This window comes from Actinia tenebrosa, unplaced genomic scaffold, assembly GCF_029948245.1.
Source record: "Actinia tenebrosa isolate PJP-AT-01 unplaced genomic scaffold, QUT_ActTen_1.0 PGA_scaffold4__44_contigs__length_22323623, whole genome shotgun sequence".
Classification (NCBI taxonomy): Eukaryota; Metazoa; Cnidaria; class Anthozoa; order Actiniaria; family Actiniidae; genus Actinia; species Actinia tenebrosa.
In genome coordinates, this window is record NW_028292581.1 from 20,081,525 (window position 1) to 20,151,561 (window position 70,037).

A 70,037-nucleotide genomic window follows, 5' to 3' on the forward strand; every position below is an offset into this window, starting at 1 on the left:
ATGAGAGTCGTTCTCACGTTTATTACTATTACCAAGACAGACAATGTTATTATTTATAATATATAAATGCCGTGGCTAGTTTACATTTAATATAAAAATATATTTGGTCCTATCATATTTGCAGTGATTATTACAGTTCACTATTTTTTGTCTTTTAAGCCTAATTCGCAATTAGAAATTTGAAACTTTGTAATTATTCGCTAGTAAAATCTAGTCCAGTTACTCCTCCATGAAGTATTTCAGTAAAAAATTAAATAATAACATCAAACCAATAATATCATAGCAATCATCAGGCTTTATTCCAAAGATGCTTTTAAATCTTTGTCGTTATTAAATCCTTGAAACTTCCCTTGACTATTCTATTTCACAGTTCTAGATACAATTGATTCTCATTCCACGTAAAAGTCAAGGATTCTACATACGTTCTACTCTGGGAACCTTGACAGCGTTTCAAGTTTTTTCACCTTTACTATGAAATCCAAGGAAGCACCATTTACACGGAAAACCCAGAAATTTGGATTCATCGCGGGTGCCATTCAACGGAAGTCAATATTTCCCGCCAATTTTTCGGTTGGTCGCGTGTACCACTACCGGAAGTTGTCATTTCCTGCCTTTTTTGGGTCGGCATATGCTCGTATCATTTGTCTAAAGTTTTGCTTCTTTTTACGACATTCTGATTGGTACTTGACAAATACGAGCAAATTTCCAATCAGATGAAATAGATGAAACTAGTGCCAATGAGTTACAATTTCCAGCGAGTACTTCATCACTCGAACTACTTTCTTTCAGACACAACACCAGTTTCTCTTGCATCTCGTTTTGAATCTGGGCTACATCCTTTATCTCTTCATCAAGCGACTATCACTAGTATCCCTTTCGGTAAGCCATACATCAACGACCTAGATAGTCACCAGTTCCTCACAAACATTTTCCACATTAAAAATTAGGCTCCATTTTTCCTTTGAACTTCAGTCATCCTTGATTTCCAGTTTCCCCTCCAAATTTCATGTCGTGGAGTCTGGGGGTTAATTCCAAGTGCTACTGAACTCACTTTTACTTAGATCCTTCGAACCTCTGACGTATTTAACAAAGCAGAGAGGATTTATTCTGCTTTGTTCATTACTGATGGAAACGCAATGACGCGGAGTTCTTTACCGTAATCGCAGACGACCGTTGCCGTGTCGCATACAGTCACGTGACGAACGAGTACTGAGGAGTCCCCGTTGTCAAGAGGTATACTTTTAACCTGCCTGCCGGCTACAAGATCCCAGACAACGATGCAGCCCTAGAAAATAAAACGGCTTTGTATTAGGAATATACGCTTGTTACGATCCGTTGACGCCTAACAATGTCGCATGACCTATAACTTCATACACTACACTAAACATGGCATTCATGAAGATTTTTTACACAAACAATCGGTTTGCAAAGTATTGTTTGTATATTTGTTAGGGCCCCAGAACTTTTTTTATCACCAGCGTTTTGCCCAATATTATTGGGCTTGTTGGGTCAAATCTAATATCGCACATACCTGGCCGCCAGTGACGAACAGATTGTTTGACATCATGGACACATTCGAACACAAGTCTGGAAACTAGAGACAAATATACAAATATTATTTATTTTTTAGAGGGTGACACTAAAAAGTGTGAACACTAAAAACCATTTCTTAAAGTAACATCTATTACCCATGACCCATGATCAATCACTGTATTTCTTTCCTCTTTTTTAATATATTTTTTCTGCAGGGTGGTGCTACACAAAGTTCCCTTCGAGGCACATTGCAACCAATTATCAACCACTTTAAAATCTTCACACCCATCCCAAAATCAACCTATTAATTAAGAAATCATTAGTAAAGGGTGTATACGTCTGTCCGATGGAAGGTCAATTCGTGTTGAGAGATGGGACCGCCATTTTACTTGGTCATTCTAGCCATGTGAAGGCGTAGCTACAGATGTTATTACATGTTTAATACCATACCTGGCGTAGCTTATAGTGGATGCATTTGCCTTTATGTCTGTCCCATATACACATCGAGTTATCTATACTGACACTGACTATGTTGTACTGAGTGCATGATATGGCTATCACTGAACATGTGTGGCCTCTTAAGTGTTGTAAACACTCCCCTGTGCTTACGTCCCATACACGAACACCTCCATTCGATGCGCCGCTGATAACAAGACGAGGTTCGCTCTGAAATGATAATAATTTGATAATATCGGCAGAAACGCTTAGGTAGACGTCAAAAAACCAATTACTGATACCGAGACATCTTATGGGATGCCGAGGGGGCAAAAGCGTAGAAAATTCAATAGCTTTAAAGCATAGAGTGGAGGAAGGGGAGGGGGTGGAGGGAGGGGGGGGGGGAAGGGGGAGGGGTTTTCAAATAATTTGAAGTCTTGGCGCCATTAAGTCTTGGTAAATAATTTGAAGTCTTGGTGTTTCGCATATTGTTACAAACACCGGTTACCATCAAATTCAAATGCTTCTTAAATGTGCTTCTTGAAAAGAATAACGTATTACAAAAAGACCCCCTGACAGTTGTGAAGTCTATAAATTTTACAGTTGATTTTGTTTGATGTGTTGTTCTCTCCCTTGCCACGGGGGTTTTTCTCCGAGTCCTCCGGTTTTCCTCCCTCCGTAAAAACCAACATGTGAGCTGAGTGTTGTATGTTGTAAATATAGAATGTAGTGGTAGTGCGTGTGGAGGGAACCTCACGGAAGAGCCCCTTACGAGAAGTGATGATTGTAAAATTAATGTTTATTATAAGTTTAATTATCGTTTGTGCGGGTATTCACAGCCCCCCGCCCCATCCCAACACGTTCATACATAAACTAAATCAGCTATACGTTATTACGGTTATGTACCTCTAGTATTTTTAATGCTGTTATACCATCACTGTGACCATGTAATGTGAAGATACAAACACACTCGTCAGTCCGAAACACCTGTAGATATTTAAAAGACGAACACTGATTAGTACGAAATACAGCGGTACCTCTATTACGCTGACACCTTCGGGATCTCCCCTGGCGTCCGCAGAACAGAGGTTGAATTTACAGTGAATATGTGTATGTATATATATATATATATATGACCCAAGCCAGAGTTCCTTTAATAATGGATATCCGCTTAATAACGAGTTCGCTTAATAGCGGCAGACCTTTACGCTGGTACCTCTTAAGCGAACACTTTCGAGACCATCCCCTAGTGTCTGCTGAATATGCAGAGGTTGATTTTACAGTAAATATGCGGGAAGAAGATTTCGAGGATCCGAGCCAATGTTGCTTTAATATAGGGTGTCCGCTTAATAACCGGCCCGCTAAATAGAGGTAGCACTTTACGTTCGTACCTCTATAGACCCCTTGCAGCACGTCGGAATGCAGCTTAATGTGGAGGACATAACAATAGGTTTCAAATTTTCAGGAGATTGAAATTCTTTTGTTTTGTCCTCCAAATTGAGCTGCTTTGACGTCGCAAGGGGTCTATTAAGCCATCATCTTCAATACCTTGCGTGGTGTCCACTGATTAGGGGTTTCCGCTGTGTTGGACGTTCCGAGGTCGAGAAAAAGACTGGTTCGAGTTGTCATTGAAGTATTGCGGGGCTGTTTTAGGGGACATCTTTCCAATGTGGTGTCTTTTTCGTTCCCAAAAACATACCCACAATGCATTGCAATGCCAACTTCACACGCTCAACAATCAGAAGGCAAGATGTATGACAATTGTATATGCCTTACCTTGAGTGTCCTGTCATGGCTGCCCGTCACAACCCTTTCTTGTGTAACCGTCATCACACTAACAGGTTGATGATGAGCCCGCACTCTGTGTGTTAAGCTGCACATCACAGGTAAAGCATGCGTAGATTCGGCTGTCGTACTTGTCCCAGTGGTTGTGGGACTGATGGTTGTAGACACGTGATTTGGATTTTTTCGCGTTGTCCTTGGTGATGACCTCTTGATAGGAGATGCATTGATGACCGTGGGTAACACAGGGGAGATAAGACTTAAGAAATCTAACGTACCATCGATACGTGCGACGGCCAGCTGAGGTCTGCGAAAGAAAGAAAAATTAAAATTTGAGTGTTTTTTGTTGTTGTTGGTTTTTTTTTTTTTTTTTTTTTTGAGCTGGGAGGGGGTGAATGAGGGCGGTGGGGGTAACAGCGGGGCAGGGGGGCAGGGGGAGTGACGCTCTGGCGGGGTGGGGGACGGCAATACATTCACCTTTCACTTATTAAGGTTCTTTGGGTTTGGGTCGTTTGTTTGACTCCAGCATACACTACATATACTAAGGAAGGCATGACATGGTGGCATGGAAGGTGTAGACGTAAGATAATTGTTTGATTCCTGAAGACACCACATATACAATGAGAGGTATTATGGCATGAGTAGAGTGCGGCGACACCAGAAGCAACCAAGGAAGGCGTGACATGGAGGCACGTCTTTTACACTGAGGTCTTAGGGTGTCAATTGGTTTGTCATAGAGAAACGAGTGGTATACAGTCCAACTTTCTCTTAATTCTCATTGCTGAGGCTTCATTGGTCAGGTCTTTGGTTTAATGTCTCCATACCGACATGTACCATTAAGTTTTGTTCTACTCTCCCTTACCACCAAGGAGTTTCTCCGGGTTTCTCCCATTCCTATTCCTTCTATGAGCTGGGTTTTGTGTATATGGTACCTTATAATACTCTTATCCTTATGGGGAATTGTTTAAAAGTAAAACATAAATAGGGTTCAATCTAGGGAAATGAATCTGAGAGAAATGTTAGCCAATCAGAATCGAGAACATTTCCAAACCTGAGGTGTCACTTTTCCTCTTGAAATGATGGATTTCCAGGCCACCAAATATGTATATATAAAAAACGTTGCTAATAAGAGGTTGATAACAGCAACATGTTAACTAATGAATTTTAACAGGTTTTTATTTTCCGCTGCTCATTTTCACAGGCTTCATTACACGTGACGTCATTTCTAGGTCACGATCTCAGATCAGCTGGTGTAGGTGGATAAGAACTGGGAAAATGTCATTTATATAATAGGAGTAGTAAATACCTGTCAGGAAGAAATGCTACACTAGTGACACCATGTCTGTTCTCACAGTACAGACAAATCTGTCGACCTGAGCTTAAACCCCAAAGCTAAAAAATGAAATGAAAATATATGTCAAATATTAAAGCTGAAGAAAAAGTAAAACTAGGGTTCAAGTTTGAACCAAAGAGGTGGTTACACCACGCGATTCTTTGTTTTGCTGTAACATCTGTTTTACATTGTGATGAAGACATATAAGAGGACATGACCACACTGAGAAAACTTCGCAAGCGTAAGAACCTACAAATGACGATCTGATAAGCACTGTAAGCTTGAAGACGATGGCTCGCACACAATGAAGTGTTTTTGCCGTATTGCCTTTTTGTGGATGGGAGTGGCTTTTATGTAAAAAAAAATCTTATCGCGTTGACAGAGCCGCGCGCAAAAATCATTTATTGATGGATGCGCATTATTCTCTCTCGCCGTTTGATTCTGTACATGTAGATATAACCAATTCTTTACTTTTTCTCGGCTTTCCACCGCATACCCTGTCGATCACTCGCTTCGTTCAAATAAGACTCAGTAACGAGAGAGATAATGTGCCACTAATTGTTCCTCAACATAAAATGAAATAGCGATTCTAATCGTACCTCAACAGAGCCATCACTGCATCCAGTTACTAATAAATCCCCTCTACAGTCTAGACACCACACAGCAGCCGTTCTGTGCAGTCCATCGTGCCTTGCACCAGCAATATTAAGTTTGGGGGATTCATCTGAACACGAAAACAAATGGTCTGGGTATTCGTCGTCGCTCGACCAGCTGTTTAGTGAACGCGAAGAGCTCCAGCGAGGAGACCAAGACCTGACCCTTGGGGAACCCCCTTGTTGGCACAACGGTCCAAAGTCGTAGCCAGAATTGTCGCTGGGACTAGACTCTATAGAACCACTTCTATTTTTGAGATTATCCTCTTCGTTCTTTATGGGAAAGTAGACATTTTCGTCGCCTGAAGGTAAAATGAAATAAGTAGTGAACTCAAGAACCTCATGCAGGCAGACTAATCTTTTACTCCGACGAAGGAAGCCCGAAACGTCAGTACAATTTTAATGATTTCAAGGTTCCTTGTTATTCATTTGTTTGATTTGACGCACCAAAACAGTCCCAACTAGTAACCGCTAGTCATTATCAGAAAAAAAGAAAGAGTAATGGAAACAAGCAAGGAAAAAAGAAAAAAAAAGCAAACCAAAGAAAATAAAAACGAAACGAAACGAAAAAAGGAAAAATTAAAGGAAAGAAAGGAATGGGAAAGGAGAGGAAAGGAAAGGAGAGAAGAGGAGAGGAGAGATTAAGAAAGGCTAACGTACCTGATGCGTTTAGTTGAGCAGTTGTGCCATCCGAGTCAGAAAACACATCTGGACTGATACTATGCGTGTTGTCATAAGGAGCCTCGTTTTCAAGGCTTTCGAAGTATCTTGTTGTTGTAAAGTTTTTATCTGGTTCATGGCTTAAAGATTTCTTGTCATGTCCTGATCTGTTACGTCTACGTCTTGGTATGGGTATTTCACTACAAAAAAACGTTGTCAAATGCGTTTCTATTATTTACAGGAGTTGAAATTTTCATGTACCAAATGCTTGCCGAGGCCCCGCCCACCTCACGCTCCGCAGACCCTGTGAGTTAGTGACGGCAACTTGAGTTTGTCCTCCTAAAAGACTACTTCGACGATACCTTGAATCACAAGGCATTATGAGTCGTCCAGGGGACAAATAGACAAAGCTTTGTTACAATAATAGCGCCGATTGCCATTTGCGGTTTACGAAAAGACAATTTGACAAAGATAAATTATTATAAATGAACAGTTCCACAACTGAGGAAATTTCTCAAATAATGTGGGTCGACATTTCAGCATCTTCGTTTCGTTTTGCCCCCTGGACGACCATAATGCCTTGCGATTCAAGTTAGCCACCACACCGTCGAAGTAGTCCACCAAATGCACTGAGCATCGACGCGAAAATTTGCATAAACAAACTACAAACTGTGCAATCTGATTCTGCAATGGATTTTTTTCATACGTTATACGTTTTCCCCTCTCGAGATGTCTAGTGAAATTTGTTTGGAATAGACTTGTGTAATATTTTCCCCATTTCAGATCACGTGTCATTCCCTAGAATATTATTTCTTTGCTTAAGGTTGTGCAAGAGAAAAAAAACCCGAATATTTATAAAACTCAAAGGAATAATTTTATTACCAAGGGAATGGAAAGTGGTCTGAAATGGGAAACATTACGCCCAAGGTAGAGAGGTGTTTGCTTACCCACTCCTGTTGATGACCTTCAAGCATTCACCAGTGTTCCTGTCCCAAACTCGAATCTGCCCACTGAGACAGATACTGACGATACTGGACATGGTGCATTTCATGTGCTCCACAGTCTACAAGTAGATACAAATAAATGTGATGAGTTAGATCAATAATATTTGTTTTCTGTTAAGTAGACGTTTCGACCATTTACCAATGGACTTCATCACTAAAATGATGGCTACGGAGTACATTGGATTTTTTCAAGACCGAAGTCTTCGAATCTCAAATCGGCTAATAAAGTAGCAGCATCGTCCTTTTTTTATTTTATTTATTTATAAGCATCTACGAACTGGTAGATCAATCTCAAGGATCAAATAATACAAATAATCAAAAACCTGCCAGTAATGAAAATGTAAAAAAATAGTCTTGGAGTGCAACCACATGACCGAAAAATCCCTTGAGATATAAATAACAAGGTGCCATCTTGGTTAATCTAACCAGAGAAGCTTTGTAAAGAATGCTTTGTATAGCAAACCAGCATGGCGGTATATGACGTACCATGGTCCCCTAGAATAGTCAGCTGTGGTTTTAAACTATCTTTACCTGAGGATGTCCCTTGAGGCTGAGGGGAATCGCGTCAACTAGTTCTTCATGCTTTAACCATTGGTTCCTTCTGCTGAACGTTTTTGGGCGAATTTGCATGTCATTGAGATATTTACAGACAAAGAATAGAATGAACATGACAAGCACACCCAACACTACGCAATATAAGGCGTTCAAGTAGTATTCGGGGTCTTGTGGATCGAGATGCATTTCGTTCGATTCTCCTGGGTCCTGGATTGTCTGAGGCGGGTAGGGTTTAGTGGAGTCGGCCTTTGACTTTTGTGTTCTTACTCCAAGAGACCTTAACGATTGGACGTCCATGGAGAAGCCTAGGTGGACTGGAGGAAGGATACTGATGTATCTGTTAACAAAAGATATTTCAATATTTTAAAAACAATTATATAAGTTGTCGGACGGAGACCCGAAATCCACGACCGAGTAGAACGCTGTAAATCGTAAAACATTCATAGCTGAACAACGTGGTTTCCATTCTGGAATATAATGATGGATGGATGGATGTCCCAGATGGGTAAGTAATTGATGGATAGGACATCGATGAATTGATTGAGATGGATGGATGGGATGAAATGGATGGAAAAGTTGCATTAAAGTGCAAATGAACCCTTTGACAATACATTCAGTACTGGTTCTGCATAAAGTAAATAGTTGATTGGTAAAGTATTTCTTGATTTGAGTGATGCGTCTTTAAGTTATGAAGGTTTATACTTCCAATACGTTAATGATGATGACGTCAGGTAAGGTATTTGAGTGTTTTTGTTGTAACTAATAATACTAAATGCTGGCCATTTTGAAAATAAAAATTGTAAATAGCTTTCATGTAAACCATGAGTAAAATAATGATGCTTTTTAAATACTGTTTCTATGAACCAGTTCGATTTTGTACATTTGATTAAGCCTTAATAGACGTCACACTCATTAGCATATTGGAAGTATAAACCTTCATAACTTAGAAACGCATCACTCAAATCAAGAAATATTTTACCATTCAACTATTTACTTTGTGTAGAATCAGTACTGAAAGTATTGTCGAAGGGTTCATGTGCACTTTAAGCTCCAAGATAGACCACCTCACACTTCGACTAGCCTCTTCATGCTCAGTTGCACATAAGGCATTCAACAAACACATACAGATAAATCAATTCCCAACTTACCTTCCCATGAGGCTTATATTATAATAACTCAATAGCTGAGGCCAGTGACGTTTCGACAAGCCCTTCCATGATGACCCTGCAACATTTACAGGTTCACTTCCCATCCAAATCCTTCTTGAATCACTTCCTTCCCAGAAGTTTTCTTTTCTTTTTTTCAGTCTGTCTTCTTCAATATTTTGGTGTTTTGGTTCCTCGTTGACATTATCTGTTATGATTTGCTGAATAAGTTTACTCAAGGTGATGTCTTGATTTGCATTTTGGTCTGGTGGAACGTCGCTTGTCAGGTTGTGGAATGTGCTGGGTGTGACTGAGTAGAATACCATATACATGAAATACAGCACTGCACAAACCTGTTCAGATTAATAAAAGATAAAACACAAAATTGTAGTTGTTTGGATGACTTAAGATTACTTTGTTGTGAAGTGTGATGGTCAGGGTAAGTGTAGTATTGAGAAAGACTGTTGTTGGTGGTGACTGACGTTTCGACAACCTGAACGGAAGTCATTTTCAGAGTCCACTGAGAAAACGAGACACAGTCAATGGTATTTATACCTCTGGTTCGGTCGTAATGTAAACAACGGTAATTAGTCGGTATTGTAAGTTATGTTGGTATTGTTATGTAAAGATTACTCTTAAGGTAAATTATAATTGGATTAAGAAATTAAGAAAGATGGAAGGAAGCAAGAGAGAGAAGAGAAAAAATAATGTAATGAAGAAACGAATGCAGAAAAAAAGCAACGAAACAAGAGAGGAAAAAAGAAAGGAAAAAGAGAGAAAAGGAGAAAAGAGAGAGAAAAAGAAATTAAACAAACAAACACACAGAGAGAAAAAGGGAGGAAGGCTGCGTAAATAAAGGAAGGAAGGAATAAAACAAATAGATCAAGCCTCACCATACAAGCTCGTTGTACCATCCTAGTCCTTGCCCAAAAATAAGCCAGCTTTAGTCTTTTACTTTTACTGGGTATGATAGGACACTGAGGTGGTGACTTGACCGAATCAGGAGGTAAGGGGGGTAGAAGATGGGGCGTGGTAGGGGTCATGGGGTCCAGTTGAGGAGTTCTTTGTGGACGGCTGCTCTTCTGTGACTGATTGTTTTGTCTTATGAGTGCTTGCTGGATGGATATCATTTGAAGGTCTGATATCTAGAATAATGAATATATTAATCAAATGAGTGATTAATGGAAATAATAATACCTTGATGTAAAAGCAATGATAGAACAAGTACAGTACAACAGCTGTTGGTGTACAGGAGGGTGAAATGGGACCCTCACTCATAGTAAAATAACAGATTGGATCAAAGCCTGCTAGGATGTTCCTTGCAGGTCAGTCAACCATTCCTTTAGAGGAGAAGTGTGAACTTTATACCTGATGCTAAAATCTTCCTATCTGTGAGACAGGATGATCCTACTGCTAGGAGTATCCTAGTACCCGAATGAAGCCTGCCGATGTGCAAGGAAATAGAAAGCAATACATATATATAACCGATAGGTTGATTCGTCTTCAAGGAAGATCCTAGTTTTACGATCATCCTCAGGCAAACAGGCCTTACAAAGGGCTTTATGAATTTAAAATATAACATTTACCTCCATTCTTCTGATGTCAATAGACAGGATTGTAGCAAACAAGAAAACTTGTAGGAAAAAATCAGTAAGAAGACCAATAAAAGCAAAGAGACAAAATTCCTAAACAGAAAGAAATATAGTGTAGTCAATAAATGCTACTTCCTTTAATCTCATTGAACCCTAAAGCAACCCCTTGGCTGATGAAGGGACTTGGTTTGGTTAATTCACAGATTCAATTAAGATTTAGCATGTTGAAGTTTGAAGAATGAGTAAAACCAGAGAATCAAGAGAAAAATTCTTGAATCATAACAACACTAATAGCAGCTGTGCTGGAGCTTAGGGATGACGAGAGACATACTCTGTAGTCTGCAAAGCAGGCGTTCTTGTTGGTTTGGGGAAAAACTGGGGTTTTGGGGGAAATTTGGAAATTTGGAATAAGTGAGAATTGAAACCAAGCAAAAAAGGCAAGTAGTTGAAACAGAAACCCCAAAAGCCTGATTCTTCCTCAAACCCATCACAAGAATGCCTGCTCTGCAGGCTACGAGAGACACAACAAAATTATACATGAGACTCTAGGGATGATGGTAAGCACTCTAATGAACTTGCATATCTTTAATCATGATAACGTACCTGAATGGCTGGAACAAATGTAAAATAGCCCAGTCCAAGCACAAACATTTCTGTACCTAGATTCTTTAGCATATACTTTCCCTCCTTGCTCAAACCTGCGAAGAAAAAATGAATGAATGATGGAAAAAAACGAAGATAGAAAAAAAGGAAAAAAGAAAGGTGGAAAGTAAAGTAGGAAGGAATAACAATTTGTATAGGGCCTATCCAGAACTGCTCTAGGCAAAAGGAATGAATGAACGGACAAACAAACAAACGAAGGACAAACTATTGAAATGAAGAAAATTAAGTATCATAAAAATACCTTGAGCAACTCTTATCTTGACATCTAAATCAACTGGTGTCGACACCACACTTTTAGTAATGACCAAAATGTTCTCAACTCCAACCATGATAACAAGGTATGGAAACACCTCACTATAATCAACAGACAATGATTTCACTTAAATTGTTATTAAGAAGACAGTCTTGTATAAGTGTAGCATACCACTAACACCAGAATTACATGTATCTTCAAATTCATTTTTTTTCATAATTATTATCCCTTTGAAATTTGTAAGATAGTGTTTATTAGGCCAACAAAAGGAACCACATGTATGCAGGGGCTTAGGAAAGATTTTCCAAAGTGGGAGCACAAGTTCAAAAGTCTTCTATTTTGCTTGAGCTTCCAAAAAACGGAAGCAAAAAAATGGCATAACGTATGTTTCATGTTTGAAAAAATAAAAAATTCAAAATTACCATGTAAATTCTGAAAGGCTGCCATTTTTTTCCTTCAAAGGGAAGGGGGGTATGGCCCCCTTTGCCCCGCCTTTCTACCTGCCTATGTCCCTGGTATGAACTGAATAGATTCTGGTGGTAATTAACAAATAAAACAGCTTTTTCCGTGCTCCATTCAGTAATAAAGCACGTAGGAAGTGACGTAAGCACAAAAGAAGTGTATGCACACTTCTTGAGTGCTTACGGCGCTTCCAAAGTGCTCCATTCACTAATAAAGCACAGTTTTCGACCAATCAGGGTGCGCATACTATCCTAACTATATAATAATGTTTGATATCAAGATACACGTAATGCCAGGGATCAGAGAATTTCTTGTTACCTGCTGTCCAAAGTTGGTACGAAACCAAAGAATGTAGAGACTCCTCCTGCCATAGCCAAAGAAGCCATGACGGTAATGACAGCACTGAAGGCTAAACCCCACTTGGACTTGACCATATCAATCTTGGCTGTAGGAGTGAAAATGTCAATTCAATGTCCTCAAAACAACTTTCCTTAATTCGCTTGAGGCCACAAAACAATCAAAACTTCAAGTCAAGGTGGGGTCTTGACAAAATGCTGTGAATGGATGAATGCATGAAATCCAACTTTGACTTGGAGGGATTGTTTCGAGGTAAATGAATTTATAAAAATATGTCAATTATTTGAGATAATTATATAGATATACACTGACACTTGATTGGTTCTAGATGGCAGAAAAAACTTGAACTTCCTTCATTTAATTATTTTTTGCCGGATTACTAATGTTGTATCCAAAACCTTTTCAAAAATACTTTTTTTCCCTCATAAGATATATTTTTGATTTCAAGATACGAAGCAGAACCTTTCCCAAGGGACCTTGAGCAGAATTGATTAGTTATCAAATCCATATATCTGCACGACTGTTTGTTGCAAAAGGGCAAACATGATGAAATGATTAGTCTGTGGTCGACAGTCATCATCATCATGCCTAGCCATTGGGCAGCCATTACATGTATGTATTTTTAGCCATACCAAACTAACTAATATAAGTACATTTATTATTATATTACTCACCCACTGAAAAGGCAAGGTACAGAAACACTACAAAATATGCCACACTGATTGGACCCAGTTCTACTAAACTCCCTGTTTTACCCTGCAGGATAAGAAACATTGAATTGCAATCAGTACTGTACAACAGTTACTGTACTAGCAAAAGAAACTTGAGATAAAGTCAGAAGATAGTCATTTAAATAACCATACTGTATGTATGTATATGGCAGATAGTCACATGACTTTGTCAAGGAATTGATATTGAGGTGTCAATAGAGGTTTTGCGCCATCATGTGTTGGTGCCTATAATACCAGGGCCGTAGCCAGACCAAAATCTTTACCAAGGCAAAAGAGCGGCAAAGGGGGAGTCTTTAGAACTAGGGGGTTTTGGGAGCATTACATCCCCCCCCCCCCCCCGAACATTTTTGAAATTGAGACCCTCGAAAATGTGATTATAATAGAGTATAGGGGCATTTGTGAAAATTTACAGAGGCAACTGCCTCATTTGCATCATAGTGGCTACAGCCCTGAATATAGCTTGGGCTGCCTGTGGTTTGTTGGCAGAAAAATGAAATCACTTTGCTCTTGGGAATTGAATTCTTTCTCGTTTAAAACAATTGTATTGTTCCTTCCATCTAACATGCCTGCCGTCACGTGATAGTGCAAAACCTCTATAGACCTAATTTGTCTTCAGTTTGTGTAATGTTTACCCATTTCTGTCCAAGTGTCATTCTCTTTAGAATAATATTCTTTGTTTGAGTTCTATATATCCATGCTTAATATGTGTCTTCTCATGTGCAACTGTTAAACAAAGAAATGATACTCTAGGGAATGACAGGTGGTCTGAAGTGGGAAAACATACCATTAGGGAGAAGTTACACTAATTAAAGTATGATACGTGAATCTGAGGTTTCGAATCTGATTGGTATCGGCTCTTAAACTAGTACAGAAGTCTACTCACATACGTCTGAATAACTCAATTGTTAGGTACTTTCATACCTTATAATATATATGAAACACTTGTTCATCATTGCCCATACTATCACTTCCATCTTTGTCTAACTCAGGGACTGGGTACATCTTCTGCAGCTCTTTCTTCAATCCTGCAATATAACTGATATTCCACATACATTTTAGGAAAAAAATTTCGAAAGGTTTTTCACATGACAATATTCCCAAACTATCCTATGTCAATAGTGTTTTCCACAGAATGTGACATCAAAGTTTTGCATCATGCAGACAAACCAAGACCGCCTAATAGACTTCAACAATGTTTTGTTGTCAACTTGTTTCCAATAGTCCCCTTCACAGTTCCATGCGCCATCTTGAAAGGTAAACCTGACTATCAACAGCGGACAGCGGTGACCTTGCGTTGATAAAAACATGTGAATACGGTATCCAGTGAAATTGCCAGTGAGTCCGGTCACCCAGACTAAAGATAGCTGGAGTCATGGTCCAGTCACCCGTAATACAGTACATGGTTCAGATACCCGGAGTTAAAGTCCGTCCACTACTTAAGGGAATTGTCAAACCAATAACACATTAATATAACTTATTCAGCAGTAGTAAAGTTTTACAAAACATTCATAAGTCATTTTATAATAATTTTGGGCAATCATTACTAGGTATGACCACCAATAAACGAAGATCAAGTCAGTCATGATTGGCTCGTAAAATATCCTTAGCCAACTTTTAATTCGGATTTCGATCGATAACAAAAACTTCTAACCGTTTGTTTAAAAGTTCTCACATTTATCATTTTTAAATGTAACTGTGGGGATGTTTAAAAAGCTCTCTATCATTGCAAGGTCACTGCTGTCCCTGCTTTGCTGCACAAGCACCGTTACCTTTCAAGCTGGAGCAAGGAACTGTGAATGTGACTATGTGTATTAGTGTTAAAAGTGTGACTGATAATATTAATCATGTGTTTACAACGTTTCCCACAAGGCTTTGCAATATCTATTTTTAGTAACCATGATAAACACTATTTCAATGATAGTGGTCACAGTTTCCTTGGCAATATGATGTGTTATGGATTAAATGTTAAAACTACACAAGTCACTTAACACCTTTGTCAGGCCAAGCTCAAGTGAATAAAGTCATAATTTATTTGATTTGTCCCAGAACTTATTTCACTTTGGTTCACAGAGCTTACTGCTGAAAGGTGATTTTTCACTGCCTTTAATCAAAAATAATCAGTTGCTAACTTTAATTTTATATTCTTGGCTATTCACGAAAAAGCTGTTGAAATGTCGGAGTTTGAAGAAATATTAAATCATTATTGGCATCCATATCCATGTTATAGACCCAAATTTGAGGAGTTAAAATTGCTTGTCCCAGGACACAGAGTGAATCAATTGATGTGCAGTCAGTATTACATACAGTACCTGGGCTGGTGAGATGTCATGATCAATGTGATAGCATACTGAACATCAAGGTCAGATCCTCTGCCTTGCATCTTAGGATACAAACCAGTCTGCTTTAGTGATGTACCAAAAATAAATTCTAAAGTAAAAAATAAAAGCAAATTAGAATTGCTAGATATGTTACAGCGAAACTCAGAGAAGCAAACTTGTAAGTGCCCAGTAGTTCTTTGGTACTATAATGATTATATTATAGTAAAGAGCACAATTCAACTTTGTCAAAAATTTGTCAAAAAGAAACTTACAAGTGGGAGTATCAATGGTAAAATACATAGGACAGTAATAGTACATGAACAGTAATAGTACATGTATATGTATATAAGTTACCTTTTAAGTGCATGCAATATTTTAGTAAAGAGCACAATTCAACTTTGTCAAAAAGTAGTCAAAAAGAAACTTATGGGAGTATCCATGTTATAATACATAATACAGTAATAGTACATGTACATGTACATAACTTACCTTTTAGTGCAATGTTGAAAGCAGGTCTTCCATACTCCTGATATAAATTGTCAAACACTTCAGTGTCGCTGGAAAATCTAAAACAAAAAAAGACAAAAATTGAATAAAAAACAAAGAAGCTGAAATTGAAAAAAAAAGGAAGAGAACAACAATGTCATCTTTCCTTCTTTCATCCCCCCTTCCTTTAACCCACTTCTCATTCTCCCTCTTCCACCATCTACCACAGAAATACCACAGCAGAATAATGGAATACTGTTGAATAGACAACAGCTTTCCTGTGAAGGTGGTTTGGAAATGTGTTCTTAATTTGCATTAAATTTCATAAACTTTTTCTTTGATTTTCTCCAAGAAATATTCATGAGTTTTAGATGTAATTTGAAACACTTGAGAGAGTTCTTCCTTTGATTTCCAAACACCGAAAAGTCAGTTAAAAAACTCGCGCTTTTTCAACTCACTTTTCGTTGTTTGGAAATCAAAGGAAGAACTCTCTCGCGTGTTTGAAATATTACTTCAATAAACAAGCAAGTCTGAATGACGTGTGTATACCTTTCAATGTCTTTGCTCCACAAATTAGCTGGAGAAAGTAACAGACATCCTTTGTCTGGTAAAAACTGACCATCTTGAAGTCCTAATCCTGACCGCTGTCTTATTAATGGTCCAGATGTAACATTAAGACAAACGCTAGGCATTCCTTTACCACTAAAATAAGATGAAATAACACTCAAATCAAATTAATTTAATCAAATTAATTTTGTCAAACCTAAAAATAAAATGACCCCAAAATAACCTCTGGGCTGAAGAAAATCAGAGGCTAGCTCAAAGATAGAACCCTAAAACTGCCTCTAGGTTGATCAAAGTAAGGCCACGGCTCACTCACAGATTCAACCCTAAAACATCTGGGCTGATCTAAGTCAGGGCATGGTTAGCTCACAGATCAAACCCTGAAACAAACTCTGGGCTGATCTATGTCAGGGCATGGCTAACTCACAGATCAAACCCTGAAACAAACTCTTGGCTGATTCAATGTCAGGGCATGGCTAACTCACAGATCAAACCCTGAAACAACCTCTGGGCTGATCTACGTCAGGGCATGGCTAACTCACAGATCAAACCCTGAAACAAACTCTGGGCTGATCTACGTCAGGGCATGGCTAACTCACAGATCAAACCCTGAAACAAACTCTGGGCTGATCTACGTCAGGGCATGGCTAACTCACAGATCAAACCCTGAAACAAACTCTTGGCTGATTCAATGTCAGGGCATGGCTAACTCACAGATCAAATCCTGAAACAACCTCTGGGCTGATCTCAGTCAGGGCATGGCTAACTCACAGATCAAACCCTGAAACAACCTCTGGGCTGATCCAAGTCAGGGCATGGCTAACTCACAGACAGAACCCTGAAACAACCTCTGGGCTGATCTCAGTCAGGGCATGGCTAACTCACAGATCAAACCCTGAAACAACCTCTGGGCTGATCCAAGTCAGGGCATGGCTAACTCACAGACAGAACCCTGAAACAACCTCTGGGCTGATCTCAGTCAGGACATGGCTAACTCACAGATCAAACCCTGAAACAACCTCTGGGCTGATCTCAGTCAGGACATGGCTAACTCACAGATCAAATTGGAATAGACCTTTTCAACCTGGGCATAATATTTTCCCATTTAAGACCCACGTTTGTCATTGACTTTGTTTAAGAAGACACACGAATATAGATACAACTCAAACAAAGAAATCTTTACCTGTGCTTGTCCTTGAATTTGGAAATTGCCTTTGTAACAAGGAAGGCAGGCTTCAATGCTTCTCTCATTACTTCATTACTTTGAAATGTTGTCATCCATTGAGTCAGATGACTGGTAAGCACAAACTGTACTACATACATCAGTGGCTTTCCATCAAACTTGTCATATTTTAAGGAGGAAATATAATTATTTTAGCTCAAGTGTCATATAAGATGAGAATATTGTTGCAGGATGTGAGAACAATAATGTGAATTGAGTTTGTTTGATGTGTTGTTCTCTCCTATGCTACGAGGGTTTTCTCCGGGTTCTCCGGTTTCCTCCCTCTGTAAAAATCAACATGTGAGTTAAGCGTTGTGTGCATAGAATATTAAATGTAGTGGTAGTGTGTGTGTGAGTGAAAAGTGTTCCCAACTAGTGCGAAAGCACTACAACGACTAGACACTTAAATAAAGTGATCTATTTATTTTATTTATTTTTATCTCTTAGGGGTAAAATTCAGCGATTTGGTATCTTTTAGGGTGTTGAAAATGAAATTTGGAATTTCAGCATATCATGGCATCTTTTAAGGTATCTCTTAGGGTTGAAAAATCACCCATATACTTGTAATATGTAAATGTAATAATAGTTCATTTGTGTAAATATAATTAATTGTAATAATTGTGCAAAATAAATTGAATTGCATGTTATTTTTAAATCATCCAACCACTCCCTTTGGTATCTCTTAGGGGTATTTTTGGAACTTTTCAACAAGCATACCTGATACTTCTACCTTGGAGTCAACCCCATCCCTCTCCCCCTGCCCCCTGGGATTATGTATCCCATGGAAAAAGTATAAGAGTTATCGTAAACAGCATTAGGGGGTGACGGTTCACCGCAGAACACCCCCTAGATCCACCCCTGTATACTGTAACACTATGTATTTGATCCTGGATATCGCAACCTCTTAACTTGTTCTTACCCAGTGTGGTTTAATGCTTTCATTGCCAGGAAATATAGACGTAGTCCTTCCTTCTTCTGTTGCTGGACTGTTGAATCCTGGAGACAGAAATAGTGGAGCACTAGAAGAAGAAAATAGACATCCATTTATATTTTAGTCTAATTTGCATTCATCCAGTGTATTTGTATGAGCATTCCAAAACTTGAAATCTGATGATTAAAATAATATAAGTATAGGTTTATGTGGAGTAGGCATACATGTATCATTACCTGCATGTAATAACGACGATTGCAGATAGAAATATAATAAGTTTAGGGTGGGTGGCACAAAATAGTCCATGTTTATACCACAATAGAGCGATCAATTCACTAGTAGAGTCTTCTTTTATAGCTTCCTCTTCTGATCCCATATCGTCTTCCATAGTACAAGTATCCCAGTCTTATGACCACAGTGTTTTTACTTCCTCAATTTGACAGTAGATCCGTCCAAGAATTTTTTTATCATATATATGCAACACTACAGTAGTTCTAGTTGTTCTGACAGAAAGCAATAGTAAGGCGTCTTGACGTGAAAGTATTAACCCTCAGAAGCATCCCACGTTTTTAAAATCTAGTACTACGTTAAAAATATCACTTTCTGTCATCGTAACTGGTGAGGCATCGTATGATTTTGAGAGAACAATAGAGTAATTAATTCATCGTCAACAAGCAAAGCGTATCACTTCCCTCTTCTCGACAGACTTTTCAGCTGTTCTTGATTAAGTCAGCCCTCGTTCTCGCCAAACCGACAACCCTGGAAATCAAATAGTAGTTCTGTCATAGCAGTGGTATTCCTCATGTGTCCTTATTCTAATATTGCGCTATTTTGGAGTGAAATAAGAACTAAATGGGGATATTTTTCTTGTCTGGTCGAATCAGCTAATTTTGAATCCCGACGCCATTACTGTAGAACTCGCGCATGCTTATCATTGGGATTACCGCAGTTTGCTTTAACGCTGGCGCAATAAAGGAAGTCGCTTTCTTAATTTTTTTTGCTGCAACTCTATCATCTTCTATTTTGCCATTTTGCTAATGTATTTGTTATAATTACTTTTATTTAGTACTCCATGTAATTTAATTATGTGTGTAAATAGATATATATAGACCTCCTGGATGAGTTTTTTTGCTTATAAAAAGACCAGTTACAGGGCTGTATATGGCGTTATATTCCCGACAAAATTCAACATCAGGCTTTCAACATTCTTATAAAGAATTTAGTGTTTCACTTGCAATGCAATATTGTTAGTTGCTTTTCCGACATTGAAGATTTCGATTTCAACTTAGCCGTAATCTCGTCCAACATTCGAGTTCAACGATTGAACATTCGTTAATAGCTTTCCGTGCCTGGACAAAATTCAACATTGCTCTTTTGACATACACCAATTTCAACATTCAACTTTGAGAACGTTATTTTCTAAACCGTATATTAAAATGAACCATTCGGAGTTTCTCGTTCAAGGACCAAGGTTTTAAAGTTTTTAGATACAAACACATAATCTTTCCGTCATTGTTGGATTACAATCCAACATTCATGTTCTACCATTGAACTTCACGCACGAGTGCGTTTGACCTATGCCATAGTAAGCCGCTGTACAGTGATGACGTGGGCTCATCACAGGCAACCCATGCAGTGTGAAATATTGATTCCAATATGGCGAACTCTTATCTCGAAGCTCGTCGTATCATTCTACAGACAATTTCCGATTTAGATAACCGAGACAACACGCAAGAAAATGATGGAATTGTAATGAGACTCGATTATCTTTGCCGATCTCTCACAAACATCGATACAACCTCTGCATCTCAAACAGATGCCATCGTTCATTCGATCGAAGAAGCCAGGAGTTGTTTAAAGTGCTACTACGACGAAAATCGCTCAAACTTGGATTCAGCTGAAACTTCCTAAAAATACTCTTTAAAGGTTCAATAATCACTGTATGAAGTGTTTTCTCGATATTCAGGACGAAAGTATGATATTTTTACGATTATTTTTTGGAGTCTGTGACGTCATACACTCAACATCGAACATCGCTCCACATTTCTTTGTATATAAATCCTTAATTTATTTTATTCCTATGAAGCCCAAAGGGTGGCTAATGTGCTTATTTTACATTACTTGTGACTATAATTTATATTTTGGGGAGTTTGGGTATTTCTTTCTCCCTTTACTACTGATATTTTGATCATAAACTACAAAAAAATGTATGGAGCGATGTTCGATGTTGAGTGTATGACGTCACAGACTCCAAAAAATAATCGTAAAAATATCATGCTTTCGTACTGAATATCGAGAAAACACTTCATACAGTGATTATTGGACCTTTAAAGAGTATATTTAGGAAGTTTCAGCTGAATCCAAGTTTGAGCGATTTTCGTCGTAGTAGCACTTTAACAGCGAATCCACTGTCAATCGCGCTCGTGGCCGGCCTGCGATTGATATCAAATGCGATCAGCTAAGTTTCATGGTGGAAAATGGATTCAAGGTACCAGAAATGGCCCAACTCTTTATGGTTTCAACTCGCACAATAGAGAGGAAAATGTCGAAGTATGGTCTTTCCATTTCAGGTAAAGCTTTCGTACAGTTTATTTATATTTATTTTTAATTTTTTTTGTTCTCTTTTAATTCACAAAAAAAATAGAAGGGGTTCAGCTTAAACCTTTTTATTCTTTTAATTTATTCCTTTCCCACTGAACTACAAGAACATTTGTACAAATGTTATTGCTTTCGTTATGATGATTTGTTCTTGAAAGTAGGTGTAAGCTTACATAAGTTATCTTCAAGGGGGATCCAGGGGGGTGAACTGGGTGGCTAGCCATCCCCCTTGGATATAGAAAATAGCAGGATTGAAGGACAAAGACATTATGTAATACCTTTCTGGGTACCAGTCACCCCCCCATGTAATAGTCCAGGATCTGCCACTGATCTTACTGTTATTGTATTCTAACCGTAGTTTACTGAAGTTGGATACCTAAGCAAAGAGCTATTAAAACAAGAGAATTCTATTTTCTTGGCACTAATTTCTGAGATTATCCAAGAAATACTAGTACAGAAGCATAGATACAGGAAATTTGAATGCAATAATAAAATATTAAAATATCTAAGGAATCTTCATTTTGACCATATTACAAATAAGGAATTTGATCTGCAAATTTTTATCAGATTAAATATCTGCTCTTTGGCTTAATTGAGGTTAGAGTAGAACCATTGTAAAGAAGCATAATGTATGACATAAAGCTTATTATTATTATTATTTTTTATTTCATCTTCTATTACATTAATATTAATAAAATGATTACACATTTAAGGCAAGGAGGTCTCTTGAAGCCTAAGGCTTATGAGGGGAGAGATCCTCCTTTAGAACTAAATTAAAATAATAATCAATTTTGTTGTATATTTGGCGAAAAGCTTTGTTCTTACTAGTGATATGCAAGTTCAAGGTTGACTGAAAAAGGAGGTAAACTAGCTGTGAAGAGCTCTCTGCTCCGTGTATGTCCTATGGCTTATGCTTTTGCTTGCACCGCTAGTGAGAACCAGGCTGACGACTCTGGTGTACCTATGGGATCTTTGTCCATCACTACTTTTGTTTATAACCAGGTACATGCATATACTAATATGAGTGACCAAGATTTAGATGATATTGTGAGAGAAGCACAAAGTAAGCACATTGGAATTGGATTAAGGATGCTGATGGGTTACATGCGAGGAAAAGGTTTCCGTATACAGTGGGAAAGACTGAGACAATCACTGCTGAGAACTGATCCCAGTGGTGTCCATCAACGTTGGAGAGATTCTATTCGCCGTAGAAAATATTATGTTCCAGGTCCACTAGCACTCTGGCACATTGATGGAAACCACAAACTTATAAGGTATACTTTTGACCTAAAAGGCAGCAAATACAAAAATCTTTTCCAACTTTTATGATTAGTATGGCTGATTTTATGCCGACTTAATCTAGCCTGCATATAGACAGTTATTTTCCTGAAATAACTGTCTGCACACAGCCTGGCTAACTTAATTGGATTGACTTATAAATTTGGTCTGGCTATAAACCGATACCTCAGTTCTGAAAGCTCTAGGTCTTCTTTTTGAGGGTTCTATTCATGATTGACCAGCACACAGTGATATAACAGCCAAAACTAGTACATCTAGATTTAGGATGAAAAATCAAATCAAAATGCTCTCTGCTGGATTCGACAATAGTGGACTCTCATTATGGTAACTAGGTAACTGAACATTCACTTGTTTTCACTTTCAGATGGAGGATTGTTGTGCATGGTGGCATAGATGGCTACTCACGAATTCCAGTATATTTACATGCTTCAGCTGATAATAAAGCTGTAACAGTACTAAATCAATTCACTTCAGCAGTTGAAGAATATGGATTACCGTCACGTGTGCAGTGCGATAAAGGGGGAGAAAACTATGAAGTTGGATGGTACATGCTAAACCAGAGAGGACCAGGGCGTGGAAGTATTATTGCAGGTATTATTACTAGATGTTGGCAGGGAGGGCCCAGAGATGAAATATTAATTTTTCAACTTTTTAATTTTAGGAAAAAGCACTCACAATCAAAGAATAGAGCGCCTTTGGAGGGATGTTTTCCAGGGTTGCCTCTCTTTGTTTTACCAGATATTCCAATTTCTTGAACATCAAGGCTTTCTTGATGTAGATGATGATATTCACATTTGGTGTTTGCACCATGTGTATCTTCCCATGCTAAATGGCCATTTACAAACCTGGAAAAATGCCTGGGTTTATCATCCACTTCGCACTGCTGGAAACAAAACACCAATGCAGCTCTGGATAAGTGGACTTCACAGGAGTCACTTTGGTCATGATGAGAGAAATGCCCATGTACCAAGTACAATGGTAACAACAAACTTCATAAAATTCATTTGTGCAATACTGAAAAAAAAAAAAAAAAACGGAAAACATACCCATTCCTAAACTAAAATATCAATGCTTCTTTTGTGGTCACAGAATCAAACTTGCACTGTCCATTTGTTGGAGCACACAATTCATCTCAGTTTACATGTGGCAGAAACATAAAACCACTTTGAACTCTATCAACAAAACCACCCATTCTTTTCTTCCAGGCTTTATTTTTATGTTAGTTATACCTTGCCAGAATTGAATGAATTTGTCAATTGCTTTATATTTTAAATTTACCTTATTCCTGTTTACTTTTAGGATCAAATAAATCAATATGGAATTGATTGGGATAGGCCAGTGGCAGCCAGTGAAAATGTTGTGGAAGTCCCGGATACCCTATGCCCCCTCAGCCAAAATAACATTTCAGACCTCAATGAAATGATTGACGTAAACTCGGATGATGGCAACTATGGAATAACACTGTTTAATAACACTTTGGATGCAGTCACTAGAATGCTGCAACAAGACGTATGTCCTAGTTAACAACAATATTTTTTCATCTTTTATGTCTATACATGCATGTATATTTATCGCTGTGGCTAAATGCCCGCAGCCGGTCATGGTCTCAAATAGACTAAATGCCCGGCATTCCAGACTTTAGCAATGAATTGATAAAATGACCACCGATAATGAAATCAAATTAATCTAAGCTTATTGATAAAAATTTTCCAAGTGACAGGAACCAAGTGCTCTGTACACTATGCTGAGCAAAGACAGAAAGTCCTCCTTCAAAACAGTCCAGATTAAAAGTGTGCTTTATATTTCGTAAAAAACTTAGACTAGGTTGATATCCCTTAGCAAACTTAGATTAGTTTGATTTAATTATCGGTAGTCATTTTATCAGTTTATTGCTAAAGTGTGGACTGCCAGGCATGTAGTCTATGCGAGGCCACGACCCACGACCGGCTGCCGGACATTTAGCCACAGTGTATATTTCTTGCTTCACTTCCTTCAATATAGAAGCAAAACATGCAGATCCATATAACTTTGTAAAGTAACAAACAACTTTTTAGAGTTTATACCCTTCACCCAAGAACCCCTGGTAATTTATATTGAAAAAAAGCAATTATTAAGAACTTAAACTGGAGACAGTGGATGCCTTTTGTCTGAACAATTTGAATAAAACTTAATTCTGGTCTTTTTTCTGGGATTAGATAGAATCATAATAATTATATATCATAGATATTTTAAAATGAATCTAATCACACATTGGTAAATGATTTGGCAACAGTGTTAAGCACTGAATCCATTACTGTGCGAAAGGTAGCTTGATCTGGAAACTGCTTGGGGAAGGTCACGTGTTGCAAACATGTTGAAGCAAAGATTGATTCAGTACTCTCAAACTTTACTTCTATTGTTCCAAGCCCAAAGTTGGGTAAACATGGAGCTCCTGTTGCAAAAGTTAAGAAGTTACTCAGAGTTTCATTACTAGCCTTCTGAAGAAACTCCTTTAAGAAGTTATGTGTAGAAGTTTCATCTTCATCCATTAGAGAAGGGAAGCAGAGACATTGCACTAACTCATCATAAGTAATACTGGCATCATCTCGTACAAATAATTGCCTGAATATGTCTGGGTGTTTCTTTAGTTGATCGGAAAAACCCAGTGTATTAAGACCCTCTCGAAATTGATCTAGTAGTATCTTTGGCCTGCTAATGGCATCATGAACCATAACACTATGGATGACATTGATTTTGTTGTCATTCTGTAGAAACACAAAGACAGCAGTATAAGTCAAGTGTAGTATACAAAATAACATCAACATGTGAAATAAATATGAAAGAATTAAGACAGAGAAAAATATTCCATAAATGACTCAGCAGATTAAAACATTATGGAAATTGACCCTATACAAAAAAAAAAGAGGGAGGGACTATGAACAAACCTCACATACAATCATTAGCGGTTCCAAAAAAAAAAATTTCTTGTGTAAATTATAAATTTGGGAGAGTTGTGTTGCCATAAATAAATTCATGCAGAGTTCTAAGCATTTGAAATGTGAAAAATAAAGCAACCAATGATTATGATTATGAAAATGAAGGTAAAAGGCCTTGACTCTTGATTTCCCTGATCGCCTGAACTCAAAAACTAGTGTACATGTATCCTTCAGTACTTACTGTCAAACACTTTGTAATTCCACATTCTGATAACATCTGAATTACTGAATCCTTATCTACTGCAGCAACATCTCTGGCACTTGCAACCTTAAAAAGGAATGAGAAAAACAGATCTTTTTAGAATTCCTTCTAAAAAGAATAAGCTTACATAAAATACAAATACAAACATACACAATATATCCTATTTACTATTTACAAACACAGAGTGCTATTATTTTTTTGTACAGCATTTCTTGTATTTGATTGCAAAAAGAGTGCGTGCCTCGTCTGTGACTGTCTTCTAAATTCAGGTTGGCCATGCCATGCTTTGTTGTACGTAACTGCAGTCATGCTGCATGGCTTTTCACTTTTGTATACAATCTTCTCTAAAGCATTTCATAGACGTTATGAATAAAGCTATAGAAGTCATAAAGTCATTGTAGCAAGTATTTGAAAAAATTTGCTCCTAGTAGTAAATCTGCAAAAATTCAGAGCTCAAGCACAAATGCGTGAAAAGTTTCTGAATTTTGTAATTAGGGATTTGTATGAAAAAGAGAACCAAGGCCTGACCAGCCTCGTTTTTATGTTTTTGGACATTTCAAATGCAGTGATTTGACATATGTAAACTTAAGTCTAACAAATTACTAATCCAGTCATGTTCTTTATTGTAATGGAAAAGGTTTTCAAAAACAATGATTGTAAGCAGTGCTCATTCCCAGTCTCTTGCTGTTTTTGCATAGGGTCAATTGAACATAAGGTAGGAACATGGCTCAACACTTTCCACTTTCTCTGGGGACTGAAATCAATAAATGATAGATAAAGAAATCAGCTACTTACCATATTAACGAAAGACTTTACACCAAGAGAGCAGTCCTCAATGGTCACCTTCTCTACAGCTGCATCTATGTCACCAGTAGCCAGGTAATGATAGACTCCTGGACTAAAGATAGGAAATCCAGGGCCACCAAGGAGAATGCTATGGACAACAATTGTTCCACAAAGCTTCATAATACCACATGCTACCATGTTAGCATTATAAACTGGTTGTTTGTACTCATCGCCTTGGAAGAACTCAGTTGAGATCATATTAAGTAGCTGGGTAAAAAACTGACGGGTAACACCACCTGTATCTGCAGCTGGCTGCTTATTAAAAATAACTCTCAATCTCTGTCGGGGGTTGAAATCAGGATCTTTATAAAAGGCCATTGCATCATTTATCAAATCTTCTTGGTCTACCTTTAGCTTCACTTTTTCATTACTTAGGTTGCCTCTTAGCTCACGAAGTAATGATTTAAGTGTTACAGGAGGATCAGCAAAGGCTGATTTCATCAATTCAGTATCATCTGGTTCAAGAATGTCAGATGGTTCTTGTGTTGCAGTTTCTTGTGGTTTGTTCAGAGTTGATATCAAAAGGGCCACTGCATCTGGAGTTCCATGAGTGCTTAATAATCTTTCCAAAGTTGCCTCCTCCCACTCTGGAAACAGTTCTTTAAAATTATTGACTTCCTGTCTTGCAGAGCATGTTTTTCTTTGTTTTCCTTCATCTCTTAGAAATTTGTAAAAGAAAGGGCTAATTAGTTTGCTATATTATTGTGTTTCACTCCTCACAGTCCTTACTTTGTTTCATTCAACCAGATCACTTTTCATACTTCCAGTTTCAAAAAATATTATATCACAATTTCTTTTTGCACCAAAAATTTAAGGAAATCACAAAAAAAGTTAATATTTCATCATAGGCGCCCTCTTCAATTTATAAAGTACTGTATTTTCAGTTGACCTTTTTCCCTTGAACTTCCAATATTTGATGACCCGACCCTCTCCCTGCCGACAATAAATGAACAGTCCAGAATGATAATGTTACTTGACTGTTTTGAAGAGAGTTTTTAGGGATTGAATATTCAAAGATTTTTTTAACTGCTATGTTGACTTACTGTGCATAATATTTAATAATATTTGGTATGTTAAGGCGAATTTTGTCACCTAAGACTGTTCTTCATCTTGATAACTTGATTTAAAGCCAAATTGTCAAGTTGAGAGCTGTGATTTGAACTCTGATTTTTCAGCAGGGATGGGATGCCATACATCTCAGAAGTAGGGGGAACTTTTAATGATAAACTGGAATTGCTGCATATGCATATAATTGGAACTTACCTCTCAATAAATTCATCAAGTATAACAAGGCTGCTTGATCTCTGTAACACACATTTGATAACAATTATTGGGACTTGTCATAAATTTATCAGGGGGAGGGGAGGTGAAGATCTTGAATTGAGCATTGAATATGTGACCTCCTGCAACAGGAATGAAAATTTGTGACCCTACCCTTTTAACTGTCTGTTTTTTTCACAGCCCACCCTTTTTAATGGCTCAAAAAGTCATGACCCTCCCCACTTTCCATCCCCATTTCCCACTGTTAATTCCTGAGTGATCCCTTAGTTTAAGTAGTTACTGCAAATATTATATGATCACCAATAGACCTTTTACAAACGGAGCTGGTAATGGGCACTGGAGGTTTGAGAGACGTTATTTCAGAAAAGAAAGCCTCTCTTATCTGTCTTTTTTTCCTTAAAAATGCTTCTAACCACTTAAAAGCTACTAAAAAGCATTTATCAAGGAAAAAAAGACAGATTTGAGAGGCTTTGTTCAATTTTTTTTATGTCATACCTTTCTAGCCTTGTGCATTTCTTCAGCATGGCTTCGGAATTCATGCATTGGAATGTCCTTCTCGCACTGCATGCACTTCACTACAGGTCCAGAAATCTGGTTTTTATTGAAAAGAATGTTAGCCATCTAGTCTGAAATTACATCTGTGAATAATGTATTTCCTATAAATAAATGCCAAAATAAGGTGAAGAAGTGATAGTACAGTAATCCTGTACCACAGAGCCATAACCGTGATAATAATAGTAAAGACCATAATAAAGATAACAATAATAAAAATTAACAGTGGATTCCACAGAGTGGCTCTTCTTCCACTGTATTCCAATTTTAATAATTACGATTATCATCACTTATCCATTGGGAAAAACAAATGACACAAGGTCTAAACACTTGTTTCACAGTACCTGTTACTGTACTTTTATCACTTTATTCTTATTGAAACTAAGAAATCTCCAAATTAGGCCTATAAGAATAAATAATATACCTTTTCTGTTGTGCTGTAGTCTTGTATTCCCTGGTCTAAGTTGTCAAGGTCCCTCTGAAGAGGTCTAACATAGACCTGAGCCTGTCCAGCAAGTTCCTTGATCTTAGCAGGGGTATAAGGTGGTGGAATGCTGTGGAAGCCTTGTTCAAGACCACCCCTTTGATAGAGTAGCAACTCATATCCACCTCCTACTTCAAGGAGAGGATATCTTTCCACAAGGCTATCATGAATATTGGGACTATTGATGTCCAGGCAAATAGAACCTGGTCCCAACCCAAGGTTTGATAATGAAGTCTTCTCATAGATGGCACTTGGGGGCTTATCTGCATCTTTTTTAGCCAAGCACATCAATTTTATGGTGCAAGACTGCGTTTTGCCTTTCCCTTTTTTAGATTGTCGAACATTTGATGGCTGGAATGAAACCCTGGGTTGATAGTTAAACACTCTACGGTGTTCTTGTGGAATGCTAGTAGTTGCATTTGAAGGACTAGAGTCATTCTTTGCGTTATCTGAAAAGAAAGATGATGCTAAGCTAAATTCCATATTTCATCTTGATAGGAATTGCGAAACAAGGTTGTCCAAGTCCAACTGTAATGATCCGAATTACCTAAATATATTCCATTAGGGTTGAAAAGATAAATACACGAATAACTTTTATTTACACTCTTCTCGTTGATACTCATGGAAAAGTTAACAACTTCTCTGCAAGCTACAGTATGTGTAGTTCGTGCAGCACTAGAGCACGTGTGATGAGCCCACGTCATCACTGTACAGCGGCTTACTATGGCATAGGTCAAACGCACTCGTGCGTGAAGTTCAATGGTAGAACATGAATGTTGGATTGTAACCCATCAATGACGGAAAGACTATGCGTTTGTATCTAAAAACTTTAAAACCTTGGTCCTTGAACGAGAAACTCCGAATGGTTCATTTTAATATACGGTTTAGAAAATAACGTTCTCAAAGTTGAATGTTGAAATTGGTGTATGTCAAAAGAGCAATGTTGAATTTTGTCCAGGCACGGAAAGCTATTAACGAATGTTCAATCGTTGAACTCGAATGTTGGACGAGATTACGGCTAAGTTGAAATCGAAATCTTCAATGTCGGAAAAGCAACTAACAATATTGCATTGCAAGTGAAACACTAAATTCTTCATAAGAATGTTGAAAGCCTGATGTTGAATTTTGTCGGGAATATAACGCCATAGCTGTAAACCCCCGAGATATTCAAATCTGGAGAATTGATAGGGAAGGGCATGACGTCACAGCACGTCAAAAAGCGCGCAAAAAGACATCTTTCGCTTTGTAACATTTGATGTGATTGGTTTATTTCTGACCAATCAGATTATCGCTTTTATTACAATGGCCTGCTTGCAAGAACAGTTTATGAGGAACGTTTTGATTTTGTTAGCGTTGTATAATAACACAAACAACACAAAATAATCGGAATGTTATGGTTGTGCAAGTCGAGTCTCACAGGAAATGGTCAGCTTCGGGGATTATCCGGGAGATTTGAGACTCTAATCTGGAGACCGGGAGATACGGTCCAAAATCTGGAGACCTCCGGTTTATCCGGGAGAGTTGACAGCCCTGCAGTTAACTCAGATATTTCATTATCTTCAAATATCTTTCAAACTAAAATTCAAAACACAGAAATGCGTGATGTACTGTCGATGTCTTTTATACGGGACCCCAAGTCGCTCAGTATCGTGCATTCGCTGATTTAACAGGTGATATGAAGGGGAGGGGCATTTACCGGTACCCACCAGCTAAATCAATAAGATCAGGGTCCCCTATTTTAGACCAACTCGTTTACTCGCTGCTCGGCCCATGCCCCACTTTACTATCTTGGACTCTTTTTGTCCACAATCTTGTAACTGACCTTGCAAAATTAGGGGAGGGGGGTTAGTTTGCAAAATCATAAGGAGGCTTTATCAACATAACCCAAACCCCATCCATGGTAGAGGCAACAACTGCATAACCCCACTTTCATATTTGCGATAGTTCTCAACCCTCTCAATATGTGAAGATCACCCATAATCACTTTATCAAAATAACGTAATAACCGGCCCCTACAATTTTGCCGTCCCCACCCCCCATGGGCTAATAAATAAAAGCCCCCTTAATTAAGTGTTTTACATTTTCGTATCTAATGTTTTGGCCCGAAACTTTGTTTGACTGAACTGAATGAGGTCGCGCAAACGTGGCATATGTCAGCAAGTGCGACTTAGCTGGATCCTAGACCTTCGCATAAGTTTCCTGTTGCGATTTTGCCGGGGCGAATGTTTGATAGGGGCGTTTTAGCGCTTTGCAGTGCAACTAATGTAACCGAGGCCACTTAGAAAGTTAGAGAAGAGAACCAATAAAATGTAGAATGAAAACAATGCATTAATTCCAGCTTTGGGTAGTAGAAGTCAGAAACCTAGACTGCACGAGAATTGTAATTCGACCCTGGTTTCCGCGTAAACAGCTGATAGGGAATAAAAAGATATGTTAAGGCGACTGCCTACTTTTGGAAAACGATTTAAACTTTTTTTTAAACTTCGATTTTCCGAATTGAAATTTAATGCTGATTCCAAGTCTGGAAAGAAAAATTGGTGTCCCGAGCTTGTTTTCGAGATAATCAGCATTTAATAGAAGCCTATGCGCGAGCTTTTGGAGCAAAACTTGCGCCACCGGAAGTGATTAGAAAAAAATTAAGATTCATAAGATAATAGTTATTTGCAGACTCTATGGTTGCACGAATGAAGGCTAGTCAATCATTCTACGATAATACATAGACATTTTCGACAAAAAGATGAAGATATACATTGATTTGTCAAATGGAGAAGAAAATGTGTTTTTCGGGTACCCCCCCCCCCCCCCTTCAATCGTTTAAAAAATCCTCCTAATCCTCCCAATCCTCCTTTTGAACTTTGAAGGCCCCTCTTGTTCCACTAAAAAAGAAATGAGAGCCCCCCCATTTTCTCCTCCACCCCCCTGAATAATGAACGGTCCCTAAAAGACGTCTCTTTACAATGAATTCATGGCTCTTGGCCATTTTCCCAGTCATATGCTTTTGGCATGTCTTTAACACATCGTTACCATGTGCTGTTCCTGCAGGAGCTATTAAACATTTATCAGATAATACAGGGAGTCTATTCGAGCGACTTTTTGTTATGTTATGTAATTTTTAGGATTAAATAACGATCAAAAACAAAACAAAAAAAAAAAAAAAAGAAAAAAACATGTCTTTTCCCAACAGCTCTGTATGCATACGGTCCTGGTCAAGGTAACGCTTTTACAAAGCTCGAACTTTTGTATAACGACGTCGTTAGTGCAAGACACCCTTGCATCTTGCCAAATGGAATAACCGTGTTCACACTTAGAAATATTCCAGGAATGTTATATTGTGGCCAATCAGAAATGACTTTCTAACCATAAGATAACGGAGAGATAACAATAACGTTTCTGATTGGTTAATAAATATATCTTTGACAAGAAACGGTTTGTTTAATTTCACGAAAAAAAAAAAACGGGAAAAAAACAAGAACTACATTCTATACATGCGACTATTAAAGTTTCGCATAAAGGATTGTGTTTTTGATATGCCCGTGAAATGTGAAATGCCCGTGAAATTTTGCGACTCTATGGCATGAAGCGTTTGATAGGGTTTAAAGTTGATTCTCATAAAACGAAAGCGTTTCCAAATTAATCGGTTTATAACAGGAAGCTTGAATATACAGCTCTCTTCTCTCATGCAAAAAATAGAGCCTCATACTTTTCAATTTCAAACAACTAGCTAAGGACCATGTCAAACATCGAACTACACATGAGTCATCCATTCTTTCAATTAGGTTGGGCTCAATTGAATCTACAAAGCTTTTCCCTGTTGTATCACAGCGTCGGACAATCACAACAGAGCTAGGCTCCAAACTAGGTTAAAGCCCAAAGATCGAATTAGGATTTAGAAGTTGATTTTTGAGGAATTAAGAAAGCCGGAGATCCCGGAGGAAAACCCTCGAACCACAGGAGAGAACCAGCAAACAACTCTACTCACATACGACATCGAGATCGGCAGGACTCGAACTCATGCCGCATTGGTATCATCTTCATTTCTTTACACTTAACGGTTGCGCATGTGAAGACAGTCACATGAATATGTAAATAACTTAACAAAGAAACCTTTGGATTCTCAAGAAAATGAAACATCGTTTAAAATGGGAAAGCATAACGCTGCGCCCAAGCTAAGAAGCCACTTAATACCACTTCATGGTAGTTTGAAAATTATTTCAGGAATTTGACCATCAGATGTCGTAGTTCCGTTAAAACTTGCCTCGTCTACATCAAACAAGAAACGCACTCCTGATCTTTCGCACAGCACATTCCTCATTCCATCATTCCCTCCCAGGCATGGTGGACCCTTAATCAACGCTCTTATGACGCACGACTCTTTGGCATTGACGATTGCCGGTTTTTCAAACATAATATCATGGATTTGAACTGATTTGTCCAGAACGTACGTCCCTTCGAAGCTACAAAGTGAGTCATTGTGAGAGTCTAAGAGTTCTACATCTACTTTAAAAGGTTCTTTGTTGCCCTCTGCATGAGAGACTCCGTACAAACCGACTCCAATAACACATATTTCCCGATCTACTGAGAATCGTATGCTATCGAGGTTAGTTCCGTCGCAGTCCCAATCTGTAGAGTGTGACTGAAACCTTCTGCACCTGTAAACACGATGGGTTCCATTCCTCGGTGTAGTGGAGAATTTTTCTACCTTTGTTTTGCCCTTAGAGCCGTGATATAAAAACACACTGATTGTTTCTTCTTGGCTAAGCATGCCAGAGACTGCAGCATCTTCTGTAAATTCCTGTAAAGTCATAACTGGAAAGCGAATGAGATTCAACGCAATAGAAAGCACGTTTCTAAGATTATCTGGAAGAAGCGGAAGACAACACCTCTTGCATTCCTCCTCAGCCCATCTACTAATCGACCTAAACAGATCAACCTCCTCAACAGTCAGCGTTTCCCTGGACAGTAAAGCAACAAGAGTGTTGTGGTCTATATCCAAGAAGTCTTCGGATGAGATAGCTTGGGCAGTTTCACGCTCAATAATTTCCCAACATCTTTCTTCAAGCTTTGGTTCACAGTAATGTCGTGCTTGTGAAAGAAGCGTAAAGACGTTTTGACTGTCAATGTTCCGGTCCAGAAACTCAACACACTTTTCAGCCAAAAATGGCAAAATGTATTTCTTTGCTAGGTAAAGAATTCCAAGAACGTTGGATTCGTTGATAACAACCTTGTCATAATAGATATAACTTAAGAGTTCTAAGAATGTTTCGAAGTCGCAGTCGGACAACTCGATTTCAGTCCCTTGCTCCGCAATTGAGCCATAGAACATGGCGTTTAGAACTGGACTGCTTATGGCCAACAAGAACTTGTGTGCTTTAACTCTCTTTTTCCGCCCTGTTCTTCCAACGACAAAAGTAATATCACTTAGAAATTCATTTTTGAACATGTATTGGCAACGTTCTCGGATAGTTCGTTTAGTTGTCTGCCAGTTTTCTGTGTTTTTGTCGAATTCGTACGATAAACTTGCCATCTCGAATGTTCTATGTCGCTAGCCAGCGTTCGGAAATTATTTCGTATCTTCTCAACTCCTGAACAAAAAGTAATAGAAAATTATCGAGTACCAGAAAGAAAAGCCGTGGATTCGTTTCAGCAGTGGTTAAATCCTTATAAACGCAAATCCCCTTTCCATAGATTTCAAGGAGATGAAATTACGATTTTATAGTCCACAGAACGTCCTTCAAAACCTGCTGTCTAAGAATACAATTGACCACCAGCGCAACCGATAGACCAATCACAGACGTCTAATCACGAATGGTGCTATTTGAGTTGTGACAAACAAACGTACTTGCCAAAAAAGGGAAAATAAGAAGAATTTAATATTATTCTGCCCATTTGCTTGACGGTGGGCTGCTCCGACCATGTCAATGGAACGTGCGCAAACCATCACCAAAGGGAACCCAATTTAGATAAGAAGTAGGCCATAGGGTGAACCCATGTGTTATGTACACCGTTAAAAATAATATCGAGTTTATTTCACTGCTAGATGTATATCACAGACGGAAATTTTACGAATGAAAGCGGCAGTATTGTTTGACTTCCGCAGGGGCAAGAAAAAAAATACAGCTTGATGAGTATTTTCCATATTTTATTTTATATCAGTAATTCGATCTGAGGTAAAAGCTAGATAAATAATTAAATGCTAGAAAAACTAAACAAGAAAAGAAAATCACGGTGGACGTGCACTAAATGCGCTACCTCTAACTGCGGACCTATCAAAGCTCTCTGTTGTTCTCTTCTGTTCTTTAATTTCGACTTCCCTAGTTTTATGTTTTTTATCTTTAAAGTGCCTATCACCCTTCTGACAATATTTACAGTGTTGATTCTGCATGAGGTAAGATGTCGGATAACCTGAAAAAAATTCATAGTTTGAGTGCAGCTTCTTGAAGTTATGAAGGTTTTTCCATGCCATATGCTAATGCTGTGACGTATGAGGAGGCATTTATGGTTATTTGTTGTTCCTTGTAATTCGAAACACCGGCTTCTATGTGAAAAATAGCTTGCAATAATTTCTATAAGAGCAATGGGCAAAACAATGACGCATTCCAAATTTAATTTATCTGTGCCAGTAAGGTTTTGTATATTAAATGATTACTCCTCATACGTCACAACATTAGCATGATATGGCATGGAAAAACCTTTATAACTTCAAGAAGCCGCAATCAAACTATGAAATTTTTTCGGGCTTTTCCACATCTTACCCCATGTAGAATCAATACTTTGAATATTGGGTGATAGGCACTTTAATTATCTTTTATTCAATGTGAGGTAAAAGCTAAATAAATAATTTAATGGGACAAAAGCTAAACAAGAAAAGGAAATCACGGTCGATGTGCGCTAAAAGCGCCACCTCTCACTGCGGTGGTAACGGGTTTGTCGTTTCCTGGACGTGCACCTATTAGAGTTCTCGGTTGTTTTCTCCTTTTACAGGTATTTTTCGATTTTTCTAGATTTTGTTTAATCCTTAATTTGATGCAATGTAAAAGCTAAATAAATAATTAAATGGGAAAAAAGTAAAACAGAAAGGAAATCACGGTTGATGTGCGTTTAATGCGATGATGAGTTCATCTTAACCTCAACCTATGACAGTTCTTTGTTGCTCTCTCGCTAGCCTCTTCACTTACCTCTCACAGTAGAATGAATATAATTTTCCAGTTGGTGAAGTGCATCCCTTCCCATGAAAATAAAAGGACAAAAGACGTAGCCGCCATGTTGGTTGACATGACAAGACACCAAGACCAAATGTTTTGTCAAAGTCAACTCCAATGGCGGCTATGACGTCACATACACCCCAAGAGTAGACTTCTTTAGCTTGGGCGTAATGTTTTGCCCATTTTAGACCACGTGTCATTTCAGGGCTCTAGAGTATCAATTCATCGTTTAATGGTTGCGCATGAGCAGAAAATGTACCTAAATATGGATACAACTCAAACAAAAAATCTTATTTTCAAGAGAATGACATTTTTTTCTGAAATGCGATAACATTCATATGCCCAAGCAAAAACCAGAATGTAGAATATTGAATATAATTTATTCAATTAAAAACAATTTTTTTATTGGGTAGCAAATGAAGTAAAAACTTATTTTTTCAATAAATAAACGACAGTTTTGAGCTTGAACATATTTAAGACGAAATAGGTTTCAACAGATAAACTGCCATCTTTAGTGAAAACCTCGTTTTCCAATGTTATCACGATGAGATTAGCATCAAAAACACTCTACCATGTGGATGTCCTGACCACTAGTAACACTTAACTTAGTTTCCCATTGGACAATAATGGTAAATAATAAAAGCAATAAGCAAATCAATTTTCGCGCAACGTTCGTTCGAAAATCAACATGTTACAGAGGAAGATGTTTAGCGTTTTTTATAAGTAACAACTTCGTCCTCAGTCCTCGCGCAAGAGCTCGTCGTCCTCTGTCAAAGCCGTCATGTTGTTCGTTGATATCGCCTCGATTCTATAAGAGTATTGAACAACTGCGTTTTGGATATGCGTTGCGCGAAAAATCGTGTTGCCGAATCCGAAAATCGTTGTACGTGGCACTGATGTATAGAGGTTTTGCACCATCACGTGCTGGCGCCCATAATACAGCTTAGGTTGCCTGTTGTTAGATGGCAGAACAATAAAACTCGTTTGGTAAAACGATTGTATTGTTCCTGTCATATAACATGGCTGCCGTCACCTGACGGTGCAAGAGACCCGGCTTTATACGGCATCATCTTTTTGAGCAATGGCGAATTGCAAAAAAATCTTCGTTGCAAATTGTCTCGTATCAGCTATAATCTATTTTGCGTTGAACATGCAGGCAGGTACCCTGGTCCCAGAGGCTCGACGTTTTTTTCCCCGGCCACGTATATTTTGTCGCGTAACCATTTTTCTAGACTTTTAGATAGAATAACATTCTGGAATTGATATTCAATAGATATCTGAGACTTGAAGTACTTTGTGGATCCAATACGTGGGAATTTCAAATCGTTTAAATCATTTATTCATGCCGTTTAGTTGATAGGATCTATTGCAATTGGGAAAACCTGTAGTAGATTCCTAGCCTCTCTTATTTGATCTCTTATTATTCAGCGATACGTTTTATGGTCTCTTTTCTTTAACCCACTAGCTATTGATAACCTAAGAGTTGGCTATAAGTAAAATTAATAAAAAATAAAATAAAAATAATTCGATGTAAGTAAAGGCCGTTTCCAAAAAAAAAAAACGAAATATAATCACTTGTATAGCAAAGTGAAATTGTTTTTGCGCGCGAGATGTAAAAAAGCCAAACCACGTAGGAAAGCTTCCTTTTTTTCTTTTTTTTTTTAATTATTTAAACATATGAATTCTTTAAGTTTACTCCAAGAGCTCTCATTCGAGCTCATCTAGGGAGTTCACTTAAAAAGCTTCCTTGGAGAAGTATGATGATTGCATGTAAAAAAGGTATTTGTGAAAGATTTTTCCCCTTTAAATGTTCTGCAATATTAATATTGTTTTGGCTTCGCAGGGCTTTGAGGTAACACACGAGTTCCAGATAATCTAAATTAAAAAGATTCTATCAGCTATGATTTATTTTTGTTTTGATATAATTTTGCACTGAAAACGTATATAAAAAGTAAAAAAAAAAAGCACTTAGTACTTCTAAAATTTGAACGCCGGGGTACGATAAGTTGTCATAATCACTATTGACGACGTTCTTATCGATTGGATGAAATTCGGTGTTGTTGGAATCGCGGAATTCTAGTTAGCATCTTAAAAACACCAATATAAGATCTTTATTTGTACTACAAATGCAGCTTATTTTGAGAAACAATCAACGGTTCCAAATCAGCAGTGAAATACCTGATAACACTCAATCGACGATCGGATACAATAATACAGCAAAACAAAAACAAAAAAAACAAAAACAAAAACAAAAAAAAAACAAAAAAACAAAAAAACTAGCAAAATTTTAAACAGTATTTCAATATAAAAACAGAAGTTAATTGCTTCCTCTGTCCGTGAAAAAGATCTGGAAACACGAATCAATGCAGGAAATTTCTTGGACATACTATCGACATGTCTCATCGTACACTTGTCAAAATTTCATTGTCAACTCAAAATAATCACGTCTAAAATGAATCATTAAAAGAGCTAAAAAATTTCTGTCTTCTGAATTTTACCCCTGGGTCCTCTGATAGATATGAATACTCCGGCGAAGCATACTGATCATGTATTTTTACGAGATTTTTTTTTTTTCGAGGCAAAAGGAATTTCAAATAAAATATTTAAAATATGTTAAAATCAAATTAAGATTTCCATTATCTCAAGGTGAAATTTGTTACTATTAAGTGTAGTGAAGATTTTATTATTTTAATTGTTTTTACTTTAGCATAAACTAGTAATCTTCAAAAGAACACTCATTTAATTTCCGAGAAAAGCTTAAGATTTTTGAGTGTTTTTTTTAAGAAAATGCCTAAAATTAAAGCTGAGAATAATCGAAATCATATATCCGTAAAATAAGACGCTGGATTGGTTATAGATATGCAGTTCGAAAGTAAACAAAACAGAATAACATGAATCTTATATAGTTTTTTCATTATTTAAATTCATGAGTGTGATAAAAACAGAGCAAGTCAAACAGAAAAGTGTCTGTGGCATGATAGATGACAGATAAGTTAGAGTAGAAAGGTTTTTTGTCAAGTAGAATTCACAAATAATAAATGACATGACATTAGAATGATGGCATTTATAATCTCAAGATCAAATGCATGAATTGTTTCCATCTCAAAGGTTTGCTTAAAGCAGTGGCATTAAGTTTTAAAATCCTGGAAACAGTACTATTTGGATAATGATAGGAGGCGAATATTGGTTGGTGTTAATATTGCATTTGATATACAAGATTCATGGCATATTTAGATTTACTTATCCATTATAGGCCTTTGGTTATTGAAGATCTTTTAAAATCGAATTAGTAGTAAAATCAAAGTAGAATATTATCAATCCTAAATTTACAACTTCCCATAAACATTCACACACAAAAACAGGTGACCTTCTACTTCTTTGGTCAGCGATATAATGTAATTTGATGCCAGCTCTAAAACTATTTTGCTCGCGTTAGTCGTTTACCTCTCAATATGCTCAAGACCCATATCGTAAAAGCACCTTTGCACCCGAGCACCTATTAGCTAGCGTTAATTAAATAGTCATGATAAAGCACCAATGGCGAAAAAGCACGGACAAAACACACACAAAAAATCACAATCAATTGGCAATGGTTCAGTATGCAGCCAGAAAATGGAGGGAGTGAGCGACGAGAGAATGTTCTAAAATTACTAGTCAAAGATTTTAGAATAGCAATGACGTCTGAGATTAGATCAACTGGAACATGACACGCTTGAGAAATTTGAATGAATTCAAACGAGCTTGTGTATTTTTACGGGAACATGCAGAATGAGAAAACAATTTAGTTGAATAAATGTCAAGTTTATCCTCATATCTGTACCCTTGCTAACAGAATAAAATAAAAAGAAATGTGAAAAAAACTCAAAAACTAATAGTGAAAATTACGTGTCTCTGCTAATCTTTATAATAATAAAACACAAAGCGAACAATAATATGGAACAATAGTTTTATGAGGTAGAAAACATGCACTTGTTCGACTCTCTGCTTTCTTCCATGACTTCAGCAGCAAAACTCTGGAATAATGAATACATTTAAGAGAAAATAATACCACAATAAACAACGTTTGTGAAGCTAGAAGCTAGAAGTTACTTTAATGCATGAATAACATGGCTTGTACTACATCGTACATATTTTCTACCGAAGTTTACAATCGTTTTTGTGTTGCTTCGCGTGGCTTTATTGACTTTCGGTGAATCAACTCGAAACAACACAAGCTTCGAAACGATACTAATGGTAAAAATAAGGTGGAAACGAGTACGTCGGTGGTAAAATAATTATCGATTGTATATTTAGGCATATGTAATGATAAAAAACTTTATCTTAGGACTTAGGGCAGAGATATTAAAACTCGTCTACGTGTTAAGGTTAGAAATAATATTCAAACTAAACATTTGCATATCATGTTGAATAAAACAGTATGGCTGCGTGGCTAGATTATAAAAGCAATGTCAACATTACGTTGTTAGTACAAAGGATGTTCCGATTTACTAGTGTCTTTGACCAATCTATCTCTTGTAATTTCTCCACTTTTCTTGAATTTCGTTTTCAGATGGGCAGGTTTCTGAGAATACTGGATTCCCCATGGCCGCTTTCAAATAGTTCCCAATATTTTTAAACACCGGTGGCGTCTCACTACTGGTCTGAACCCTGGGGTCCGGCTTCGTAAAATCATAGTTTTTGATGTACAATGCAGCCACTTTCGCATGGTACAGTTTGGGCAATAGAATGCAGTCTGGGAACTTGAGCTCCTCGCCGCAAATGAATGGGCCTTCTCTCTTTCCCAAAGAGTGATCGATGTCGCCCATACTCTTCTCAAATTTTTGCCTCAAAAAGTCTTCTCGTTTAGGGTCCTTGTTCTTAATCCATCCAGCGAGACTCGACATTGGGGTGGCTTGGCCGCCCAACGCATTGGCTTCAACATCATGCGTTTCCAAAGGTGGATCAGGAAAATGCTTTTCCAAATGATAAGCAATTTCATCTACGTCTTGGTATTCGATACCTTGGTGTACTAAAACAGGAGTCATGGTCGCATCGAGCTTCCTAAATTCCACATCACTTTGCTTGGTCTTCTCGTCGATGAAGCGAATATGAAAAACACCTTCCAGGTTTTTGAGCTTCACAATCATCAACACTCTCTGGCTTTTTATACATTCTCCCAATCGTTTTTTCCCTTGTCCAGGGAGGTTAGACCCCTGTCAAAGTCAAAAAAACCTATTATTCTTAGGCCATTGTAAACCTATCGCATGTTCTAACTACTACCACAATTATTTTAAATTATAGTCAAAACAGCAAAGAGAGAAAAGTCCTAACCAAATCGCTTACCTTTAAGTACAAAACAGAAGACATTTCGTAGCAATTTTAGTTCAAATCTCTGCATACGTATACTAGCTCGAATCTTGTTGAAGCTCACGCTACAAGCTTCTGTCACACCCCTTTCACGAAAATAAATACTTTCGGCGGACACAAGTGAGCGCGTTTTCAAAATTATGCTGTGCTTCGTTAGCTGTTATCAATGACTCATTAATATTCATAACCAGCCCACCAGCTGTTGTCAAGGGTAACCGTTACGTCTCAAGTCTATTTGGGCATTCGGCAAGCCCACTAAACCACCTAACAGAATGTATCTACCTCAGTGGTAAAAGCTAAAAAAAAGCTAATGATTATTAAAATAAATGCGATGTCGTGTTCTTGACGCGTCACGTGACTTTGGGGATGACGTAGTGGCAGACTTTTGACTGACTTTTCGAGTGAGCGTGAAAAAGGAAAAAGGAAAAAAGAGAGATTAAGGGCTTGGACATTGCATGTTTACTAATCCAAGCACGTTTTCAGAACTGGAAGCTTAAGAATGAGTTGAATTTCGAGAGTCATTATCAATTACAAAGGAACGGATAAAAATACATGAAAATATTTCAAAATCTATCATCGGAGATCAACTGGAATATATTCGTCCCAACGTCAAGAAGATGGACAGTTAAAGTAGACTAGATTCGAAAAGTAAATCTACTAGATAAATTTTAGGCCACATTTGAAATAAGTTTTTATCATGCAAAAATTATTTCCAATAGCTGGAAAGAGCATTTAAAAATTAGTGAAACTGTGAAGTTAAAAGGAAGTAAGTCCAAGAATCGAGAAGTTATAAATTTACAAAAATTGAATTTTGTATGAAAGCATCGGTTGAAGGCATCTCTTGTCTCCAAGCAAAGTGAAGGTTTTCTTACAAAATTCACGCTTTATAAAAAAATCATATCTTCACGAGTTTTGAACTTCTTTCCTTCAAACTTCACAGTTTTACTGATTGTAATATGCTCTTCCCAGCCACGGTAATTATTTTTTTGCTTTACTAATTTTAAAATACTCAAAACGTATTTCATTTTACAAATGCGTATCGAGCGAAGTTCCTTGGGTTCCTTCCTTTACCGTTCGGCGTTTTCCCTCATTACTTTTAGTTTAAAATCTGACATCAAAGCAGGAGAGTAAAAATACAATGCTCCTTTGACTGTCATAGCAAAGTAGTTTATATTTATAAGTTCCTAGTCAAGACAAAAACCGGTTTCAAACTAACCTTAGAAATATGTTAAAAAACAAACAAAAGAACAATCAAACAAACAATTATCACCAAGTAAGGGAATCAAGGAAAGTAGTGTTACACTGTTGAGTATGAAGGAGAGAATGGTTTGAAGAGTAGATAATAGTGTTACGCTGTGGAGCATGAAGTGAAGAATACTGGTTTGAATATATAAAGGGAATAGCACGTCAAAATTGGGATTACATTACACTATATGAGAAATGTGAATTTAAAATATTTAAGTGAACCTATGCAGTTAATACTGAACTACGAGTTCGTACGGCTGATGTTTTTGTATCCAACGCAACAGTATATCATGATGACTGGCAATTCTAAAGCGTTAATTTTTCATTATTTTTTAAACGAAAAAAAAAAATCGCTCAATATCATTAGAGATCGATTGATAATTTATTAGAGAAAATACGTCGGATAAATATTTCATGTTCATTCCATGAACGCAGATGTTGAGAAAACTTCAACAAGATTTCATATATCAAAATGATAAATGACTTTAAGCAAAAATAAATGGTAAATAGCTAAGTAAATAAAATTCTACGGACTCCTAGAGTGGACGATTGTGCAAATATCAGTTCCAACTTGAAGAATCAGTTAGTTCATCCGGCAATACCACCTACTTTTTCTTTTCTTTATCACCGTTTGCACACAACCAAATAACAAGAGCTCTATAACAACTTGAAAGAATAACTTCCTAAAATGGACATTGTTACTATAGAAGCCTTACTGATAGCACCATGCTGTTTTATAGCAATATTTTCGTAAAATGGACTTCGGTCATAAGAAAATTACACCTGATTACAGTATTTCCGTTGTGTTATAAACAATTAACAGCAGAAGCATTTGCGCTGTTCGGTCTTTTTGGTTGCTTGAAAAACACTGAGAAACAAAATGCTTTGAGAGAGACCAAATGGTTTGGAAGGGACAAAATGCTTTGAAACAATGAAATACGTAAACAACTTAGATCTAGAAACCAGTTCGATTCAAAAGGGAAATGAAGCCCTAGGTCGACTAAAATACCTCAAAATATATTTAACTTTCAAGTCGCTACAGCAGAAAAAAATAATAAGTAGTTTCCCTGCTGATTTATTTCCCCGATCGCTTGATTCACTGACGTCCAGCTTTTGAGCGACAACAGAGGGCAGTCGACAATTTATAATGATTTGCAAGACATTTGACTACCGGCAAAAATTTCGGCTCATTTTCTAAAAGAAATTTTATATATTGATGTATCTGTTACAAATAAAATCTAAAGGGCCCTAATTGGTCTTGAAATTGAAAAAATAAAATTAAATAAATAAATAAAATTGGCAGACTTTTTTATGTAACTCCGTTTTAACATAAACATGATTTTTTTATTTCTTTATTATTATTGATATTTATCATATACAAAAACAGCTTCACCTTTTTCAGAATAAGATTCATTTATATCAAAGACCTATTTGGGAGAACTTCAATAACATTTTCCTAACTGAATTTTCAAATTGCTTATTTTAGATTTTATATAGAAAGTACATCAATGGATTTTATCTTATTCATATCAATCGCAAACAGCTTTCGGAAAAAATATAATAAATTTTGAGTCTTTATTTTCGGACTTCCCTAATTCCTAAGTTTCATTCTCAACATTATTCTTAACATTATTCTTATTTTCGGTTAGTTTATTTTATAGAAAGTGTTGTTACAATATGAATAGATTTTTATCGGTTTGATCTTAATAGCCGAGATTATCTATCTGAATTTTTTTCCTGTATTGTTTTGCATACATCTACAGTATCTATCAATTTGAATCATCACTTTATATCCCAAATAAAAATTTTGCTTCCTTCTTCGTTAACTTCATGTTTTCAGTGGCCAAAAGCAACGCAAAGCTTAGTAAATGTAGATGCAACGTGGTCGTGCAATTTTGTAATCATTCGTTTGATTTCAGACCAAATTGCACTCCACTAAGTTCAATTACCATTATTAATCAGTGCTGAGCTTCGTAACGTGTAGTCAGCGAGCTAGAAGAATCACTTGTGGTAGCCCCAAGGGCTGTTGATGTTTCACATTGATGGGCACGTTTAAATTTTTAACTGGCTTCAATCAGAACATTAATATTGATGTAACTGATAGCTATAAAATATTCCGAATGAGAATACCTTCCTATCTATTCAGGTTATTTATCAAGAAAATTGTGGCTACAAAAACGAAAAATCACGTGGAAGACACATTTCGTAATCCCAACATCATTCAAGTAAAGATATATTTTGATAATGATATACTAAAGATTCAAAAAAAATTAAATATAAAATTTATAAAGATATTTGAATTTTTGCTTCTCAAGAGGGCAATTCATTATATATACTGAAATATGGCTACTGAAAAAGATCCACCAACCGGTCACGTGACCATGCTTTCAACTATTCGCCAATATTCTTTAGTCATTCCATTCATCGTCATCACTATCAAATTCTGTCTCAGAATCTGAATCATCATCTGCAACGAAAAGAGTTGAATATTATCTTGGACCAACATGAACGCTGGGGGACTTGGAATGAAAAAAGAGCAGGTTAGGATGTAGCCTCCTTTGCAGCCGTTCTTAAACGTTGCGTGACGACCCTAAGAACGGCTGCGAAGGAGCTAGGCTAGTTAGGATGCACGAGACTAAAAGCTGCTCTCTCTTTGGCTTATACTGATGGGTTTCCTGTGGATTTTGGCGGCATCTTTCGCGCCAAGCTGATCCTCGCAGTATGCCAAGCAACTTATGCAGCTGCAAATTGAAAGACTCAGAAAAAAATCTTGAACGGGATTTGAACCCGTGCCCTGGCGATTCTTGAAACTATACTATAGAATTGTCATTACTAATATATTTTATTCGTTTTACATACTATTAAATTACAACTGAAATGTTCTCATTCGTAAATGTTCTCATCGTATTGTATTCTAATGATATAAGCAATTCAGCTATTTAGTGGGCTGCAATGTATTATTGAATTAAACTATTATAAAAATGGGTCAACTTGGCATTGCAGTGCATTGTGGGACTGTTTTAGGGGACAAAATAGAAGCCATGTTGAAAACCCTTAAAAAAAACCAAGTCGACCCAATTTTTGCCTCAACCTTGGAATAGCTAATACGAACTACACAAGAGTAACAAATTACCTGAAGAATGGATTGCGTTGTCTCTGATTTGCAAGGCCATCTGCAGAGCTCCAAGGATTCCACCCGGAGCCGGATCTGCTGATTTGGGTTTTCCATCTTCTTGTGTTACCTAGCAGGTTAAACAGGTTTTAATAGACCATTTTCGAATTTGTAAAATACCGCTGTGTTCCTTGATTATAGACCCATTTCTAGCCTCATTTAAGCGTCAGACTATTCACATATACTAGCGGTAAAGTAAAGAATGCGCAATTTACCTTTTCGGCGCTAACCGTGACGTGATTGCGGTCACCAATCTTACAAATTCCTTTACTTTAAAAAGAAAGCTCAAATCGATTTCTTTATAGTTAGCTCTCCAATCAGCAGTAAGAAAAAGCTTCAATCAAGTTTTAAAAAAATGATATTTTGCTTGTATTCAGAGAGCTAACTAAACAAACCAAGTAAATAATTTGTTTGAAAGTCAGAAAATTCGTCGGAAATCCGAGAACGATGTTCGAACTTCTTGGTGACCGTTACACGATGCAACGCCATTTATACCACGTGAAAATCCACGGACCTTCACTTGAGAAAGGGAATATTCTACACAGAATGGAAGCATGTGGGGATTACCCAAACGTGTGCCTGCCGTGAAAAGTCGTGTGACGTCAATTGATCAACATGAGTTGTTTACTAGTGGTACTAGCTTTCCGAAATAGGTTGAAATAACAGAAATAGTTTTTTTTAGTTAAGATTTCACAATCGTCAATAAATTGGGCCACTTTACATAGCACATGCCACGCTTGTCCAAATAGCTAGACCCAAAGTCGAATTCAAAGGATTCAAACTAAAACTTTAGATATGTAAACTGTTTTTTCCTTATTTTTAACATCGAAATTTTTCTTTTCTCTTTTCTTCTTTCTCTTTTCTTTCTTTAACTAGTTTAATCATCTTCTATCAAAAAAATCATTTAAAAAAATTCGATCGTGGTCCCACTTCAAGCATTTGATGTTAGTTGCTTAGTAAAGCCTCACAGATGGATTTCTAACAAAATAAAGACGATGAGTACTTCTTACCTTTTTAAGATTTGCTCCACCTCGGATTTCACTCAACAAGTCACTACGGCTATCACCACCACCACTTATAGACTTTCGTTTGTCCGCATCAGATACAGGTTTCAGACTCTTTGACTGTTGAATCTGTTGCAGTAGGTCACCTCTGCCACTAGAGACAGGAGGAGGTGGTGGAGGGCCAGATCTATCGCCAGCCATCACAGGTGGGGGTGGAGGAGGGGCACCTGGGACTGGAGGTAGTGGTGGCGCTGAGGGACCACCCATTGGTGGTGGTGGTGGAGGACCTGCTCTTCTTGAAGGTGGTGGTGCTCCCATCCTTGGCGGTGGGGGAGGGATTGATCCTCTAGATGGTGGTGGTGGAGGTGGTGGAGCCCCTCTTGACGGAGGTGGAGGAGCACCTCTGGAAGGTGGTGGTGGTGGACCTTGGTGGAGAACAAAGAATTTCTAACATTAAGAAAAACCTGTTATTATTAGTCACCACAACAGCTACAATGGTGGTGCAACTCAAAGGGGGACAGGGGAGTGGAAAAAGAAAAAGCCCAAACAAACTGTCTACATGCATCATCAATGATTATTACTATAACTACATGTATTAAGTACTTATAAACAGTCAAAAAACAGTATCATATTATTTACCTGAAGATATAGAAATATAGATAAGTTATAGTGCTTGGGAACGAGGTTATTCCGGGCAAAAGCCCTTGGAATTAAATTTGGAAAAATTAATTTCCGACCTATTATTTACCTGTTGAGTCTACCTCTTTCTCAATTTGCTTGGTTACAGCTTCAATTCCACCTTGTTGTTGAACAAAATCATAGATAAACTCTCTTGTTGTCTTCTCTTGCATCTGGCCTTCGGTCACACCTATCATGGTGAAAAGCTTCTTCCAGTTGTCATCCATGGCAACATTGTTGACCTAAACAAAAGCACAATACATCCAATAAGAAATATAAATATAAATTTAGAAGTATCCACACCCATATACACCCATATACTCCTATAGACCGAAAGGAACTGTGGGTTGTAAGCTGTTAATTGTTTGTGGTCTTAATAAGTAGTTTGCAAAAAGTTAATATCTTGATATACTAATTTTGAGCAATGACCTGCACGGGCAAACTATCTGGGTAAGTGTATATTAAATTTTTAACGAGAAAACACTCAGTCCCCCACAATTCCAATAGGTCTCAGACTTCTGATTTCAGATATCCAACTGAAAACGTTTTTTTGAAATAGGTGTATATTAAAGGGTGAAAATATTGTAATTAATAAAGTGCTGAAGTATAATAATCTAATATGGATAATACTTCCAAGTCATTTATAATCTATTGGTGGCCCCTGAATTAAAGATAATGGTTAACTGTTTGAATATGAGAGAGTTAGACAAGACTCACATCAAAGCCGCCTTGAGGATCCCATCCAATATGACCAACATGCCTGTATGTAAAATAAACGAGTTAACAGTTTTGTCAAAAACAAGCTTTATTGCCGTTTCTTTCATCTTGAAATATATGGCTTGCATTATTAATCCCACAATGTTATAATGCATATTGTAGAGCACCTGAATATATCTTTAAGATAACTGTGCATCTCAGATATGAACCTATTATGTAAAACGAGAGCTCATCTGTAGATCTCGGGGAGGGGGGGGGGGGGTGACTTCCTTTGTCCAAGCTGTAGGGATGATCTGCACAGTCCATTTAGGGTTGAAAATATTTCTTGTGCGAACCTTTTAGCGACTTCCTACTCAAAAGTCAGTTATAAGAAAATTATAAATATAGCATTTGGATTTTCAGACAGAGGAAACTTTTAGAGAACCCAGACCCTTGAATCAAAAGATAAACAACTCCAATAACTCAGCTTGCATTTCATATGATGATACATCCGGGATTCAAATCCAAATCCCCAAAGGCTAGAGGAAAGTGGACTACTGCTGCATTGCCCTTGGTTCCCTTACACTTACTGAAAATTTTCTGGAGTTCCAATGTCCTCCTTGGACAACCTGACCCTGCCTTTTCCCTTTTTATTCTTGTCTTTCTTTTCCTTTGTGCTCTTTTTCCTTGCTGATGTATTACTACCAATTGATGTCAGGCTGGTTTGAGAAGGTGAATGCACCATTCCACCACCATCTAATGAGCAAAGAAAACAAAAACAAAAATAACTTGTTGATAAGCGGAGGGTAGGTGCTATTCATTAGGCAATCAGGCTAGCAAAGGCTAGAAAGTAGGTTACCATGGCCCAATCAAGCCACAGGTCAACATCCTGCACCAGTCACACTGATTGTATTCAGTATTCAAATCAGGAGGACTATGATGGACAAATCAGCCCTTACAGACAGAAGCTCCCCAAGGATGCTGGTACTCCGAAAAGGGGAAAAATGATGATGATGATGATGATAGCTTTTGTTAAAAGGTAGACTAGTACGTTGTACAAAAATTGTCTAAATTTTAATTCCCAAGCTAAAATTTTACTGCAGAAATAATCCTTAAAGGTCTTACTAATAATCACCGGTTAAAGTTTGTTCTTAATATATTTCGATGGGAAGTATTATATTTTTGTGAATTTTTTTAACTGAATCTGTGATGTCATCTACTCAACCGTAATCATCCCTCCATACATTTCTTTGTATTTTGTGATCAAAATATTTGCCAGTCTTACACTCAGTATTGAAGAAAAGAGACGAAGCAATTAATTCTAAGTGCAAGTCATGTAAGTTAAAAGTCCCTCAGCTGATCTTTGGGCTGCATGGCAATAAAATATCAAGAAGTTATTGACAAAGAAATGTATCAAAAAATGGAACAATGGTATCCACTTGATCATAAATGTATAGGTTCAAATGTAAACTTTACATCATATGCTACTGATATATTAAAATAAACATTGTATGATATATCAGTTGTGTAAGACATTGCGTTGTTACATCTATATGTACTGTAACAAGTAATGATTAAATAAAAATAATAATGAAAGAATAAAAAAATACCTGTTCTGCTTTCGGGTTCTACACTGCCTCCAACTGCTGGTGGTGGGGGTCTGTGCTTAGTTTGATTTCTCCGCACTGTTGGAAAGAAATTTAAGTAACAAAATTCAGCAAAATTTAAGTCTCTAAACTTTCTTGTTTCTTATTCAAGTGATAATCAAGCTTGTTACACTTAATATTTAGGTTCAATATTGGTGTGAAGTGATATCGCATAACTTCACTGCCAGTTGAATATATAAAGATTATCACATGTCAAGAGCTTGATATTGTTTTTATATTCACGAGTTTCCATGTCATATGAACAATCGAGTCCATAATATCAGGCTCTTAACAGGTGATGGTTTGTTTATTACACATTTAGGGTTGATAAAATGACAAAATTTACAGTTTCCAGTTTACCGTGAAGTGATATCCTATCACTTCAATGACATGGTTTTTGTTCACGGCTTTATCACACTGATATCAACCCTAAATAGGTAATAAATGGCTTTTATATTCACTGCGTGTCACACATGTATTGAACCTAAATGTGTAATAATCTGTATTTTTTGAGAACAATGTGACATATGTTGCAATTCACTAAATATTTTTTTCTAATTCAAAGAGATTTTTTTTACTTTACATTACGTAGATTGACAAACCTTGTCTTCTTTGCTGTTTCGCTTTCAGCTTGCTTTCAATTTGACACTGGAAATATCTTGCTTCATTCTCACTTGAAAAGTTTAATCCTGCATTATAACTCTGAAAATACCAAAAGATTACACATCGATTATATTTATTTAGCAATAAGACCTTTTTACCAATATTGTGGCCATCTTGAATTCTATAATTTAAATCTAAATTTTCAAATCCATTTGAAATGTTTTAGCTGTTGTATCACAGCGTGGGACAATTACAACATAGCTAGGCTCCAACAAGGTGAAAACCCAAAGATCGAATTAGAATTTAGTAGTTGATTTTTGAGGAGGGAGGAAAACCGGAGAACCCGGAGAAAAACCCTCAAAGCACAGGAAAGAACCAATAAACAGCTCTACTCACATACAACATCAACATCGGCAGGACTCGAACTCAGGTTGCAGTGGTGAGGGGAAGCACATTAACAGTGTACGCCACCCGTGCTTCCCTTAATTGTTTTCATCAAGACATTATGGGATGCGGAGGGGGCAAATATTGGAAAATTTATAGAAAGCACAGCTGTCAGGATGTTTTTTAACATGTATATAATGTTACGCTTTTCAATGAGAAGCACATCTAAAAACCATTTGAATTTGCTGATAGTTGGAACAATATTTGAAATTCCAAGACTTCAAATTATTTAAAAACGTAACTCTGCCACTCTATGCTTTATTAATTTTCTACAGTAGGTTTGCTTCTTGGAATCCCATAATTCAAGATGGCCCTAATACATGTATAAGTAAAAATGTGTATTGATTTACTTACAGTGTTTTTCAATAGAATGTGTGAAATTGTACAATTTGCTAATGTTCATGATGTTTCTGGGCTACAGTATCTCTGTCCCCCCCCCCCCCCCCCCCTCCCATGTATTTATATTGTTAGAAGTCCTGATCGCGACAATAGTTGCGATATGGAAATTGCACACAACATGCATGGGGCCACGTGAAGGCACATGGGAAACTACTGTATATATGCTCTAACAATTTATTTGATTGACAAAAGTTTATTGCCCAATTTCCCTGTCACAACTGTTGTCTCCTTCAGTGGGCACTGTAGAAATGAAGAGAGTGGTGAAATCCCCCCAGCATGATCAATTGATTGAGATTTGGAAATCATATCACATGATTGGACTCCATTGCATTCAGCTATTGAGCAAAAGCTAATGCTAAGGGAAATTGTAAATTTGAGTACATTATATTTCCAAAAGTAATGAATGTTTGATTGCATCTAATCGAACGAACGTAATTGAATGAGAACTTCGTGAATTCAATTTCCTTTGATTCCCAAATGCAAACAGTTCTAATAATTTTGTTTGATTGTCGAATGCAATTGAATCCAATCATTTGATTGAATTCGATTGAATTTGATGGAAACAGACTATCAGTCGATTGATCATGCCAAGAATTCTGGATCCATCACTATAGCTGTGACATTGACCATATAATATATTGTCAAGCAATTCAACTCTTTCATTATTCAGGATTGTTTACAAAATAATGCTATTACTGTACGTTTCCCCAATGGTTGTACCAGGTTTGGGCACATATTCAACGTCAATTAATAATATTATAATAATAGTTACAAGTCCTACTTACATCGGCAGCAAAGGTGTGAAAGTGTGGGCGAACAGCACTGTACTTGAACTGGTTATAGAGTTCCTGTTCCCATGCTAAGGTTGGTGACTGGAAAACAGATAATACATGTATTCAAAGCTATTTTTACGAGGTTCTTCGCATCAGAAAAATCGACGACTATTACTTCGAATTCAAAACCAAAACCTCCCAAGAGAAAAAAATCCCAAGGTATTTTGATTCCAGGAAAAAATAAAAAATAAAACAATCTCGATATTTACACGGGATAGATCGTAAATTCGAATAAAGTAAGAACGTTTGCCATTGTCTTTGACAAAACAGGCGACTCCCGTAGCTTTCTTCGACCATCGGCTCCTTGACTCAGGTAAAGCAACCACCAGTTGTACTACTGCAGTGGCCAAGGTCTGATAAAATCACAAAAAATATTTGATTACGATGAAAGAAAGAAAGAGCTGAATCAGAGGAGGAAGCTTAACTTGGTACAAGAAAATTGCTGTCGATTAGAAAAGACAACTTTTCAAGTACAATATCAACTTACCTGGCATCTTTTCCCCAGCATGTTGAAGACGTTTTCATTTTCAGTGTCTGTGATAAGTTTGGACTTATTATTTTCTGTACTACTCATTTTGATGGTTGATAAATCGAATTCCAAACAGATTTCTTGTCGTCGTTCTGGAAGCTTGTTACTTCCTACTGCAAAGCAACCGAGCCATTTGAGACCATGACGTCATCATCGTTTCCCCCTTTTGCCACAGGGATACCGCAAAACGAAGAAAAAAACAAGCGAATAGCAAAGATGTAGGGATTCTTATTAATTTATTTAATATTATCACAAATAGATATCCTTCCAGTTATGCATGCCGAGTTTTAGATCAAACACTTGGTATTAGTACCGGCCACAAGGAGTCGACTTTTTAAACCCCCCCCCCCCCCCCCCCCCCCCCCCTTTCCTCTCCCCCCCCTACAAGTCGCTACCCAGGCTTGAAGAAAACGAAATCATAAATACAAGTTAAAATAGGTTAAAGAAATAAAACCTGAACCTGCACCACAAGTTCAAGGGGAATTGTATCCATTTTGTGAAAATTCACCAACCCTATGTGTATTCAGTCAAAAAAATCAACTAGCTAAATATGAATGATTGGGCTACCTGTGGCACGTGGTACCATTGTCTTGACTGAGGCCAAAAAAGTACTAGTACGTCGTGCTTTCACAATAAATTTTCCGCAGCTCCATCGAATCCGTGCTGGTCGCGTGCACATCACAAAGAATGTTAATATCCAGGACCATAGCTTTGTAGCAAGAGAAAATAATGTAAGAGAAGGAATCCGTGGCATATATATTCGTGCTCAGTGACCATCATACATCGTTTGCTGCTATTTTTAGAATCATCTCTCATGACTTTGCAACCATATCTCTGATACCTGCTGATACTGTATGCGCGTACAGAAAAACAAACGATCAAGAAAAAAAGGAAAAAGAAAAAGAAAAAAGAAAAAAAAAAGATACTAAACATAGCATCAAATATTCTAAAAATAGCATCAAAGAGTGCTCATGATGAGGCGTGGGGATTCCTTCTCTTATATTCGATTCTCTTGTTTGTAGCGATTCCATGCAAACTTCACAGTCATAAATATTATCGACTAATCACTGATCCGTTGCCAATTCGGGATCGTGAATTCTCTGATTTAACTTGATATGACATCCTTAGTCTCCTATTAAGCAACTGTTTTTAGTCTAGTCCTATTCCCCTGTGCTAAAAACGGCTACAAAGAAGACTATAAGGACATCCTTGGCTGCCCGGCGTAGGCAATCGATGAAGTCGATGATCGATGACAATCGATGACCAATCGATGTAAATCGTGACCTTCTATCGATTGTCATCGATCGATTGTCATCGATTGCCCGTGTTTATCGATTGTTATCGTTCGCTAATGGTTTCGATTATTAGCATGTCCATGTGTTTTAGTGCTTTTTTGTACCGGCATAATGCGTGTTCAACTAATATTTTGTACAAAAAAAGTCCGAAAACGATATTAATGTTGTTGAAATTAATGATTAGAAAATAGGATACTCAGAAGGTCTTCATTTCAAACTAGTATTTTGTACAAAAAAAATTGGACAACGATATTAATTTTGAAATTACTAGTAAATAGAATACTCAGAGGGTGTTTATTTTAACATAAAATAAAAACTTATACACAGTTTAAGAAACGGAACCCCGCTTTGAAATATCCTGGATCCGACACTGACACAGGAAATCCTATACAGTAGAGATATTATTTATCAAAAATTATACATGTGTCCGATTTTCCGCTTTCACTACTTTAAAATAAAGAAGGCGAATATAAAAAGTTTTTAAAACATATTTCCTTATATAAAACAACAGCTGTTTGAATGTAAAGGATAATCAAGATGCCCATGCATTTAATTTTTAATTTTTCATGAGTTCTTTCAATTTGTCCAACTTTTCTGTCAGTAGTTTCTTGTATTCTTCTACATCTCTATGCAGCCCTTTATCCTCGTAGTATTTTATGGCAAACTTGCATCTTGTTGCTGCCACCATGTTACCAAAGAGCTGTCGAGCAAGTGCGCTGTCTTGTCCCAGTTGCATGGTACTTATATGGTCACGATTTGTATTCAGCATGACCATCTCTAAAACTTTGCACGTCTGGTTTTCAATAACTTCACCATCGTAAAAATCGAGAACCTGAAAAAATGGCCCTCGAAGTATCACTTCCTTCTCGTGAGACATTAGCGACAGATCTTTGATATCTACTGCGCATATCGTGCTTACGACGCTTGTGGGAAATCGCCTCCTGTAGTGCTCCAAATATTCTTTCTCCAGCTCTATCACGTGGATTTTCATCAGTAGTGGCTTGTGATCAACACGTCCTCGCATTATTCTCTTGATAAAGCTGTTTGCTATTTTCAAACTAGTACTGGTAGACATGAGACAGAGTGGAATCGCGATGTATCGTCCGGAAATTTCTTTATTTCGCAAAGCTTTAAAGGCTCCATAGTCTGACTCCTTTAGAGCCATGCCTCGGTACACGACTCCCGTGAAATTATTGAATCTGTCATGACTTAAACAGTAGTTAAACAGATCGATATTGATGAGTTCGATCACAAACACTGCAATTATGATCAGTTCCTGTTGAGTCGTGGAAGCGTCATCCCTGAATACACGATTAACGAGAGAAAATATTTCGTTATATCCCTTCACAGAAGTGTATAATCGTATTGCCTTGAATCCACTGTCAACATCCTCCCTGGATTTGGCCCAATCTTTTTTTGACTTCAGAACCTCTTCCATCATTACCTTTGCCTCTGTGTCTTCCACATTTTGGGTGATATAGTTCTGAACAGCATTTGTGAATTCGTCGTAGTGATTCCAATATTCTCGGATGTATATAATCCCCTCTCTGATTTTGTTCATTCGTTCACTGAGCGAGTCTCCGTCGAAAAATGGTTTTATCTGGTTGAAATTGGCACTCTTTGAAAATTCATTTTCATTTTGGATGTAGCGCTCAGTTCGTTCATGAGCTAAAATTTCCATTGCTTGCTGGATGATCTGTTACCGTCCTCTGTTATCCTGTTTACCAAGAGTCTCGATTACCCAGACTATGCCACAGGGAACCCGGCTATATTTTTTTGCTTTTTTTTAGAAATGTAGAAAAGTAACTTTGCTCTTTGTGGGTTTTCTGTGTTGTAATCAGTTTCCTATTACATAAGCTGTAATCAGATCTGCGCTGTAATCAGATAGGCGCTGTAAACTGATAGCCGATTAAATTCAAATCAACTAGACGCCCTAAAGGCGTATACTCGGGCTACCTGTGTATAATAGAATGTAGAACTTTAAAGGGAAAACAGAGAGCACTAGTTAATGGAAATGGTACTGGAATTGAGAATTAGATTGCATTTCTGATAATCGGTTTTGTTTTTCTGTAGTACCCATGGAATTGTACCATGTCTGGCTGTTAGTGCGCATGTCTGATAATCGGTTTTGTTTTTCTGTAGTGTCCATGGAATTGTACCATGTTTGACTGTTAATGCACATGTCTGATAAACGGTTTTGTTTTTCTGTAGTACTCATGGAATTGTACCATGTCTGACTGTTAGTGCACATGTCTGATAAACGGTTTTGTTTTTATTAGTGTCCATGGAGTTGTACCATGCTCGACTGTTAGATCGCAAACGTGAAAGGTTATTTTCTCTTTTTCCAGAATTCATAGACCTATACTGTTCTGCTTTTTGAGACAAATGTTGTTTCTTAAGAGCAGGTTCCATGTTTGCATAGCTTAGCTTGCATTTCTCAGCAGTCTTGTTTTTTTGTGCATTTGATTTGTGTTTCCTTAGAATACTTTGTCTTGTAGTGTTTGACAACTGACTGGAGCATGATAGAAATAAAATAGAGAAATCTTGCTCATCGGATTGAACTGTTTTTGTTGTAATATCCATCATTTTCTGTACTAAGGTGGATACGTTTTTCACTTTTTCGAATACATTGAAGTCTCCATTATCATTTAACATCATGAGATTGAAGTCAGTGGTCCTGGATTTATGTTGAAAGATGCAACAAACACAAGAAGTCGACAGCCATGCTAAAAATCCTGTATTACAATGTATATTATTTATTATTATTTTCTGGAGTTCTAATTTACTTGTCTCATGTGTGTAGTTCAATTTTATTTGTTTTTGTAAATTATAAGTCACCCTGATATCTACATCATATATCTGGAGGCTTGCTGGTAAATCATTGATTGTAAGGTACTGTTTGTTCAAGCTTTGATTATAAAACATGTTGCCATGATCAGAAATGGAGTCCAGGGTGTCTGAATTCCAATAGCTACAGGCTTTAATGACAGAAAAACAAATACAATAAAATGATAGAGCACAGCAATGCCTCAAAAGAATACTACTGGTATTATTGGTATTTAAATTTGTTTTTCCACTCTTGTTGCTTTGCCGATCATTACCTGTAGCTTTGCAAATCACTTCACTCAGCTGTTCAGCTGTGTGGATTTCTGGATTTTTATATGAATTTTCAGTAGCATTGCTTTGTATACACATTTCTGTGATGTGGACTCCTCTGAGTTCAAATAAACCTGTTGAATTATCATACAAACTTTGAAAGTAATTTATTAAAGCATTCAAGTCATCAACATCTAGGAGTACACAAGTACCTTGAGGATGGGGGAGGCCATATGAATTACGAGCATGAGAGTCAAATATCTTAAATCTGCCATCATCATGACAATAAATAGCTACTGTACTACATTGAATAGTTAAAAGAAATGACTGATAATTTTCTCTAACTAAAATTTGCAAAGCATTGCCCAAGGGCATACAATAAATGTAATCAACAGTAGATGACACATCATGTACATTACCAGTATAGCTTGGACTGTATTCCAGCTGGTAATTAGTTTCTAATACTGTTACCATACAAGGTAATTCTGTCAAAAGTAAAAAGTCTTGGTTGTACAACCTTGATAATATAACTCATTCCCAATATTCATAATGTTTACTAGGTCTCCTGAAGATCTTAATGAACTCCTATGTTTATATATCAATGCACACAATGACATCGCTACACATTGACGACCAGCATTTGACCCAAATAATGCAATGTTACCTTGAGAATATGGAGCAGAAACTGTTTTGTTGGGATCAGTTACTGTGTATGGGCCAGGATTTTTTTCTACGTCTCTGCTCAGGGTAAACTTACTGTGATTGATTCTGTGATTGACACTTTTGTAAACATGGGATAAACCAGCATATTTTTGTGAACCTGGATTTGTCAAGAGTGGCAAGTAATAAATAAGCTTATAACTTGCATTTATTGCTCTTTTGTGTAAGTAAAAAAGTGATTTTCTAGAACATAATTTCCTCCGTCTGGGTAAAGCACTACCATGGCCAGTGTTTTTCTTAAACTTTTGATGACAACTTTTGACATATGATTTTACTTCTTCGGGATTGAAATTACATTTATTAAGAAAACAATGAATTCTAGATGACATGGGTACATTATTGACCACATACTTACGAACTTTTTTCCGTATTTTTCTGCTTTTGTGCAAAAGTTGGGTGAGTCGTTTAACTGGGACTCTACTTGGTTCTCGATCACGCGAAACAATACGAGGCTTATGCTCAACATACTGATGAATATGAAATTTAGCATAACGAGACCTGCATTCCTCTAATACATGTGACTCTTTATTGGGATAAACAAATACAGATAATTGTACAGCAGTCATTTTGTAAAGAATCTACGAAAGTCTTGGTCGAGGTATTTATGAAATGTACAACAAGAACCATGCACAGGGCAGCGATCAACACGCTCGCTACTGATAGTTCAAAGAACGATAGAGTATTGAAAAATATATTCAAAATCGTAAACGAAAACAATACAATAAATAAAAGACTTATCCTCACTGTCAATGATATATGTCCAAGGCTTCTTGATTCTGGAAACGCGTTAAATGTTATCTTGGAAGATTTCAATATGGCGTCCATGTTGTTTGGGATATTCAGTTTCCTGTATTTGTTCTTTCGTTCGAGTGTCTTTGAGTAACTTTGAGTACATTTGACTTTGTATTCGTTTGAGTTTCTTTGGTATTGCTTTGAGTATATTTGGCATTGCTTTGAGTATTATTCTTTCTGGTATTCTTTTGGGTTTTGAGTTCGCGGAACGACCCGTTTCGAAACTGACGCTCGACATCTTTTAGAGTGGGTCTACCGCGAACGGCGTGTGCTTTTGTATGTATTTTGAGCGCCTCAGCAGAACAGCAAGTCGCCATTACTTTCCAATACGTTTTCAAGATAAAGCACGAGAGGCAGCTAGCAAGATAAGCAAAAGGAAAAGACCTACAGAACCTTCGAAAAGCAAAGCAAGTCACATGACTTGTGGTAACCCGCCTCGTTTTCATACTTGCAGGGGAACACCGCAGACCGCCGAGCATCGCAGGCTTACACACTTTCGACAACGTCGATAGATAGATAGATAGATAGAAAACCGAAACCTAGACTCGGTCTACCTTGCAGATAGCCCGAGTAATAACCGTTGGTAACGCACTCTCTAGTAAACACTCAAAGGACTTCTTTTGACTGCTTACTAGAAAGTGTTACATACCACAGGCAACCCATAAGAAACAAAACACCAACGGTTATTGATTTGAATTTAATCGGCTATCAGTTTACAGCGCCGATCTGATCACAGAGCAGATCACAGCTTATGTAATAGGAAACCGATCAAAACACAGGAAACCCACAAAGAGCAAAGTTACTTTTCTAAAAGAAGCAAAAAAATATAGCCGGGTTCCCTGTGTCTATGCGTCTTCTTCAAAAGGCATTAACGACTAAGGTCACAATGTGACCTCATGACAGATTTTACCACAAATATGATAATGTCTGTCCAACCAAATTTTGGCTAATGGCAGTGGTATAAAGCCCGTACATGTTGTGAAGTTATATAATTTGATTCCATTTACTTAGAATATATAAGTAAGCAGAATAAGTAAAAAATGTTGGAAAACATTTAGTTCTGTTCAAAGCATTTCATTATGAAAAGCATAACGACTAGAAGCGATGGATTCTGTTTTTATTAGCTTTTTAAAAATCATAAAAAATTTTACCCGATATTCTATATACTTATACCGCGGAAGTAGAACCGACTGACCATACGTGTACCCCTCCCCTCCCCCCTTCCCCCTCCCCTCCCCCCTTCCCCCTCCCCTCCCCCCTTCCCCCTCTCAAAATAATGACGTATTTGTGCCGCGTACAGAGCCAATTTACCATGAAATTTAGCCTAACCTAGTTTGTGACAGAATTCTCAGAAACAGGAAAGTCGAGCAAAGGTAAGGTATTCTTTGATTTTCTTCGTCTCTCGCAAGTTACTAGCCTTAAAAGTATAGTTCTGAATGCGTGGTTCACGTTGGCAAAGCGTTCAGCCTGGCGAGTTAGCTTTCGTTTTCATCCTCGCGGCGATACATCATGAATCGGAGCCACTTCGCTTTAAAATTTAGGGATTTCATTGTTTTAAAATCAAACAGGGAGAGAGTTATTGTAGATTATCATGGTTAATTGTATTCAGAAGATCATGTTTTTTTAAAATTTTCTGTCTTATATGAAATAACTAATTTACGGCCTAAAAATAAAGCGCCAAACGCCGCAAAATTAACTCGCTATTTGAGGGTTTTAGAACGCTCGGAACCACAGAAAAACCATCCAAATAATGAGCGGAGTTATCAAGTTTGGTCGATTGATATTTGGTTCCAAAATTGATTTTTTGAGAGGTAATTGATATTCGCCATAAGAATAAGGACAATTCAAACCAGGGATCCCAATTTGTGGCAATAAGAGTTTTTATTTTCTGTGCGATGTAAAGACCGTGAACTCGTATTAAAATAGCATGTTCGTCGTGGCACGCGAATACTGACAGTAAATGCATTATAAACGTGATTGCACCATACAATTTAAGCGAAATATTCATACTTGCACTATGTTCGCTGTAGTATTTTTCCATCTAACATATTAATTACTGATCTGTTAATGTGTTACCGTTCATGATAACGACGTGGATGGAGCATTGCGTGACTTTGAATTGAGGTGAGCGTGCTATTTTGAGTATTTCACCGGTCGTGTTATTTACATTTTCGTGAAGCGTGTTTAATAGTTGTCAACTGTGCGTCGGACAAACCCTCCCTACTCCCGTTGACCGCTCAGAAGGTTTCTTGGCACCTTAACTGAATAGAAGTTACGTTTAGTAATATATATATTTAGGCACTGTCTAAAAGCGGAGCTCCCGATACGGAAGTCACAGGGGAGAACAATTTGAATGAAACTGAAAGGTAAAAATAAGATCGGGGAAAAAATCTTCAATTATTTTTTATTCGAGATAAAGATAATTTCTCCCGTAATAAGAACCATGCAGTGAATTAATCGAATCGAAATGCACTTTATTGTTGTTGTTTTTTCTTTTTTTTTTTTTTTTTTTTTTTTTTTTTTTTTTTTTTTTTTTTTTTTTTTATTTTTGTTTTTGTTTTGTTTTTTTTGTTTTTTGTTTTTTGCGCGAGTATACTCTCCCACTTAGGAATATTGTATACACAATATTTCACGGCAAAATAACCAGCAATCTTTGCGGCACTACGCAATTTTTCGCGGCAAAATAACAAATTTCCACGGCACTACACAATTTCACTCACGGCAAAATACACAAATACACAACTCATTTTTTTGAGAATACCGAATTCCTTTTATACAAAGTCTTTGTATTAAAACTACTACATATTTTATAATTTATCGTATCATTCACTAATTAGTACTATTTCATACAGAATCCTTTGTTTTCTATTGTTTAATTATCACTATTTAGTTCTAAAAATTAGTATTTGTTTCACGGATTTAGTGTCAGCACTCTACTGGTTTATTTTATGGTTTATCCGGCTGAATTCTCTGCGACAACGTTTTCTGAAATGAGTGTTAAAATCTGTTTTGCCAAATGCAGAAATATAAAAATTTATAGTTACAAAATCGATTTGGCCTAACAGATGTATTGACGGATTAGTAGGTCCTTGAAATCTTTATTAGAGCAGTTTTAGAGCAGTTTTCGAAAGACTGTGAAAAGCTCAGTGCCGTATGCGTGCCGTGCCGTGACAGTGATGTTTTCTAGAATTTTAATTGGCTGATTTTTTTCACGCGCAATATCTTCCATATTTTCCATACAAAACGACCACGATTTTTCTATATTAAATCCGAGCCGAAGGCGAGGTTTTCTAAATTACTTCTAAAGCTCTGTGTTCTATACGTTCCAGTTGAATAGGCAAGAGTTCTCTAAACGTTCCAGTTTGGTGACCAAGAGTTCTCTGTGTGTTGCGGTTCAGTGAGCACTTATTCATCAGCACAATCAGCCCCGATTTCCCCTGGGTCCGAAAATCAAAACCGCCCCCGGGATTTTTAGATTGTCGACTTTCTTGCGAGATTGTGGTTTTCTTGCTTACTGTGTACATGTCGTGATTACAGGTAGATGCAGCCAAGGAGCGATTACTCAGTCGCCATGCTGAACTACTTCCTGAAACTGGACATAGCTGATATCGAGGAAAACCAAGTAAGCGTTTCTTATAAAACCAATCTGAGTCATTCAGGAACTGATAGAAAAGGAAAAGATGCGTAACGAGAAACTACAAGGTGTTTGCGTTTTGCCACCCAAACCCTGCCATGACGTTATCCATCGTGAAAGAGAAATCAAGAGCATACTACAGGAAATGGAAAAGTTGAGAAATGCTAAACAACACGAAATAACTTTAATCTATCTGTCTGGGAATCCTGGCTGTGGCAAAAGTGAACTAGCTAGACAGATTGGTCAGAAAGTGTTTCATGATGTTCCCGATAAGGAGACAGAAGTAAAATTTGTGTTCACTCTTAATGCATCATCTATCGACACATTGATAGGATCGTATCTCAAGTTGGCAGAAAGCCTAAAGTGTGATGAGACTTCTACAGCAAGTTTCTCTCAGGAAGACGTAGTTATCAGTCATCTTCAAAGTCTAGTAGCCCCAAAATTGCGGAAGTATTCCTCATGGCTCCTGATCGTGGATAACGTCACAGACCTGAAATCAGTCTTCAGATACTTGCCAAAGGCAAAAGAAAAGACTGACGGCAATGGTCAGATACTGGTAATTGTCACTCGAGACAGTAGATTCATTCATGATGCTTCTAGATCTTACACTTACCATTTATCCCTTAGTCGCGGTATGGATCCTGATGAAGCAATAAGAGCGCTTCCAAATATATCTGGCATTGCTTCTGATGACGAAATGACATTGCAAGTTGTCAAGGCTCTTGATTTGCAACCGCTGGCAATTGCATGTGCTGCAACTTACATGAAACGTGTACGCATGACCACACCAGCGTTCTCATGGCAAGGATACTTGTCAAAACTTCAGGACAAGCAAGAAGTGACAGCTGAAAGGGGATATTCTCAAACGTTGATGGCAGTAGTCCAGTTGGCCATAGAAAAAGAAATGTCAGAAGATGCGGTAATGTGGCATGCTTTTAACTTCTTGTCTGCGGTTACGACTTCCGAGAGGACACCACTGGAAGATGTCGTGCAATATGTAAAAATTTGCTTGCCAAAGGAAAATAAAGATATCGTGGCCGCAATCCTTTCATGTTCACTTATTCTTTCTTTTGACGGCCGACCAAAAGAAATTGGCGTACATCAAGTTGTGCAGAGATGTCTACTAAAAATGTTAACACAGAACCGGATGCCAGGTGCGAAAAACTCTTGTGCCCGCAAAATAAAGTCACCTAATAGTTACTTATAGTTAAATTATTTTTTTCTTTTGAAAACGAATCCCTTGGTCTCCTACGCAGCCGTCGTTAGTTTCGCTCCCAGATTCTCACGAGCCCGTGAGGACCGAGACTAATGACGGCCGCAAAGGAGACTAAGGCAAAAGTGCGAAAGTGCTAGAACGACTAAACACTTAGATAAAGAGGTTTATTTTATTGAAGAGCATGGAATCAGCACTAGCCAGCGTGCAGCCGGACTTTTTTCTCGTAGTTCGGCTGCACGCAGGCTAGATCAGCACTTATAGCACTTAATCAGTACTTATACCTCACATCCTTTCTGCTTTGAGCACGAATAAAAAAACAAATTATATCTTTGATATCTTTCGTTATTTTCAGCTCCACTAGAAATCCGTTGTCGTGGTCCTGAAGCTGAGAAAGTGTATCGACAAGCTCTGAAGAGCGGCGAGGTAGAGGTTTATCGAGGAAGAATAATGCTGGTTGGTCAGGACAGAGCCGGAAAAACTAGTCTCAAAAAGTCCCTTCTTGGTTTGTCATTTGACCCTAAAGAACAAAGCACAAATGGAGTAGTGGTAGATCCATCTAGCTTTAGTGTTGACGTTGATGATGCTACTGTAGACTGGCAGATATCAAAAAACGGTGACGCAAACAAAAACTATGAAGATGGTGTTGCTCGCGTAATGGTTCAATTGTTGAATCAAAGCCCTAAAATACAAGAACCGGACTCTTCTCAGAGCCAATCGAGACCCCAACAGGTAGGGAATACATTTTTTCCTCATTGTTCAATGAGATTTTCTCTTGCAAGCCACATTTACAATTCTGTAAATTAAATAATATATATTCTGCTATAGAAGCTTTGCACCATCGTGTGATGGCAGCCATGACAGGAGGCACAACAACAGATTATTTTTCGATTAGCACTATAACGCATTTGTATATAGTGTACATTTTTACAAACGCTTTTTCATTAAAACTCACTTGTACCGCAGGAAAGCAATGTCGACGTTGACCAGAGCCTCGATAAAGCTGATAACCTACAGGATGCCAATATTGCTAGTAACCCTGTTGTTGACAGTAGTCGTGACGACGTCTCAGAGGAAAGCAAGAAAGAAAGCAAAGGAGATGACCTTGAAACAGGAAATGCTACAAGAAAAGATGTTGTACCAGAAACCGTGATAGAAAACTTAATCCAACGTTTGTCGGCGAAAAATCTAGGTTCTTCTGCAGGACAGGAAACTACTGTCAGTATTTGGGATTTCGCAGGTCAACAACTTTACTACGCTTCTCATCCTGTGTTCTTTTCTCATAGAGCAGTTTATGTTTTGGTTTATAACCTTAAAAAAGATTTAGTAGCTGTGGCAGAACCTCGTGTAAGGCAAGGTGTGCATGAGATACGCTTGGACAATCATGACCAGCAAACTAACTTGGAAGCTCTTCATTCATGGCTCGTGTCAATACATACTGCTCGACCAGAAGCCAGCGATGTAGGCCGCGAAATACGGCAGAAACTCCCATACTTACGTCCTCCTGTTTTCATCACTGGGACTCATGCCGACTGTCCATTTGAAGAACCAAAGAAAATGGAAGAAATCATACAAAAAAGTTTGACCGGAAAGAGCTACGAAAACCATGTTTTAAGGCCTTTTATTACGGTCAATAATTGGAATTCGTCTAATGATGAAGGCGTAAAGAAGCTCAAGGAAAACGTCAAAAAACTTTTCTGCATGGAGCCCTACATGGGGGAAAAAATTCCCGTACGTTGGTTTAAATTTGAACAGGTAAACAAAAATGCAATTCTCCAATACTAAGTATAGTAACTTTCACCGGGTAACTTAAGTTGTGGCATTAATTTTGAGACTGCTTTTTCATCGCCTTGCAATTGATAGCCACTGTACGAAGGTTTAACCGTGGAGAGATGATGATGCACTGACATGGAGAACGCCAAAAGTAATTGAGGTTCCCTTGACTGCGCCTTGATCCTAGTCAAGAACTTTGTATTATATTCTATTTTTTTCCCATTTCCTAGTCAGTGTTCAAATATATCCTAAATCCACATTTTTTAATGTGCTATTTACGAGTCCTTAAACCAGTCAGACCCCTACCATCTATCCCCTCCTCTTTCTTAAACTTAAGCTGTATTGTTTTGGCTCTTTAGGTTATTAAGAGTTTAGTGGAAGAAGAAGGGAAGAATCATATGTCGTTGAAGGACCTTGAAAGATTAATCCTAAAGGTTTGCGACATAGAAGACAAGAAAGAGATCTCAGCTCTGCTAAACTTTTACCACGACCTCGGTGTCATCTTGAAGCATGGAAACACAGTCGTTCTAAAGGCTGAATGGCTTATTGATTTGTTTAGGAAACTCATTACTATCAGACCTTTCAATGAACAGGTTAGTAAATGTCCTTTTCTAACCTGAATTTCACGACAAGTGTGGTCCTCTTTGTCATTCTTATATTGTGCCCTAGCTTTTACTTATTTTATTTTTTTTAGTATTAGTTAAATGTCATCAGCGTTCAATCACCTACATGAGACCTACACTCGGGGATAGAAGAACTTTGGCGCTGCCTCACTTGTTTTTATGTTTTCATTCAGTGGTCAGCTCGCATATACGCCTACTTCGAAAATCGTTGTCGCACCAAGAGCCTCAAGTAACAAGCCAAGGCTCCAGAGAACGTCGGTACTTTTAATTATAATTAATTTATTCAATGTTCATGCGGTGGCTATAGTTCTCCACTAATTATCATGAATAAACTAATTACAGCTAAAAGAACCGGCGTTCTCTGCGGTCTTGGTTTGTTGCTTGAGGCTTTTGGTGCGAAAACGATTTCTGAAATAGGTGTATAACCAACAGCCCTTCCCCCTCAAGTTTATTCCAATCATTGTTACCCTTGTTCATGTATTCATATCCTAATGATGTTTAACCTCTGTCTCGGTAAAGAATCTTTGTTTTGCTACGTTTCAGCATCCAGTAAACTCAGGATATTGGAGAACCTTGGAGGAAACCGGTATTCTTGACATGGAACTTGTCGAACACGTCTTCAAAGAGAAACTTGAACATGGAGAGACAAAAGATGATATTCTAGCCATGATGGAGCACTATGGACTCATAGCTATATTTCGAGGAAACGAAGACCCAAAGAGCTTACATTATTTTGTGCCTGCTCAATTGAAGTCATCCCCTGAAGCATTTTTTGATGTTGGTCCTTCCAAGTCAGACCCATGCACTTTGTATTTACACTGTCTAGATGGATTTATTCCCCATGGTCTGTACAACTGTTTAGTGTCTAGACTGATTACATGGTGCTCCGAGAAAGGCTATCCCCACAAGCCAAAGCTCTATCAAAGTGTTTCAAGGTTTTTCATCGGTCGTACTTATGCATATGAGCTATTTCTAATACGCAGAAAGCGTTTTGTGAAAGTCGTGCTCAGATCACTTCAACCAGAAAGATCTTGGGTATTTCAGCCCATTCCCTTTCAAATATGGAAATTTTTGGAGCGTTCTTTGAAAGAAATAACAAAAGAATGCCACTGGTACCAATTCCTGAATTATGAAATCTGCGTGCTCTGTCCTTCTAGACACGTTGTAAAGTGTGAAAGACACCAACTGGAGTCGTGTATTGATGATGATTGTCTTCACCTGTTGCCTCTTAAAGAGGATCGAGAGTTGGTCTGCAGGGAAGGCATCGGTGAGGAATCGAAGCCATACGTTCTTGGACTGGAAGAGTGGTATAGAGAGCATCTAATAGTAAGTATACTTCGACCGTTTTCATCCTGTATATCAGGTATATAGTATACTTTCCTTCATCATAAGTTCGCCCCCATCTTATGAGAATACAAGATAAAACTTTAAAGATACAAATTTCAGCGTAAAAATTACTTTTATTTTTTCGGTTTGTGCGTAACGTTTTATATTTAGAACACGTGTCATTCCAGACTGTAGGAATAGAATTCTTTAGTTGAGTCTCATCCACAATTTAGTCTCTTCCTTAGCATTATATAATTAACGATAAAAGGATATTTTTTGTAGAGTGGTAGTGGTCAGCACGTGTTCAGATTATTATCTCTCATTATTTTGTGTATCCATACAACAGGTTCCAATGCACAATGAAGAAGGATGCGCTATTGGTGGCATTTCAGGTTAGTATAAAACTGGTTTGGCTTCTAGTCTAGGGAAAGATAAAAAGTAATGACCAAGCTCACTTAAACTACGGTAATCATGTCTTGTCCCTTGGGGTCGAAGGGAGCTAATTCAAATAAATGAGAACTCTAGCCTGTTCGAAAAAGACAGGAAAAATGCAAGATACATGCAGAACTAAAAAAAAAAAAAAACAAAAATGAATGAAAAATAAATAAATAAATGGGATCTAGCAGTGGCGTTTCTACAGAGTAGCTATTCATCCACTGTCATTCAAATTGGAATTTAGGAGTTGATTTTTGCAGAGGGAGGAAAGCCGGGGAACCCGGAAAACCCTCGAAGCACAGGAGAGAACCAACAAACAACTCTACTCACATACGACACCGAGCTCAGCGGGACTCGAACCCGGGTCGGCATTGGTGAGAGGCGAGCGCCCTCACCGCTACGCCACCCGTGCTTCCCAAAACTATCGAAAATTTGAGTCACGAACGGTTTCATAGCTGTCTATAATGTGACCATGCTGTGCTAGTGGAATTTGATGGCAAAAGCATGCATGCCAACACATTAAAAAATGGTCACAATTTAGGTATTTCCGTGATAAATGTTTTCATTTCTTTTCGTTTAGAGCAGTTATGTTTCCTTAATAAACTACTGACATGTTTAATGAGGTTTTCAGTGAATCAATCCAAATTCACGGATGGGCATGGTAGCACACTATCCATACATATTTTATATTTACCCCTGTTTTATTTTCAGTTAACCCAACCTTTGACTTAAGCGATAACCAGAAGAGATGGCTGGTGATTGGTATTTGCCTAAATAAAATACTTCTGCCAAACTTGCGAAGTTTCATTGAACCACAGGTGCTATGCCTCTACTCTCAACTCAAAAGCACCCACAACATCCACGAACAGGTTTACCATGGACACCTTCGCAAAGATGGAAAATGCAACAGTTTGAATTATGGCAGCATCAACAGCAACGAAGCAAATCACAGAAAGGAAGCTCGTCTTTACGACTACAGAGTTACATCTGCTGTAGATTTAGCCAAATTGTACTTACAACCTTTTATGGCTAACTTTTCAGGTACGAAAGTTCATCGCTGGAAATTTTTGCAACGTTATAGGCGCAGTCCTTTCACATGGTTTTTTTCTTTATCACGTTGACAGACTTTAAACTTTATAGACTTTATAGACTGTTTAAAAAACTTTAGTCTATTGACAGAATCGAAATATATCAGTTGCGCAAGCGCTACACACAGGGAAAGCTCATGCAACCTGAAGCAATTTTGTATAACCGAGGCTTTCTATATAAGCGAAAACGCTTAAAGACGGTTAGTCGTCAAAACTGACCTGAACTGTACTGAAGGAAGGTCGCAAATGCCTTGCAATATAATTTATCGTCAAAGTTATTATTTTTTTCCCATTCTTCAAAAGTTTGCAAACTTTTTTTGTCAACAGACCCATAAATACAACAATAACGAATAACTTGTCGATCCACATATCACTGTCACCCGCAGTTGGCTCGGTTGTTTGGGGATCGGACGTTCGTGATCGAGGGAGGTTGTGGTTCGGACAAAAATTTGGGGTCTTATTGGGTTGATTGTGGAATTATGGTATAAGAATTTAAAGGGGTTGGAGCAACGTACCTCGAAGTGGACCCTGTGTCGTCTTTTGCAGCAACAGCTTGAGGGAAATCATAAATAATATCTTACCTCATTTTAATGTTACTGAATAAATACAATCAGCAAATAGTATTTAACAAACTATGCGGATCTTTTGTACTTTTCGTGGCAGGTTTTGATGGCACCTGCGATTTATCTGCTTCTCTTGGTATTCTATCCTCCGCCAGCGCATTTTCCCCAGACGTCCAAGACTTATCAAACCAAGTGCGGAAAGACGTCAGAAATGAATGGGGCCACTGCAACTTTTCTGTCTGGGATAAAACAAAATTTACAACTTGCTTCAAGCTGATCGATTCTTTAGTAAAGGCTTTACGCCTGACTCCTGAAGAAGAGAAGAGAATCGCGGATGAGCTTCAGGAATGGAAATATAAAGGTAAGAAAATGAATAAACACTCCTGCCTTTGAAAGTGTAACCTTTTAAAGTGTTAGTAATTTTACGTGTAAATCCTTCAATATATAAAAGTAACATGCATAGGTATTCCTTCGAGAATGAAAAGAAATGACTTGGTGAAGATTTTGTTGTAAGTTGCAAATTGCATTCCAAGCCCTATGGAGGACGTGAACGCAATCAGCGAAAGGTCACAACGATATGGAATTTTACCAAATTTTGTCTACACGGTTTCCGCGGTATATTTTCTTCTGTGTTGACATTATTACAATTCGAATATGATAACTTTTCCAGCGGTAGTAGGCTACAAACACGATGCAACTTGGAGCATGCAATATGCCACAACATGCAGCAAAACCTTTTTGGGATAGCTGTGTATTTAAGAGGTAT

At 37.6% G+C, this 70,037-nt stretch overlaps 6 protein-coding genes and 1 pseudogene across 7 annotated transcripts in view; 2 read left to right on the forward strand and 5 right to left on the reverse strand.

Annotated features, from left to right (window-relative positions):
- Positions 1–277: 277 nt before the first annotated feature.
- LOC116296500 (sterol regulatory element-binding protein cleavage-activating protein) lies at positions 278–19,633 on the reverse strand. Of its 2 annotated transcripts, XM_031704523.2 has the most exons (24): positions 18,916–19,628; positions 18,668–18,767; positions 17,710–17,867; positions 16,512–16,664; positions 15,966–16,042; positions 15,468–15,585; positions 14,080–14,194; positions 13,102–13,183; positions 12,389–12,515; positions 11,597–11,709; positions 11,296–11,390; positions 10,687–10,785; positions 9,994–10,245; positions 9,104–9,453; positions 7,932–8,292; positions 7,344–7,459; positions 6,397–6,596; positions 5,683–6,038; positions 5,057–5,142; positions 3,745–4,057; positions 2,875–2,955; positions 1,984–2,199; positions 1,532–1,594; positions 278–1,285 (listed from the first exon to the last, which is right to left on the reverse strand). In XM_031704523.2, the coding sequence occupies exons 1-24, from the start codon at positions 19,065–19,067 to the stop codon at positions 1,103–1,105; spliced, it is 3,966 nt and encodes a 1,321-aa protein (XP_031560383.2). In that variant the 5' UTR covers positions 19,068–19,628; the 3' UTR covers positions 278–1,102. The 2 variants fall into 2 exon arrangements, with proteins under 2 accessions (XP_031560383.2, XP_031560384.2); XM_031704524.2 differs by lacking the exons at positions 278–1,285; positions 1,532–1,594; positions 1,984–2,199; positions 2,875–2,955 and adding an exon at positions 4,802–4,872 and having other exon boundaries at positions 3,871–4,057; positions 18,916–19,633.
- Positions 19,634–21,003: 1,370 nt separating this feature from the next.
- On the forward strand, positions 21,004–24,767 carry LOC148907439 (uncharacterized). The gene is made up of 5 exons (XM_089036580.1): positions 21,004–21,249; positions 22,280–22,551; positions 22,941–23,167; positions 23,238–23,554; positions 23,876–24,767. Exons 1-5 carry the CDS (start codon positions 21,232–21,234, stop codon positions 24,098–24,100), a joined length of 1,059 nt encoding a protein of 352 aa, XP_088892706.1. The 5' UTR covers positions 21,004–21,231; the 3' UTR covers positions 24,101–24,767.
- A 52-nt stretch (positions 24,768–24,819) lies between these two features.
- Positions 24,820–30,918, reverse strand: LOC148907440 (uncharacterized). Its single transcript, XM_089036871.1, has 6 exons — positions 28,857–30,918; positions 28,376–28,471; positions 27,863–27,903; positions 26,549–27,257; positions 25,729–25,819; positions 24,820–25,430 (listed from the first exon to the last, which is right to left on the reverse strand). The coding sequence occupies exons 1-6, from the start codon at positions 29,397–29,399 to the stop codon at positions 24,820–24,822; spliced, it is 2,091 nt and encodes a 696-aa protein (XP_088892997.1). The 5' UTR covers positions 29,400–30,918.
- A 1,385-nt stretch (positions 30,919–32,303) lies between these two features.
- Positions 32,304–37,668, reverse strand: LOC116296516 (BTB/POZ domain-containing protein 2 pseudogene; annotated as a pseudogene).
- Positions 37,669–40,180: 2,512 nt separating this feature from the next.
- LOC116296503 (uncharacterized) lies at positions 40,181–41,740 on the reverse strand. Its single transcript, XM_031704528.2, has 2 exons — positions 41,441–41,740; positions 40,181–41,310 (listed from the first exon to the last, which is right to left on the reverse strand). The coding sequence occupies exons 1-2, from the start codon at positions 41,462–41,464 to the stop codon at positions 40,624–40,626; spliced, it is 711 nt and encodes a 236-aa protein (XP_031560388.1). The 5' UTR covers positions 41,465–41,740; the 3' UTR covers positions 40,181–40,623.
- Positions 41,741–44,031: 2,291 nt separating this feature from the next.
- Positions 44,032–52,879, reverse strand: LOC116296504 (actin nucleation-promoting factor WAS). Its single transcript, XM_031704529.2, has 11 exons — positions 52,672–52,879; positions 52,394–52,537; positions 52,137–52,223; positions 50,508–50,607; positions 49,870–49,944; positions 48,850–49,015; positions 48,281–48,323; positions 47,634–47,805; positions 46,892–47,310; positions 45,843–45,951; positions 44,032–45,176 (listed from the first exon to the last, which is right to left on the reverse strand). The coding sequence occupies exons 1-11, from the start codon at positions 52,756–52,758 to the stop codon at positions 45,118–45,120; spliced, it is 1,461 nt and encodes a 486-aa protein (XP_031560389.2). The 5' UTR covers positions 52,759–52,879; the 3' UTR covers positions 44,032–45,117.
- Positions 52,880–59,913: 7,034 nt separating this feature from the next.
- LOC116296514 (uncharacterized) overlaps positions 59,914–70,037 on the forward strand; it is a 12,120-nt gene continuing 1,996 nt past the window's right edge. Inside the window, exons 1-9 of the mRNA XM_031704539.2 lie at positions 59,914–59,989; positions 62,154–63,404; positions 63,819–64,195; positions 64,430–65,218; positions 65,596–65,829; positions 66,403–67,185; positions 67,532–67,577; positions 68,332–68,661; positions 69,372–69,632. Of these exons, the coding sequence (XP_031560399.1) occupies positions 62,297–63,404; positions 63,819–64,195; positions 64,430–65,218; positions 65,596–65,829; positions 66,403–67,185; positions 67,532–67,577; positions 68,332–68,661; positions 69,372–69,632 (3,928 nt within the window). The 5' untranslated portion in view covers positions 59,914–59,989; positions 62,154–62,296. The remainder of the gene's footprint in view (positions 59,990–62,153; positions 63,405–63,818; positions 64,196–64,429; positions 65,219–65,595; positions 65,830–66,402; positions 67,186–67,531; positions 67,578–68,331; positions 68,662–69,371; positions 69,633–70,037) is intronic.

What these genes read in the sequence shown, in the direction of transcription:
- LOC116296500 (XM_031704523.2), bottom strand. Translation starts at nt 19,067, where the DNA reads ATGGAAGACGATATGGGATCAGAAGAGGAAGCTATAAAAGAAGACTCT. An exon ending in TGGTACAACGAGCTTGTATG is followed by an intron (nt 9,454 to 9,993) that starts GTGAGGCTTGAT and finishes TAATCTGAACAG; the next exon opens with GTTTGTGCAGTGCTGTATTT. An exon ending in AATATAAGCCTCATGGGAAG is followed by an intron (nt 8,293 to 9,103) that starts GTAAGTTGGGAA and finishes TTTTGTTAACAG; the next exon opens with ATACATCAGTATCCTTCCTC.
- LOC148907439 (XM_089036580.1), top strand. An exon ending in GGAAACCACAAACTTATAAG is followed by an intron (nt 22,552 to 22,940) that starts GTATACTTTTGA and finishes TTTCACTTTCAG; the next exon opens with ATGGAGGATTGTTGTGCATG. An exon ending in GCGTGGAAGTATTATTGCAG is followed by an intron (nt 23,168 to 23,237) that starts GTATTATTACTA and finishes TTTTAATTTTAG; the next exon opens with GAAAAAGCACTCACAATCAA.
- LOC148907440 (XM_089036871.1), bottom strand. Translation starts at nt 29,399, where the DNA reads ATGGAATTTAGCTTAGCATCATCTTTCTTTTCAGATAACGCAAAGAAT. An exon ending in ACTACAGCACAACAGAAAAG is followed by an intron (nt 28,472 to 28,856) that starts GTATATTATTTA and finishes AATAAAAACCAG; the next exon opens with ATTTCTGGACCTGTAGTGAA. An exon ending in TAAAGTCTTTCGTTAATATG is followed by an intron (nt 25,820 to 26,548) that starts GTAAGTAGCTGA and finishes TTCCTTTTTAAG; the next exon opens with GTTGCAAGTGCCAGAGATGT.
- LOC116296503 (XM_031704528.2), bottom strand. Translation starts at nt 41,464, where the DNA reads ATGTCTTCTGTTTTGTACTTAAAG. An exon ending in CTTCTGTTTTGTACTTAAAG is followed by an intron (nt 41,311 to 41,440) that starts GTAAGCGATTTG and finishes TGACTTTGACAG; the next exon opens with GGGTCTAACCTCCCTGGACA.
- LOC116296504 (XM_031704529.2), bottom strand. Translation starts at nt 52,758, where the DNA reads ATGAGTAGTACAGAAAATAATAAGTCCAAACTTATCACAGACACTGAA. An exon ending in GAAAGAGGTAGACTCAACAG is followed by an intron (nt 47,311 to 47,633) that starts GTAAATAATAGG and finishes TTCTCCACCAAG; the next exon opens with GTCCACCACCACCACCTTCC. An exon ending in CAACGCAATCCATTCTTCAG is followed by an intron (nt 45,177 to 45,842) that starts GTAATTTGTTAC and finishes TTTTCGTTGCAG; the next exon opens with ATGATGATTCAGATTCTGAG.